This window comes from Pistacia vera, unplaced genomic scaffold (assembly GCF_008641045.1).
Source record: "Pistacia vera cultivar Batoury unplaced genomic scaffold, PisVer_v2 Contig33, whole genome shotgun sequence".
NCBI classification, from domain to species: Eukaryota; Viridiplantae; Streptophyta; class Magnoliopsida; order Sapindales; family Anacardiaceae; genus Pistacia; species Pistacia vera.
The window spans coordinates 214775-286863 of NW_022196146.1; the positions used below are offsets into that span (position 1 = coordinate 214775).

General features: G+C 33.8%; 5 protein-coding genes and 1 pseudogene across 5 annotated transcripts; 3 read left to right on the plus strand and 3 right to left on the minus strand.

The window, feature by feature from the left end:
• Positions 1-363: 363 nt before the first annotated feature.
• Positions 364-2603, plus strand: LOC116137539 (syntaxin-121). The gene is given in 7 exon segments (XM_031423238.1): positions 364-1205; positions 1924-2001; positions 2004-2033; positions 2036-2083; positions 2086-2176; positions 2178-2216; positions 2218-2603. Coding segments are annotated over 7 exon segments (1017 nt in total). The 5' UTR covers positions 364-646; the 3' UTR covers positions 2390-2603.
• A 2233-nt stretch (positions 2604-4836) lies between these two features.
• Positions 4837-11666, plus strand: LOC116137540 (putative deoxyribonuclease TATDN1). The gene is given in 13 exon segments (XM_031423239.1): positions 4837-4858; positions 4962-4982; positions 5093-5146; positions 5149-5192; positions 6788-6845; positions 6944-6987; positions 7125-7205; positions 7765-7835; positions 7953-8063; positions 9056-9138; positions 10360-10576; positions 11000-11083; positions 11384-11666. Coding segments are annotated over 13 exon segments (960 nt in total). The 3' UTR covers positions 11454-11666.
• Positions 5407-6617, plus strand: LOC116137541 (annotated as a pseudogene).
• Positions 11667-12000: 334 nt separating the features above from the next.
• On the minus strand, positions 12001-14419 carry LOC116137550 (33 kDa ribonucleoprotein, chloroplastic). Its single transcript, XM_031423247.1, has 4 exons — positions 13945-14419; positions 13719-13820; positions 12490-12798; positions 12001-12401 (listed from the first exon to the last, which is right to left on the minus strand). The coding sequence occupies exons 1-4, from the start codon at positions 14389-14391 to the stop codon at positions 12270-12272; spliced, it is 990 nt and encodes a 329-aa protein (XP_031279107.1). The 5' UTR covers positions 14392-14419; the 3' UTR covers positions 12001-12269.
• Positions 14420-16677: 2258 nt separating this feature from the next.
• On the minus strand, positions 16678-21459 carry LOC116137551 (nuclear transcription factor Y subunit A-10-like). The gene is made up of 6 exons (XM_031423248.1): positions 21254-21459; positions 20566-20860; positions 18883-18992; positions 18708-18776; positions 18055-18195; positions 16678-17603 (listed from the first exon to the last, which is right to left on the minus strand). Exons 2-6 carry the CDS (start codon positions 20789-20791, stop codon positions 17199-17201), a joined length of 951 nt encoding a protein of 316 aa, XP_031279108.1. The 5' UTR covers positions 20792-20860; positions 21254-21459; the 3' UTR covers positions 16678-17198.
• A 33145-nt stretch (positions 21460-54604) lies between these two features.
• LOC116137547 (agamous-like MADS-box protein AGL80) lies at positions 54605-55555 on the minus strand. The gene has a single exon (XM_031423243.1). The coding sequence runs from the start codon at positions 55553-55555 to the stop codon at positions 54605-54607; it is 951 nt and encodes a 316-aa protein (XP_031279103.1).
• Between the last annotated feature and the right edge of the window lie 16534 nt (positions 55556-72089).

Genomic DNA, 72089 nt, shown 5'->3' on the forward strand with positions numbered 1-72089 from the left:
AAAACTATCAATCTTCAAGGTTTTCTCAAATAGTTTACGCTCTATTTTATTATTGTTTCGTCAGGATTCTATTGATCTACTTATGTATCATACACTTAATCCGTTTAAGGAAATACTGTTTACATTTAATTCATTATATTAAACTATAGGCGTGAATTGTTGTCTAGTAAAACTTGGGGAGAAAAATGTATTAAACTCTTCTATTTATTATTTTATAAAAAATAAGGATTCGATTAAATGATAATAAATTAATTTTATAAAATTAATGAGAAAGGAACAAGCGTACGCGCATAACAGTCAAAAGACTTTTCCCCTCAATTTGGCTCTCTGCACCTTCCTCTCTCCCTTTCATCCCCTCGACCATATAACTTAAAATAGTAAGGACGTAGTAGTAGTTGAACCAAGTCGCCATTTGACCTTTCTCCGCCTCCCCATTCTCACTTTCCCACAAAAAAAACTACTTAATCCACTCTTCTCCTTCCTCCTCCCAATCCCATTTCTCTCCATCACCTCATTATCTACTCACAATAATTCTTGCTTGATTTGCTCTGCTGAAGTTCATCCAATCGTTTTTGCTAAAAAGGAAATTTTAATTTGTTTGATTTTGAATTATAATTGACTGGTTATTCAAGTCAGAATTTTCAAGATGAACGATCTCTTTTCCGGTTCTTTCTCTCGCTTTCGAAACGAGAGCGCGTCGCCTGATAACCGCCACCACTCCGTCCAAATGTCGGAGACGCCGTCCACCGGCGGCGTCAATCTCGACAAGTTCTTTGAGGACGTCGAGTCCGTCAAAGACGAGCTGAAAGAGCTCGATCGTCTCTACACGAATCTCCAATCCTCTCACGAACAGAGCAAGACTCTTCACAACGCCAAAGCCGTCAAAGACTTGCGTTCTCGGATGGACGCTGACGTCAGCTCCGCCTTGAAGAAGGCGAAGTTGATCAAGGTCCGATTGGAGGCTCTGGATCGGTCCAACGCCGCCAACCGGAGCCTGCCAGGATGCGGACCGGGATCGTCGTCGGATAGGACGAGGACGTCGCTGGTCAACGGGTTGAGAAAGAAGTTGCAGGACTCGATGGAGAGTTTTAATGAGCTAAGACAGAAGATTTCCGGCGAGTACAGAGACACCGTACAGAGACGGTACTTTACGGTCACCGGAGAGAATCCTGATGAAAAGGTTTTGGACCGTCTGATCTCAACAGGTTAGTTCAACTGTTTGATTGACGGCTGATCTTTAATTACTAATTCAGTTTAATTTTTGTTTCTTATTTTGGTATAGTGACTTAACCCATAAAAATCACATATATTATAATATTGAACCATCCAAATTTAGACTATAAGATTTATAATTAATTTACAAAAAATTTCTGGTCTATTCATGCAATACGGATGTCTTGAAATTTTTATATACCGATAAAAGATCATTTGACTAATTATTATTATTATTATATTATTATTATTATTATTATTTTGTTTTTTCATTTAAAAAACCACCGACTAATCGTTAATGTATAATCTGCATGTGAAAAACTTAAAAATATATATGCAGATGAACTATAATAACTTATATATCTTTACATTTAATTACTCATAAAATTTGGTATTTTAACTACTTCTGGTGGTCAGTGATTCAAGAATGTAAATTTAAGGTAAATTTATATGTAAAACTTGTGATATATCATGCAATTAATAATTTGTGTTACAAATTTGACTATGAAATGTGATTATTTTTTCATTTTTCATAGTCAAGTCTTGATACAAAAGTAGCTTCATTAATTATTATTGAAGAAAAAGAAAAGTAAAATTACATTTATAATATTTTATGTTGGAGAAATAATTTGTAATCCTAGTAAAAAAAAAAGTCAGTAAGCGGGGATTATGGGAATTTGATAATGATTTTTAGTACTATTTAAAATGCAGGAGAGAGTGAAACATTCTTGCAAAAGGCAATTCAAGAGCAAGGCAGAGGCAGAATTTTGGACACTATAAATGAGATTCAAAGAGGCATGATGCTGTGAAAGACATGGAAAAAATCTGCAGGAGCTGCACCAGGTGTTTTTAGACATGGCTGTGTTGGTGCAACTCAAGGAGAACAATTAGACGACATCGAAAGCCACGTGGCGAGAGCTAACTCGTTCGTTCGTGGCGGTACGAGCGACTGCAGACTGCTAGAAAATTCCAGAAAATAGCCGGAAATGGACTTGTTATGCCATCAGCTCTTGCTGGTAACATCTTGTTCGTTGTGTTGTTCACTGTGAAGCCATGGGAAAAGAATAATAACACTGCCGCTGGTACTCCGTCGCTCCGGTTCAGCTCTCACCGCCAACGCCTGCTAACCGGTAGATGGATATGTTTCATGGCTTTGTTTGTAGATCAAACCATATGAGATTATACCGTAGCTTCGAATTTTTTTTTTTTTTTTTTTATTGATTTAATTTTTTTGAGACATTTGCAGTTGGGGTTAGTGAATTTTGCTTTGGCTGAATGTAGATTCTTTATTGTATCTATTATATTATTTTTGGTTTAGCTTTATAGTGGATGTTGTTTATTGCAAATATATGCACCTAACTTATACTAAAGTGTTTGAACTTTTTGGATCATTTCCGTTCTTTTGTATTTTGTAATAAATATTGTTGGTGGGAATTGTTTCATTGATCTACATTTGAAATTCCAAAAAATGGCTCCGTTTGGTTCAAAATTTGGGGGTTTTGAAAAAAGTTAAAAAAAAGTGAATTGGGCGGGTATTACGATGTAGAAATTTATAAATTAATAAAATACCTTTTATGTTTGTTTTTTTAACAAATAACCCCCTATAATAAAACATTAAAAGTTAACAAAAATACCCTTAACCTACCCTCAACCACCCCCAGCCGGCGACCACCACCGAGGTGGCCGGAGTCGCCTTATGGGCGCATGACTGGTTGAATCTACCGGTCATGCGTCCTATGGCCTTTCCAGCCAGATCCACGGTGGATCTGGCCGGAAAAGGTCATATCTGGCAGTATTTGCTCTCAACGACGGCCACAAAAACTCGTCGTTGATGGTCAACGACGACCGTTTGTTGGCCGTCGTGACCGAGTGTTACGGCCAAGATCTGGCCGTCAACGGCCAGATCTTTGGCCTTAGATCTGCCTTTTTCGGCCAGATCTTTGGCCTTAGATCTGGCCTTTTTCGGCCAGACCACTGTGATCTGCTGGAAAAGGCTAGATCGGGCACTAACCGGCCATTCAGCCGATAGTGCGCCATCCTACCAGATTCCGGTCATTTTCCGGTAGTGGTGGTCGAATCTGGTAAATGTGGATTATTGGGGTGCTTTTGTAATTTAAAAAAAAATATTTAAGGGTATTTAATTAAATTAACAAATTTAAGGGTTTAAAAAAAATTAAATATATTAAAAATAGTATTCCCAAAAATGAGAGATTTTGGTATTTTACTGTTTAACTTTTTTGGGAATACCAAGAGTAGATTCCCAATCTTGAACCAAACGGAGCCAAAATTTTCATACATTTCCATACAAGAACATAGAATCCTCCTCCAAATTTCATAATGCATTTTTTAAGTATCCTCTTATTATCTTTTCTAACGTAAGTATCTCTAATCCTAGTTATTATACATAAGGAATTGTATTTGTAGACTTCTTATTTGCATTGGGCTGACTGATTCTTTTATGAACTGGGTATGTTTGTAATTAAGTCAAATCGCAATAAATTTGCATAATATTTTTTTTCTGGTTGCTTGCTCTTTTAGTCGTTTTTTGTGGGTTTGGAAATGGGAGTGGAATTAGCTTCAAAAAAAGAGCTCATACAGCTACACTTGGCAATAGAATTTAATAATGAGACGGCAGGAGCCCAATAGGATTTCGTCAATTACTAAAAAGGTTTTAATATACAAGAATATCAAATCAAATTTATAAACTAAATAGAAATATTTTTAAAATTTCAGCACTCTAAATAAGCTCAAATTTGAGCTTCTCCTATAAACAATAAATAACTATTTTAAATCCTATAAACAACTTCTGAAATGCAATCAAACGTCTAAAAAAATTTCAAAAGTATTATAAATTTAAACAAGTAAGCCCAACCAAACAAACAGACTCTATATTCAAGAATTGTAACATTATCAAAACTTACACCGCTTTAATATAAAATCTCAAGGTTATCAAATAATTTTTTAAGTTGAAAATTTAAATTACTTTAATGTCATCACCTCACTTTATGTATAATCTAAGCTGAATAATTCATTTTTTTTAATTAATTTTAGATTTGAATTTGATTGTTAAATTATTTTGAATTTTTAAGGATAAATTTATTGTTAGGAAAAAATTTATAATATTGTGAGCTCAAAGAGAGCATAAAATGAACTTAACTTATTATTATTCTAAACATTTATTACAATCATTTTGATATTGGGGTGACTCTAAATAAAAATACCATTTTCATCAATTTTAAAAAAATATAAATAATAAAATATCTTTATTTTCTTAACTTAATATTGTGTTAGAATAAAATGTAGAAAATGGTATTGATTTTTTTTTTTCATAAGTGGCTCTAAAATTCAAATATATACCTTAAATTGAAAATCCTAAAATTCTCTTAAGATTACTAAATTGAACATAAAAAAATCCTAAAATTTTCTTATAAAATTTTCAATATTTCTCGAAATTTAATAAAAATTATCCTTTCATAATATTTTGAGCCCTTTTTAACTAGGGAGTTTATTGGGCCCTTAAGATACTGAATTTTGGCCTAAAACACCCATTGGGCCTTCAGCTTTCTCCAAAAAACAAAATCCACAACCTCTCCCTCTATCTCAGTGCTCTCTCTGCCGACTTCAATGGCGACCGTACGGATGATAGGTCGGTAGCTCAATCCTTCACAACACTCAGCCACTTTTTATTTCAATCATTGTTTATTTATATTTTATTTTATTTCTAATTTCATTGTTGTTGCTCAAAACAGATATAGCCGTTAACTTCACGGGTCAGTCAGGCATTTCTGCGAACATTTTTATCTTCCACTCATAATGTGCGCTTCATATCTTTAATTTTTGTGCTTCTTTGCTTCTGAATTTGACCAATTTAAATAACCAGATGGCATGTTCAAAGGAATGTATCATGGCAAGCAGTGCCATGTGTCTGATATCGCCCCGTTTTGAACCGGGCGTGGAGCGCCGGTGTTGATCGAATTATTGTAAGCAGTTTCTATTTCCCTTTAGAATTATATTTTAATTTAATTTAATATATTTTGTTATTTATTTGGTTTACCTTGTGATGAAAGGACTCCTAGTCCTGTTTAATTGCAGGTTTATAGAATACTTTTGTTTTATTTTGAATTTCCTGATGCTTTGAGGCTTTGAAGATAGTATAAATTTATGCCACTCTAAGCACAAGGACTCTTATTTAGAATCAAATTCCTTGATTACTTTCAAAATTTCCCTCTTTAAAGCTGTAATTTGTCTCTCTTTTCTTGGAGATTATCTCTTCTAGGTGTTTCTAGAAACCCTGAAAGGGAACCCAGATTTTTTTATTTTTAAAATTATTGAAGGTCAGGATAGAAGTATAAAAGTTGTTTTTTAGGGAGAAAATTTTCGGATTTTAGTGTTAAGTGAAGAACAAAGACGGTTATGGCTGAACTAGGAGGAGTGGTAGGGAGCCAGCGGGTGAAATTTTTTAAACACCCATCTGGGGTTGTTCTCAATCTTCAGAACATTGTATCAAATGTCAACTTGGATTGCAGGCTTGATCTTAAGCTAATTGCTTTGCAAGCTCGAAATTCAGAATATAACCCAAAGCGTTTTTCTGCCGTCATAATGAGGATAAGGGAACTGAAAACTACTGCATTGATTTTTGCCTCTGGAAAGATGGTCATCACAGGGGCCAAAAGTTAACAACAGTCAAAAATAGCGGCGAGAAAGTATGCTAGGATCATCCAGAAGCTTGGTTTTCCTGCTAAGTTTTAGGACTTCAATATACAAAATATTGTTGGCTCCTGTGATGTTAAGTTTCCTATTCGATTTGAAGGTCTAGCGTGCTCCCATGGTGCCTTTTCAAGCTATGAACCAGAACTCTTTACCGGTCTTATATATCGCATGAAAAAACCGAAAACTGTGCTCCTTATCTTTGTTTCTGGAAAGTTGTGATAACAGGAGCTAAGGTCAGAGATGAGACCTACACAGGCTTTGAGAACATATACCCTGTCTTGACAGAGTTTAGGAAGGTCCAACAGTGATGATACACGTTCGAATGTGGCTTCCCCTTTGTTCTGTTCCCGAACTGCTTTCTTCCAGGCTTGGTGTTGAAGGAGGTGGATTCAAGTTTTAGTTGGTGATGCATGGCTTAGGGAGCTAGCTTTTAGGCTTGTAGTTATGTCATTAGAATCTCCTATTATGTTCCTTGTCAGATTTACTCTCAATGTGGTGGTACCTTATGGGACTTAAATGTCATGTAATTAGTTATGTGGTTTAGGGGAAAGGCAGAATGAATGAAGCACATTCTTTTTTTCATGGTGAATTTAATGTGAACCAAAGTTTTTGGAGGATTTTCTTAATAACAATTTTCTTCCAATTTTGACAAAATGTTATGTTAAAGACCTCTGGTCTTCCTGCAATGATGACTTTTTCTTGGTTCTAAATTTTCATTGTCTGCTACTAAATGGAGAAAATTTCAAATTTTAATTTAAAACATTATTATTGCGTGATAAAATGGGTAAATCGAACTTTATTGTTTACCTTTTAGATCTTGGTTAATATTGGTCATCGTAAATTTGGAAAAGGTTAATGCTCACAGGTGACTGGTGGCTCTTTGGAGGAATCAAAAGAAGCTCTAGCCATTGCCGAAACTGATGGTTTGTTTTATCCTTGTTCAGTTGTTGCAAAATTTTACTTTTAGTTATGTATATGAACTTGGGGTTTTACTTGCTTGAAAGCCTGTTGTTTGTTGCAGGAAGGCTTTTTTGTACAGTTGGCGTCCACCCCACAAGATGCAAGGTTACTTACTGTTTCTTTTAATGTTGTTCTGTCTGATTATTGTGATGTAACTTGAATACATGTGTAATTTTGTGAGTTTTTCAAGATGTTTGTGAATGTTGTTTTTGTATGTTTTTTTTTTTTTTTTTTTTTTTCAGGAATTCGAAGAGAGTGGAGATCCAGAAAAGCATTTTCAGGCATTGTTGTCATTGGCCAAACAGGGAATTGAGAAGGGAAAGGTATGATCTAAACGACAAAACAAAGTTAAGGCATCTTAAATATATATCATATGGAAAGTGTTTACTTATAAATTGTAAATATAAAAGAATAATACTATTACTAATCTTAACACTCTAGTTTGAAGAGAGTGATTTAATGCTTTGTGTTGTATGTGAAATTGCAGGATTCTTTATGAATAAAATGTGTTAAGAATTTTGAATTTTAGTTGTTACTTTATCTCTGGTTGGCATGGCTCCTCGTTTAGATGATTGAAATTCAATTATTGCTATTATTATTATTTCTATTATTACTATTACTACTACACATACTGAAGCTAAAATTAAGTTTATGTTACGCTAATAATTGTAAGAAGTATCCATGCATTTAGAATCTGATGACAAGTATCTGTGCAGATAGATATAAACATCTATTTCTTGAGTACAATTTTTGTTGTATAACCCACTTGTTAGAATTTAGTTCTTATTTCTAAGTTTCTTAACTCCCCGGATAGTATATAAAACATCCTGACTCCAAATGATTTGTATTTTATGTGGCACTTACATTTTGAATGCATGTAAGGTGGTGGCCATTGGTGAGTGTGGATTGGACTATGACAGGCTTCACTTTTGCCCAGCAGAAATTCAAAGGAAGTAAGTGGTCTAAGAAAATTTGGACTATGTTCTTTCTGTTATTTATTAGTTGCAGAGTCCTTTCTTACAATCAGATAATTCCATGTTTGCATCACTTTTTTGTGATGTAAAAACTAGGTATTTTGAGAAGCAGTTTGAGTTAGCCTATGCAACAAAGCTGCCTATGTTTTTGCATATGCGTGCTGCTGCTGAAGATTTCTGTGAAATTTTAGAACGAAATAAGGACAGGTGAGATTACTTGATCCTGCAGCTTACGAGAACCATTGTGCTGATTGCTGAATGAAAATCATCACAAAAACCTTTCTACCTCATTTTGCTGAACTATACATTTTTGCACTTGCATTTAATGCATGATTGCTGCAATTGTGGATATTTGACTTTCCAGTGTATCAGTGGCTCTTTCCTTTTTGGGAAAACAATTATTATACCATTGACTATGATGTGCAAAATAGCTATTTTAGGAGAGAATTTTAAGCTTTGATTTACCCCTGTCTTGTCTTTGAAGCTCTAAAAAAGTGGCTATTTCTGTTACTCCGAAAGTCCAGGATTTTCTTTTATCACTTTGGAATTCTTTACCTGTGCTATACAAATATTTAGATGAACTCCAACATATTCTGCTAAATGGGTGAGACTATGTGCACCCCTAAAAGTACTCACCAAATCCCCTCCTATTATTAACTTTGTTAAAAAACAATTTTTTACCACAAACATCTTTATAATTTAAAAAATGAATTTTGCAGCTAATTCAAAACTAATAGATCGAGGCTTAAATATGTATAAAATATATTAAAACAACATTTTTGGTGAAAACTGATAACGAAATTGATTTATAAAAGTTATTTCCATTTATAAGTTATCTAGCGACAAAATTTTATTTTTCGAATAATACTACACATACATTATTTTCATACAACATTTCCCATACAATATTATGTGACAAGATATGATTGGGTGAAAGTTTAATTTTAACTTTGAATTAGCCAATCATATCTTGCCACATAATGTTGTATGAAAATGATGTATGTGTAGTATTACTCAATTATAAATATTTATTGAGTAAAACTATAATTCTTCATTTTTTAAATGATTGGGTATACTTAGAAGAGAGGTTGTGGAGAGTACTTTAAGAGGTGCGTATAGCCCCATCCCTTCACAATATATAGGTATTTACCAGATGACATACATTTGTGCTGCTTTAATAAGTTCTCTTCTTATTCTAGGTTCAGTGGTGGAGTTACCCATTCATTTACAGACAGTGCAGAAGATTGTGATAAGCTTCTTTCATTCAGTAATATGTATATAGGTGAATATTCTGCTGTTTTTTTTAATAACCTTTTCACAGTTCCCCTCCTTTATTGAATGCTACTTTGCACACATCTTCATGTCATATATAACCCATAAACCTCAACTGCCGGACTAAAAGGATCTGGAAATGGGAGTCATGTTCTGAGTGAAGCAACGGAAGATTATATCAGTATTGACAGTTTTGGTTTCTTATTGGTCAATTTCTTTAATTGGAAGTTATACATTTTAGGATGTAAAAAGTCTTCTGTATATTGCTTGTAAGAGCAGGTTGTTTGTAAATATCTGAGGGTTTGAAAGAATGGTGTGAGATTTATGAAACTTGGAGAGGTTTATAGCAGTAGCATGCATGGAAAGGAAAATAAATTAACAATCTGCCGCATGAGATAGAATCAAATAAAGTTGATGCTCCAAGGAGAGGGATGAGGGATGTAGTGTAAGAGAGCTTGAAGAAAGGGAATGGTGGAATGGAGGAATGGAAAGTCAGGAAATTATCTAATAGAATTTCATTTGTTTGTGGTGCTAAAGCTCACATTTACTGAGTGGGTCAAGCAAGTGCCTTGAATGGCGGCCTTATGTGTGATTGTTAGCATGTTACAGAAATTTCGAATATCACAACCCTTTTTCATACTTTTATGGTGCTGTGAGGAACAAATTAATTGGGGAGGGATTCTTTTAGAGCATCAAGGGAGAGCTCTCTCCTCCTGTGTCAATACGTAACTTTTTATTGGTTTGACACAAGAGTTTTCCTAGTTTCTCATTTTTTAAGAATATTAGCTCTAGGATGTAAATTGATATCAGTCCATGTATTATATCTCTTTGCTTTTGACATTTAACCTCCAGATTTTCTTCCTTACATTTACTATTTTGTTCACTGTCATCTACTTTCTAGAATGCTTTGATGGAAAATTCAACAATCTTGGTTGAGATTAATCCTCATATAATCAAAAAAAAAAAAAAAAAAAAAAAAAAAAAACTGGCATATGATAATTCCTTAAATTTGTGGAGTTTAGAGCTCTCTATTAACTTTATTATGTTTTTAATGGAGAAGACATTAGAAGATATTGCCTTTCTCTTCTATTAATGCAGCTCTCTTCTAGTTAATCAGCTTGCTTTAGAAAAATATATCATGGAACTTAGTTATAAAGCTGTTACAAATGTAACTTTTTGATGATTACCTTCTTAAACCTCATGATTTTGCTAATCTTTTTTTATTGAACAGGTGTAAATGGTTGCTCTCTAAAGACAACTGAGAATCTTGATGTTGTGAGGGGCGTACCTGTTGAAAGAATGATGATCGAGACAGATTCTCCATATTGTGAAATAAAAAACACTCATGCTGGGATGACTTATGTAAAGTCTACATGGCCTTCAAAGAAGAAAGAGAAGTATGATCCAGAGTGTATAGTTAAAGGCCGCAACGAACCTTGCCTAGTTCGGTGAGTGCAAATGTTTTCATTTGCAGTATTGTAATTTTTTTATTTTTAAATTCCATAAGATGAATAAGAATTACTGCATGAGTTTCAACTAAGGAAATTAGTTTTTTACAATGGAATGAGTTATTGATATTGAGTATTTGAAGCTACTAAAAATGTTGTAGCAGTCCTACAAGCTGAAGCTGCTAGATGAGTATGGCATACCTTCAAATACATAATTATAATTTTATAATGGCATATATGAATCTCTTTGATCAGACAACCTTAATGTTACTTCATTCTTTTTAGTGTGCCATATTCAGAAACTAAGACTTGGTCCTTGTACATTTTATGTATAGATCTTCTATAAAAATGTTCCATATGTTAAGAGTGTGTATTGTTTTTAATTCTTGTGCTCATTCTCATACATACCATTGTGGTTTCCAGGCAAGTTCTTGAAGTTGTGGCTGGTTGCAAAGGTATCGACAACATAGATCAACTAAGTAGGACCTTATACTACAATACCTGCAGGTAAATATGTTGGCACCATTGGAGTTTATTGCTTTAATCTATCATACATTCAGGCATTCAGTGGTATGCTCACTTGAGTATACTGATTACTTAAGAATATTTTACCACTTCCACGATTTTGTCTGAACAATGTCTCAACTGGGAACATTAAGTCAGGTCATATCTAGACTCAACTAAGTGATATTATAACCTGAGCTTCATAGCGAGCACGGTGTTTTGCATTCTCACTGTCACATTGCTTTACCAGTATGGTCAATTATCCCTTTGTCATTTTAGTAATTATGGTAATTTGTTGTGCAGGGTCTTCTTTCCTCATGACTTGGATTCCGCTGCAGATGCTCTTCTTGCTGGTAGTCATGATGCTCAATAAAGAATCGATATGAGTTGTAATTTTACTAGAACAAACTTCTTGCTTGACTGTTTTGATACTCAATTCCTTTTCAATATTGAAGAAGACACAAGTCCTCGTTTTTCATCAGAAACTGAGATTCAACATTGCAACAGAATAGCTTGGACAGTAAAATGAGCTTTAATAGCATACTTTGCACTCATATTTTGTTATAAAAGTTGAATACCAAGTCAATTTTGGATTTGGAATTGGGAATTTTTTTTTTTTTTTTTGGTCAATGAGAATATTTAGTGCGCATTTCAACTAATTCTCCGAGGCCTTGGAATTGTCGATCGGATAAAAATCTCATTAACCACTTCTATTTACACTTATGAAAACTCGAATTCATGAGTTTATGAAATCTTCTTTGTTTTTTTATCATCAGACTACTCAGTGGTGGTTCGGAATTAGGAAACTAAGTAGTGTAAACAGAACATTGTCCAATTAACTAAAGCTCCTCCATCTGTTTATTACTGAACATTGTCCACTTGACAAAAAAATAAAAAAAATTTGCCATTCTGTTACATAGTAAATCAAGAACTATGCATCCACTCTATATATCTTGTTGAATAAATAAGAGTAAAATTCTGCTTTGCTACAATTTGCAGTAATTCTCTTGTACAATAAACATTTACATACACTCAACCCAGAACAAAAGGACCGTTACCATAAGCTTGTCCTTTCACATTTTTGTCGCTCTCCGATTAGGGTGAACTATTTTGTAAATAATAAGAGTCAAAATTTAGTCACAGAAGGTAATATTTTCACAGAATACTCCCATGATATTCGATACACTTTTTAGGTGCTGATGCTAGAAAATAAATCACTACTGTCAAGACTGCTTTCTGTGTTTCTATCCGATGCTTGCACTGAAGGAGCAGAAGCTTTTTCAGCAGCAACGTTTAATCGTAAAGGTCGCCCTTCAACCTCCTAATTGCAGAATTCATTACATTAGATAAAAAGAAAAGTTTAACTTTCACTAAGAAACTTAAAATATGTGTTACCAAATCATCCTTACCACTCCGTTCATGGTGTTTAAGGCAGATTCTACATCCTCAGCGGTTTCAAACGAGATAAACCCGAATCCTCGAGATCTACCTGTGTCCCTCTCATAGATGACCTTGGCACTCAACAACCCTGGTTGGTTGGCAAATGCATCTCTAAGACCCTGTGAGGTGAGACCCCAACCAAGATTTCCAGCATAGATCTTGTAAGGGCTGTCAACAAAGCTCTGGTTACTGCTCCGTATTCTTGGTCCCATGACCGCCCTCTCCCCTCCCCTTGGCACTTCCGGGAAGTTTACCTTCACAGTCCGGCCTCCAATTTGCTGTCGACAGATACCAAAAATGAAACTATGTTAACTTTCTCGGTATTTAACATGTAATTGTCGCTCCATCTTTAACAAACTTCAGTCACAAAATATTAAGTTTGGGAAAGTTACAAACTGGCCTGCCACAAAATAAATAGAAATTAATATAAAAATCAACTTGATAAATGTTCCCGTTAACAGTTAGAAATTTATATATCTGCATTGTGCAGCCGATCTCTTTGGCAGCATTCCCAAATCCAGATTTCTCTCTTCATCAATATGGAATTATTGACCACTCTACCACCTTAATCAACATGATAAAATTAGCATAGAAGTTGACTCATTTTTTTCATCTGAATTCTTTTTCAAAGCCATCTGATTATTGCTATAAAAGTCAATGCACCAATGTGCAGAGGCGAAATCCCTGTCTGTCAGCTGATACAGCCCCACAATTCAGGATTCTACATGCGAGTAACGTTACTAGAACGAAATCTACAAGTCACAGTATAGTTATAAACTTGACGTTTCATGTTATAAGAGCAACATTCTCATTCATTAAATATTACACTTTGGCCCCCAAAACATAATTTTCTGGTTCCGCCATTGCAAGTAACATTACTAGAACGACATCTACAAGTCATCGTATAGTTACTAATTTGACATTTCATGTTGTAAGAGCGACATTCTCATTCATTAAACATTACACTTTGGCCCTCTGAAACATAATTTTCTGGTTCCGCCATTGCGAGTAACATTACTAGAACGACATCTACAAATCATCGTATACTTACTAATTTGACATTTCATGTTATAAGAGCGACATTGTAAGTTAAAAAAGTTCCATGTTGGTAAAGTTATTCCAATAAATTAAAATTGATTTCAGAAATTAAATCATAATCAAAAGTGAAGCCATGAGAAGAAATGAAGAAAACACTTACAGAACCATCAAACAAACGAATTGCTTCTTTAGCTTTTTCCACACTCTCCATCATTACAAAGCCAAAACCTCTGCTCCTGTCTGTAACTCGATCATAAACAATCTGAAAACCCCCCCAAAAAAAAATAAAAAATCAACACGGCAATAACACAATCAGGAAAAACCCCACAACCCCATTAATCCAAAAACAGAACTTGAATAAAAAAATAAAAAGAAAAGAAAAAAACCTCAGCAGAAATCACACGACCAGCCTCCTCAAAAACCTCAGCTAACTGAGAAGAAGTCATTGAATAAGGCAAGTTTCCAACGTAAAGTCTTCCTTCTTCACTAGCCTCTGCCACTTTTGACTCTGTTTCAGGCTCTGATTCTGATTCTGTTTCAGGCTCTGTTTCTGTGTCTGGTTCAGTTTCTGCTTCTAGGACGTCTTGGTTTTCATCTTCAGAGAAATGAAATGTTTCAAATGAGGAAGATAGGCGGCGAAAGTGAGCGAAATGAGTGAGGGAGAAGTGGAGGGAAGTGGGGTGGAGTAGAGTTTTGAGCTTGAGAGAAATTTTGGGTTTTGAAGATGGAGGAAAGTGGGAAGTGGGGAAGAAGAGGTTTGAAAACTTCTTAAAGTTGCAGAGAGAAGAAGATGAAGCAGCCATGGAGAGAGGAGAAGAAGAAGAAGCTGCCATTTTGGATTGAAATGGAAGGAAATAAAAAAATATCTGGCTGGCAGATTATTTGCAGCTCAGAAGAGAAGCTAAACTGAGATGGATAAGGTTGGGTTTGGGCTGGTTGGGCCGGTTGGGTTGGGCTAGCCCAATGAATTTGATGTCATACATTATCCAATTATAATTTCAAAAAGTAATTTTACGTTCATAATAACTTTGACGTGATAATTTGTAATTAGTCAATCGTAATTTATCAGGTGAAACTATTATGAGTTGCCACGTCCATAATTACGGTTCCAATTAGAAATGTCAGCATATGTCTTCCATGTGTCAAACTTCTGAGGAATGATCAATTATAATTCAACAATGCTATAGATATCGGGGTTTTTACACCGAAATTTTGTACCGACCTACGTGTCTCCTGACTCAGACCATTCAACATATTTGACGTTATTAAATTTTTTTTAAAATATAAAAATTTAAAAAAAAATTTGGAATGGACGCCCGTCCCTACACTAATTAAAAAGCTTCAAGTTGACTCAACAGCTGCATTTTTTCTTCAAGCTGATATTTAGCCTCTGAAAGTTTCATTTGAGCTCTCTTCACGCAATACATCACCTAACTGCATCGTCCATTATCTGCTTCTTGAGTTCAGGTTCAAATGCTAAGGTTTGCGTAGCAGCTCTGGCAAAAACACCAAAGGAACAAGCTTTCATGAAAAACCCAGGAAAAGTTACGGATTGCAAAGAGAACCCATGCTGCAAAAAGCTGATTTAGATGACCAAGTGAAGATTTGATGGAGGGAGTCAATGAAGAAGCCGTGGAGGCATGAACAAGAAGAAGTGGGTGCGTTTCGGTGCAATTTTTGGCTTCCTGGCAGGAAAAGAAGTTAACCGTGTTTCGGTGCAAGTTTTCGGTGTAATTTTTTTGGTGGATATAGCATTTTTGATTATATTTAACAATGTCAGCATGTATTTTTCACTTGTCAAACTTTGGAGGAATGATGTCACTCTGACAGAAGAAAATTATTAAAATGATTTTTAAAGATTTCTTAAATATATATAAACAAAATTTTTAAAATTTTGATTTTTACACCATATATCTCGATAATTTAGAGTGTAAAATACTTAATTGATTGAAAAATATAATGAAAACTAAAAAAATGGCTGATACTTTAATGAGAAAAGTCATTTTAAAATTATACTACCCTGTGTTCTTATACACATTGGTATGAAAGGGTATTAGTTTAGGAGTATATAGTCTCACTCGTTAAAAACAGCCTTATTATAGGCTTTTATTTAAAAAAAATAATTGATTTTTATAATTAATAATAACATTAGATTTTTAAAAATAATTGCAGTATACATACAACTCTAATGACTGATTGTCTAATGCAAAATTATTGCCCACCTTAAAATAGCATTAACTTAAGTATCTAATTCTTAGATAGGGTTAATTACTTTTTCCCACTCAGTTTAACGATACTTTTACACCCATAGACGTATAAAATACCACTTTATTAATCAAATTTATATTTTATTGACGAACGGAGAGCAAACTTGATCTAGACTATTGGAACTTTTGAAGAAGAGAGGGTGATGACTTTTTTGGTGATGGAAGATTAGATTTTGGTGGTTGAGATTGATCGAAATTTGACTTGGGAGGGGCGGTTACACAAACCCTAATCGCTCAATTGTTACCGATTAGCGGGATTAACAGGAGTAGAGTTTGAGAGGTTTGAGTGAATGATAATCAGAGAAGATAATAGTGGTAGTGTGGAGTGACAATGATGCCGAAATCGAAAACGAAATATAAATTTAAATAATAAAATGATATTTTAAAAGTCTTTGAATGAAAAAGTGTTATTAAACCATTATTTGGATAGGAAAACGTAGTTTACTCTTCTTAATTATAACTCCCCAAATAAAACATCGCTACGAACCAATCAATCACAAGAAAATAATTTTTTTTTTCAGATACACATTCATATAAGATATTTGCATGCTCCGATTGGTTGGATTGAAGAGAAGTGTTTTCCTACAATCAAATCCTCAACTTTTTCTGAAACAGTGGAATTTGACAAGCTAAACAAGCATATTACCCAGCTTTGTAATCTTGGTCTCATTTGGTTAGTCTTAAAAAACAAAACCTTCATGGCAAGTAGGAAGAATATTTTAGTCATTTTTCCAAGAAACTATCTTAACATCATACAATCCAGATGATTAATTATAAATCAAGTGCAACATATCATGTCAAGAGCAATCTTGTTCTCTTCAGTGACCAAACACAAGCTACAAGTCCAGCTCAAAAACTACAAATAATATACTTCAAATTCTATCAGCAAATTAAGGTGGCGTCTTCACAACACTATTCTACTTAAAAGCATTCCATAATATGAGGTTCAAGTAAAGCCTTTTCTTACATTGAGTACAGTATACAATGCAGAAACACAACTTCAATTATACAAGAGACGTAAAATCCAGAAACTCAGACAAACGAAGTTCAAGACGCACACACTTGAACATAGTTTTTCCTTTTATTTATCACAAACCCATATCTAACACATTTATTGGACAAATGGGAATAATCCCATTATAGTCTAGTTCTTAGTTTATAAGTACTTTGAACTGCATTAGGGAGTTAGCATCTCTAGCACTCCACAACTTCAGCTCTGAATTGAGTGGACAAGACGACTATAATATTCCATGAGCCAAGAATGAATTGCCTAAACCAAATGGTGATCTGGGAAATCCATTGAACTTCTCCATTTGGTCACAGCAAGGAGGGGGTTTGGTGCATGCAGCACCAAGCCCGCTCCTTCCTCGCTGTCAAGTTGTAAGGTTGCCGCAGCTGTCTGCTGCAGCAACCCACTGGCTGGGCATAACAATGCCACGCCCACTGTCCATAATTCCAGGGAAAGACTGGACAGTTTGCCTGAGATGACTAAATGGGAAGCGATTGAAATCCCCCCTAGAGTACATGCTAGTCACCTCTGAGCCTGAAAGATTTGATGTGTTGCAGTGAGTTTCTTTTGAAGAATTCAAATTTCCATCCTCGGATTGCAGGACTTCAGAACTCTGAGAACCAGTGGGTGGAGACAGTCGCTGCTCACCACCTTTCTTCTCCTCAATTCTGCCATTCTCTTCTTTTCGATCTTTTGCATTCAAGAAACGGCCTCCACACCCCCTTGGTCGACGCATGGCATGGAGATGGCGCGAATAGTGCATATATGTCTTTGGAAAAGAAAAATAGCCAAACAATTACAACCAGAGTAGGGAAGAGAATTCAAAAATTATCGAGAGCAGAAGATGTTCTGATATTGGTCATGATTAGCATAAAATTAATGCTAAAAGTCCTATAATTTTGGCAACTTTTAAGCAATTTCATTTAGTCAATATATCAGAGGAGAACTTCTGAAAGCAGAGCTTATTGTACAATAAGACAATAAAGGTCCCAAATTACAGAATGTTAAGGATTCAATAAATTGAACTCATGCATAACCAAAACCAATTGGATTAACAAACCTACACATTCATATTAATGACCAGATCCAAGGGGGAGCTTGTCACTTTTGAAAAAAGGCTAGGATTACTTTGTATAAGGGAACCCATCAAGTAGGTCAATTCATATGATTTTTTCTTTTTAATGATAACATATTGAGTATTTTGAGTCCAGATATCATACCTTGCGTTTGGCACTAATTTTATTCTCAAGTACAGCCTTAGCACGTGACTTCCGACGCCTAATGATTCCATGATACTGCTTAGCGTTAACATATATCGGTCCATCATCACTTGACAGATTCAGTGGCAGCATGATCCGGCCCTAGTTTGTTGTGAATAAGTATATGCATCAGTTAAACTTGGCTAGATCAATAGTATCGTCAGATATAATCATCTGCCTAAGCAAAAACCAGATGCAAGATAATAAATATGCAATACATTGCTGCATCCATCTTCCAAATTTCCCTTTATGTAATTATCTTTTCGTGTTTATAGTTCTTTCTTTTTCTTCTAGGGGTCCCCTCCAAAACTAAATGAAACTTTTGGCCAAAAATCACATTAGATTCATAACCAAATTAACTAGATGCTGAAATTTCAAGCTCAGAAACATGCAATAAAATTTCTCATAATATTTTCTGATTATGATTCTTAACTAAATTAGAAGGATGGGGATTAAGCAACTTTTGTCTCTCTAGATTATTTATTTATCTATACAAGCACGCACCAAAAACACCAACATGTGCAGATGAGGATTCTGCTTTCTCATGGAAAAAAATTATTGCAAATATAGCTACATAGAAATGATTGAGCTAAAAGGAATTATGGGAGACATACCGAAATTTGAGGTCCATAAGCCGAGAATACTCCGTAATATTGATCTGCATATGGGTATTTTGCACAGATCTACAGTTGCAGCCCACAAATAAAGTGAACAATCAGCCATCAGGGGCTATAAACCTAAGAGAAATAATGTATTGAAAGAAATTATTAAGTTTACGAAAATTCTTACCATGTGCTGGCCAAAACCTATCTCAAAACAAGCATGTTTTTCTGGCTGAGCTGATTGCAGAGAAATGGCACCAGGAAGCTTCTGTCCGTCCAGGGATTTTTTGCAATCATCTGAATGAGAAACTAGGCAGGTTAAAAATAATCAAAATGAAATGTTCTGTATCAAAAGAATATTACAACTTAAATCTTGAGTGCCAGCAGGGAATGAAGATATGGATACTTTTCCTTGTAGTGATGATACAAGATAAGTTAGCAATACTAGTTTTAAGAAACAAAAATCTTTGATCGTTATGCATAGTGCTGTTTGCAAAAAGAAAATAGTCTTTGAAAGAGTTGTAGAAGATTGAAATGTAGCAGAAAGGACTGAGAATCGGTATCAAGAAGTTGAAACTAAGGCTTCATAAGTAGAGCTGCATTCAGATAGAGAAATAACATGAAAAGCATGTAACTGAAGCTCATAATTCTTTGATTTTAGAACATTTATGATTTCGCCTAACTGAATTCTACTTTGGGGTTCTTACAAATATGCGGGAAACAGTAGCACATATAGTAAATTCGACCCACCCAATACTAGGTCTATCTGTCAATTTCTTCACTGTGATTCTAATTTACAAAAGAAACAATTGACAGACAAAAGGTGTGACAAAAGGCTACTTTGCCATTGTGTGCCGTTTGTTACCTCATCAAATGCCCTGGAAAATGGATTATTTGAATTTCCATTTGGTGTCTCATCAATAAAATTTTAGATCAACTACTTAACCCGTAAGCTTAAAATTATGATTAAGGAGTCAACACTACTATTAAGCTCTTTAACAGGTACCTTCACATGTAAGGATGAAAAGACAGAACCGAAATACAGATGGAACCCATAACAAATGGAGCAAACCAAAGTAAGACGAAAAAGAAAAAAAAAAAATAGCACATAGAACAATGAAACCCAATATGTAATATACCAATGTGAAATTCGAACTTAAGACCTTGATTTTGATATCACGTTAAATTAGCTAAGAGCTTAGCTTTTAGAAAAGGCTAAACACTAGTATGAAGCCCTCTAATATACAAGCTAGAAACTTACTTCAACAAAGATATGTTTCATTTAGGAGCTATTACTTATTTCATCAAAGCCCTCTAATATTATGCTATAACTAAGGAGCTATGCTGAATGTTATCCGAGAAAATCGTTTTTTGGGTAAATTGGTACAATCTGACACCGAAAATACTAACTAGACAGCATAAAAAGAGATTGTGATTTGTCCGATAGAGAAATCCAATCAACAGAAGAAACAATAGAAAGGAAAAAAGTAATTAAAAGAATTTGCATGATCCTCCAAAGACAGGTTCTCTTCTAAACATGCTACTAATATTTTCTCTCTTCATCCTAGGACAAGCAATGTAACCCCATCCTCCATAACTCTTGTAATTATAAATAGAGTAGGCATCCTAAAGCATTAAGAAGCAAAAACCCAATGCAAAGCCCACCAAATGATTTAATTTTCTTCATCCTAGAAAGGCTTAAAGTTGAGAGCAGTAACCCATCAGGCTAAAGAGCAAGTACCAAATATTCCTGGTGATAATAGTGATTAAAAATTTAAGAAGAACACAAACAATTTTCTACTGTTTTTGTTCAACTGAGTCTTGTATCCAAAAACAAAAGAACATAAATCAAAAGAGGGAGATTAATTACCAGGAAACAAAGTGAACTGTGTTGGGTTGCCCTTATCAAGCCTTTGACCTGCCTCTTCAGAGGGGATTTCCATGGAAAAGGACTTCAATTGGCCACAAGTTGCCCCATAAACAGGCTGAGATCCCAACTGACTCCACCAAGGTGCTGGTGGCACAGATGAAAATTGCCCAATTGGGTTATGAACATTCCCTTCATGCTCTTTCAAATACACGGTTTGCATGGCCATTTCTGCCCTCAAAGAGTTCCAAGCAGCAATTTTTATAATGCTTCCTTTCCACTAACTTCTACAAAAGGCCTGCAATTCAAAGTTAGAACAATAAATTACCACCAATTCTTTGCCAAATTGTGAGTTATTACAGAGTAAAAAAAGGAAAAAAATTAAAATATCTGAAAAACATGTGGTTGCCATGTATGATCAGAAAACAAAACATACCAAAACTTGAGTAAAAAACAAAAAAAAAAAACCATCATAATATTTCTACAAACAGAACACAAAAAAAAAAAAAAAAAAAAAAAAAACACAAATAGAACCAAGTTGATAAATGAAAAAATTTAAGAACAAAAATAAAGAGGAACCCACAAAAGACACAAAGAGATCAGCACATCAACATAAGAAAAAAGATTGAAGCAGGAAACAAAGAGGAGAAGATTCAATCTGTAGTCAAAACCAAGCCTGAGAATCACTCACTTTGACAAGACCAAGAAACAGTTGAAAAAACAAGAAGACTTGCGCTAAGTGAGTTGGAAGACTAAGAGGAAGAAGAAGAAGAAGAAGAAGGAGAGTAACCCCATATGTTAGGAGCCATGTCGGTACAATAAGAAGCAAAAGAAATAGAGAGAAAACCAAGAGAGAGAAGAGTGCAAGTTAGCGTACAAGTGTAAATGGAACTACACGACATTAACCAATAAGCTTGAACTTCCATGCAAGTCATTTTGTATTCTGAAATGAATTAAAAATAATTTTATTTATTTGTATCACTGTCTTGTCCTTGTGGTCACTTCCTTGTTTCTTTCTTTCTTTATCTCTCTTGCTTTTTTTATTTTTAACAATACAAAGCCAAGCTAAGCTTGGGGCTGTCATCCCTCATCACCTCCATTTTTTTTTTTAAAGCTTTTAACTTTTTCTTTCTTTTTCTACTGTCTCAAATCTAACAAGTGTAGTGTGGGGATGTGCGTCAGAAAAGCCGCCACGAAAGGGCCATTCAATGGCTAGGAATTCACCAGGTTGGCTTAACGGTATTCGTTATCGCTATCTATGTCTAGCAAAGGATCTTCATTGATAAAGTTTCCTACGCATTCTTTTGTATTATAATCATATAAAGAAAGTGTATTCATGTATTTTAATGGTGTTCATATTATTCTCATTTGTTGATTGTATAAAACTTTTATGAAAAAGGTTACCGTAAATATAGTCGAACTTTTCTATTTCATACTATGATTAACAATATTATATATGCTTAAATTATACATTTAAAAAACAATTACATGACCAAAGAAATATTATTATAACGGTAATATTGTTAGTATCGTGTTTAGGGAATGATCTCTGCCTTAAAAAGTATTCTGCATATTTTGTTACATTAACTATCGTTTAAAAAAATGACAGCAACAAAACCCTTTTTGTGATTTCTTTATATGAAAGGATCGTACGAAAAACTGATTCCTGCATGATAAACCTTTGATCAAAAGAGTTTTACCAATTCAAAAAGAATTTTTTTTTTTTTTTTGCTTTGAAAAATTATTCAAATCAAATCCTTTCGATTTTGACATCAAAAATATACTTGCGAAGTTTGTTCCAATATATTGATTGATATTAATCCTAAACCCTTGCCCCATGTACATTACAATCCAACAAAAAACAAGGGTTGTAATAGAAGCGAACAAAGGATGTCGAGCCAAAAGCCCATTCATTCCTAGACAATATCAATAATAAATAAAGTGTGTTCTATTAATTGGTGCTGATATGATTATCAGTAGTTGTTTATATTGGAATAAGATATATAAACTTAAATTATATATGCATCAATGATTTAGTTTCCATATTTAAAATTATTTATAAGTTTTTATTCTATTTAAAACCATATATATACAATATTTAAAATATTAGAGGTTGATTTAATGTGTGTTTTAATTTAAATAAATAAAAAATTACATGTTAATTGTTATTATGGTTACCAGAACATCGTATATGAAGGTCTTCTAGTGTTGACTTCTTTAACTAAAATTAGAAGTATTTCTTTACTTAACTTTATAAAGAAAAAAATATTAAATGGACACTAATGGTCATTACAATTGACAAGGAATCATTCAACAGATTTATTGAAATTTTAAATAAGGTTTTATGTCTATATTTCAAACCTAAAAGGTCTATTTGTACCTAAATAAGATATTTTTCTTTATTATTATTTTTTTTTTTATCATATTCTTTCTTGTAAAGGCAAATTTTTAATGACATTCCTTCAAGTTTAGACTAAACCATAAGTGGACATCAACAAATTTTAAAATTTATCATAATCTTCCCTCAAAATTATTAAAAAAATAATAAGTTTATCAATAAACTGTCCAACATCTATATATGGTAAAGAACAGAACATTTTTTAAGATAAAAAAAAAGTAATTAATGCAAGTGGGTTAATGATAAGTTTAAATATAATTAGAATGTTAATTAATATAATTAGTGGTCTTTGGTTGGATCTTTGGATTAAGAATGGAAACAGTTGTACAAATTAATTTATTTAATTAAATATGGTGGCCATAACGTCACTTTATTTTAGGTAAATATCAACATTGAAAATTTATAAATTTAACAAGAAAAATTATGTTATTTTATTGCCTTTGGTTGGATAGCTTTTACTTTTCCTTTTCCTTTGGAATTATCTATAATTTATTCCCAATTTACCGGTTTAATGATATATTAAATTAATCTTAATCAGTAATTAATATTATAAAAAAAATCATTACGTGTTATCATAATATCGTTATACTTTAGCATCAAAATTTTAGCGATTTTTGTTGCTGAATTTAGAAAATGTACAATATGGGTTCGGTAATTTTTATTTGAAAATACTTTTAGAAAACACTTTGGGTTAATTGATAATTTTTGTGATTTTTTTTTTGTTTTTTCACAATAATTGACATTTTTATGAACTTTTCACAGTTTTTTTTTAATTTTTAATTTTCTATAATTTTTCTGAAAATAAAAACTATAATTAGATTTTTTTTTTTTTTTTGTGGCAAAATTATAAATGTTATTGATAAACTATAAAAAGGCAAGCATAATTTGACAATACCAAACTCTTTTAATTTACCTTTAACATTAAAAACATAGAACATATGATTGCAAAGACAATAAACCCTAATCTTTTTTTTTTTTGGTGACGGGTAGTAGTGTTCTAATCAACTTGCACACATTTCGATTAATCCCATAAGATTCTAAAATAAATAAATAATTTTGAAAATTTTAATAAAATCGTCATCTGTGGGGATCAAACCCACAACCAAGTGGTTAACAGCCACGCGCTCTACCACTGAGCTAAGACAACTTGATAAAAAAAGTGAAAAATCAACTTAAAATGTCAATTTTAGTCTTTAACTAAATAAATTCATTATAATTAAGCACAAGTTAATGATAACTTATGATTAAAGAAAAGAGATTGTTAATGCATTTTAAAGTTCATACCTAAAAATTTTGGATAGGACCACAATAAAATTAAGTTGCAAGTGTTGTCACTATTCTTACCTATCCACTCTACCAACGTGTTTATAAGAAATAAAATTTGGTGGTCCTTATCATTGTTTGTTTAAATTAAGGTTGCTAAGTAAATTAATTTATTTAAAACATTGGTCAAATTTAGAGACATCGTCACTAACCTGATGCTAATACCATTGGATTTTTTAGAATGAATTTTTAACAAGAAGTAAGAATAAAAAGTGTTTAATTTAATTAATTAATTTATATAAGTATACGCCGGCTTCTATTTTAACATAACTTGTCTTTTTATTCGATAGTTTTAATGTTGTTTTGATTTAGTCATAATCATAACGTACGTATTTTCATGTACAATGATGGTTCAACCATCCTAATTTTCATTTTTTAAATTTTTTATAATATTTTATTTATTTTTTTTTAAAACTAAATTCTTTTGACTTTTCTTGCTATTTAGTTTAGATATTGGTGGAGATTGATTTGTTTGGTTTAAAAAATAAATTAAAACCTTAAACTTTTTTTTTTTTGTATATAATATAAATTAATTTTATGAATCCTTGCATACATATTATTTCTAAAATATTAGTGGGAAATTAACAAAATTTTCTCTTTTTCATTGTTTCACATAAACTATTTACTTAAATTAATTAAACAAACTGATGTGCTGTAATATAATTTAACGTTCAATTTCCCTGTTGGCACAAATGTAGTATCTTGCCTATGATTTATTTGGAGGCCATGATGATGGGTTGCTGTGAGATAGTTTCCCATGAAAATTAGTTAAAGTGCTCGTAAATTAGTCTAAATACTTTAGTTATTAAAAAAATATATAATTAAAATTATTTGAAAGTAAAGATAAATGAACAAATTAAAGTGAATGATATGACAATCATACATAGTTAACTCATCAATTTGTATAAAGTAACTTTTACAATAGAGCTTGTATATTTTACATCGTTCAACCCGTTGCAAATTCAAATTTGGGTAAAAGTCATTTAGAAAATATTTGTTACTATCTTATGATTTGAGCTACCGACAAAACAAATGCTACAATTTGAACTAACTACTAAGATCTAGAAAGGGTTTTGAATTGAAAGGTTGCCCTCTTCCTCACCAAACTTTCTTCTCAAGGGACCACCATAACCAAACAAAAAATGTTTGATGTTTTATATAATTAAATTACTTACTCTAAAGTTTTAGGGTTCCTAGCTAGGCGCTTGGAGCTCATGGTTGAAGACAATGAAGCTTGTCCTATCTTTCAAATCATGGGTTTGATCCTAAGCTCAATTATTTTGGACTTATCTAATCATATGACATTTTGATTGTACCTCTATAAGAGTAAGGCAAAAGGGAAATTATTTTGTTATTTTTCGATATTCATAAAACTAATGAGTATATTTGTAATTTTATTCAATATAGAATCCACAAATGGTTGAAAATTCTATCATTGTATCCCTATCCTCACTGCCTCTGTTGTCTAAATAATGAGAAAATTGCATTAATTTGAATCATTTTATACATGCCCATCTTCATATTTTAAATGATTCTATTGCCCACCTCTTATATTTTCAAAATTGTAACAAATCTTTGGTAAAATTTTTTAGAAACTTTTATGTATATTTCCTAATAGGGATAAGTCCAGTACCATATTCTTCTTTACACGATTTTAAGTTATTGGATTAAGCACTTTAAATAATTAAAATTTAATGTAATTTATACAATTAATATACATTGAAATGAAATATGTTAGATCTAAATTCAATCATTCTCGTTCTCGAAGCAAATTTAGGATGTGATTGAATTCATGGTATACATTTTGTGAAAGAAATAGTATATTTCATTTAGAGGTATCCATTTATTTTTATCTCAGAATATGTTAAATTAACTAAACAATATCTATTCATACCATAACCTATTAGGGATAACGAGGGATCTTGTCTAAATAATGCTTGTAAATTTAATTTGAACCCAAAAAGAAAATTAATATCTCTATATACAATACATTCTCTATTTCTTTTTATCTAAAAATGTTTTAAATTAATTTATTGATATCTACTCATACTATAAGCCAATTAGGGATGACAGTTTTGGATATAGTTTATACTTTGTATGACCTTGATAGATTATCGGCTTACCTTGATGCATTCAAGGGTCCCTAGTGTGAGAAAATATTGTAATAGTGAAAAACCTAGTATGAGAAAATATTGAGAGAGAAGAGAGAAAGAGTGAACTATCGTCATTACTATTGTATTGCTGCAAATTTCTGAAACTCAATAAAATATTCTCTATCTTGAATGCTGGATGTAGTTCCTGTAGATGCAAAAAATCTACCGTTACGGAAATAGAGTCTGATCTCATGAGGTTGAGGCTACCAGCAATCCGCTATACTTGCACACACAAGAAAACAAGTGTGAAGCGAACGGAAAACACTGGGGTGCTATTTGTTGTAGGCACTCTGACGCTCAAGTCAACAAGGCTGAATGAGGCTAATTTAGTGAGGGTTAGGGAAAGAGAAAGTTACCAGAAGTTTAATCAGAGACCATAACTACAGTTGTGATGCAAAGTTCTCAAGAGTGGAAACTACGGGGTTAGAAGGTGTAATCTCCCCCCCTATGAGAGGACTGGCCTCTTGTTCAAATAACAACTGTAAGATCTTCGAGTCCTAGTAGGACTATGAATCCTTGGGAGTTGAGGTTTAGTAAAAAAGGAGAGCCTTTGACTCCCTTATCTTAGTGGGAAAGAGAGTCCTAGTTGGTCTAAGATGCAAATCTAAGACCGAATAGGATAGTAATGGATCTCTTTGGTAGAATCCAGATAGTACCGAAATAGGAAGTAGGCAACTTTAGGGTCTAAATAAACCCTAAGTCCAGTAGGTGATCTTGAATCAATAAACCTAAGCTTAGACAAGCTGATGATGAGACCTAAACGAATCGGGGCCTTTATTGATTGGGCTTAGGCAGTGAGCAACATGGTAGGTGTAATGAGCAGACCCAATATGCGAACTCTGCCGTGGGCTCAATCGATATTGGGTCACGGCTCCGAGCTTTGTTGAAGGTGTCTTCGTCTTTGGGCCTATTGAGGCCGATGACATTTTTTGGTCATAACAGTTCCTCTATTGGAAATGAATTAGGGTAAATTGATTGTCTTTTTTACTTTTCTGCTTTATTATTATGTGTATTTTGGTGTTATTTTTCAACAAGCAATAGATCTTGATTTGTATAATACTAATTCAAATTTAGATCTAACTCGCGAAGAAAATTCATGTGTATAATTGACTCAACATAATATAATACGTGTTTCTTGTATCTCATAACGATATTGTTGATGTTTGATTTTGGACACCAATGACTCGCACGTGCAAAGTGTTAAGAGAGTCTTAGAAATTACATGTGATAGATCTATGAGATTTGAATATGGTGCTGAGATTATATATGTTGCAGAAAACATAAATAATAGACTGACAAGAGAGGTTTTTATAGTGGTTCGGATGTTTAAAGCAAATCCTACATCCACTGTTATTTTATTATTCTCTGATTATTTCTATGATATTGCTGACATACAAAGATGAAGAAATACTTTGCTTACATAGAGAAAGAATGAAGCTCAAATCTATGTCTTACTCTCATATGCCCCCCATCATTTTCATGAAGAGATTTGCTCATTTATACACTTTTTAGGCCAATGTAATGACTGCTTTTGCAAGTTGTCATGATGTGTGGGAACCCACTCCTTAATCATTTTCTTTTTATTTTGATAAAGTTGGGACATGTGTGCGGTCCTTATCCACTCATATACAAAACTTGAATCTATTGGGTTAGTGACAACTGTATCCTTTCTATCTTGGGGCAAGGTGACAGCTCCTGGATAGCACAAAACCTTCCTGAACTCTGATTGATTGGTGCTAACATCAGTTCGATTTTTTAGGCACAACATATATTAGCTAATTTATTAATGTTTACTCATACCCGTTCTATTAAATTAGAGACTCAATGCATTTGGGAACATGTGGGTGCAATAATTAAACCTTTTTAATTTTTTTTTTTCACTTATTAAATAATGAAATGTCTTTCTTATTAAGGAACATACAAGTTAAAACCCCTACCTATTACTATACCATGTATTGTTAATTGATATGGGTAAGATCAAGATTGAAGAAATAAAAGAACTAAAGCACACCGTGATAAAGCTTGCTATCCTAATTAATTAAATCTCAAAGTGTGTCACTATATCCCATTTATTATTGTTAAAATGGAAAAATAATTTGAGGTTGGTGATCTAAATTGACTTAAAAGGGAAAAAGTTCATCGGCTAAATCATTTTGTGCATTTAGCTAGATTATAATTAATTTAGGAAAATAATACAGCCACCGATGGTAGTGCACTAAATTTGTGTACCAAATGACGTGGCAAAATCCTGACCGTTGATCAATTTTAACTTAATATTAATAAACGGTCAGGATTTTATCACGTCATTCGGTGCACAAATTCGGTGCACTACCGTCGATAACTGTAGCATTACTCATTAATTTATATATCAAAGTGGTGGTCCAACTAATTATATTATGGATTTCAACTGGTTTTCACGTTGTATTAAAATATGCTTAATGATCTCTCCACATATTCATGCCATATTGTATTTTTGTTAATATTAAAATGGATTTACTTCATTCTATACTACAATATTGAATTGACTAACTATATTTCTTCATAAATCTCACCCCCAAAAAGAAAGAAAAAGAAAAAATCTCAAGAAATAATATATAAATGAACATATGTCATTTTGAAGAGGGTTTGATTAATAGTTAATAGATAATTCAACGTGAGATTTTGTGAATAAATCAACTATAGGTTAAATATTATCTTAATTAAGCACCCTAATTTTTAATTAATTAGCCATAAGTACAAAAACCCTATATCAAAGTGTATATAAAATGTGAGTTTCCCAAGTGGCCATGGACAAACTTTTGAGCTAAATTCAATTATAGATAGTGGTTAGTAGTGGGGAATCTGGGGATTCTTTATTTCTTTCTTTATAGCTCTAACTTTACCTATTCCCTTTCAAACAAGCTTTGGGGGTGGTCCAAGATTAACAAGCTAGTGATGACTTTTAATTTATATAATTTTCATCTCCTTTCTCCCCTTGCTTTGTTTTATCTTTTATTGGTAAAACCTAATTTATTAATTAAATTAAAATTAAAAAAAGTTAAGCCTCCTTTCCACTTATGGGGGTGACGTGCGCCACATGTCGATTGAGCGATGCGGTGGATCTTGTTTGGCACGCATGAGATCTTTCCAAGTGGAAATCTCTTTTAAGTGCATGTACAAAAAAAAGGGTTTTGTGTGTTCTGTTTTATTTTATATATATATATTTTTTAAAATCTCTTTTGTTAGATTTGCAATCCACATCAGATGAAGCAAACTTTTGTAGTTCTTTAACAGTAGCAAACAATTGCCAATTGGGTTCCTGTGGATATGTCGAAAGCTTTTTGTTTTAGATGTTTGAGAGAGAAATTCTAAAGGTTAAAATAGCTTACGATTGTAGGGTTCAGATGGAGATGAAATTGTTACCTTTTATATATGGGAGTGTTTTTTATGTTTTCAAAATTAATTTACGTGTGAAAGATGATTAGTATGTTTCATCTTCTCACAGTTACATCAACCAATTTCTGATTAATCATAAGCTTACGTCATTAATTTTTGGAATTAAAGTAGTACATTATTTAGAGTTGAAGACAACACATAACGATGATGTAAACCGATTGATTTTTAGTATAAGAAGTGGAATATCTTTTTAAACAAAATATCTTAAACTTTTATGTCGACCATATAATGCCGGTTTTACGTAATATTTTTGTATATATCATTTACTAAATCAATTTATCGTATAAAAAATATGCTAGTAAAAATAAAAAAAGATCGAGTAAGACTCAGATTAGGAGATGATCTTATTAAATAAGAGATGTGTTGTTTAAAATTAATTTGAGATTCATGTTTATAAACTATAAATTTAAGAAGATCCTGTTTCTAGTGTTTTTTTTACTTAGATTGATCATGAGATCTTGTCTCATTAGTTTGCATTTGTGCTTGTACCACTAGATTGCCATCAACATAATTAAATACATTTGAGTGTAATTAATTTGTTCCCTGTAAAAAGTAGCTTCAAACATGATCATTTTAAAGTGAATTTGAAAAACTTATTTATTTTAAGTGCTTTTGTTATTCTATTCAATTAGCACTATTAATTGTCTTTAGCTCGACCAAAATCAAAATCCAATTACCTCTTCTTTTTTTTTTTTTTTTTTTTTTGGTTTGTGGTAACGGGGTGTTATAGGCCAACTTATACGTATCTCAATTAATCTTTAGGGTTGATTGAACACTCTACAAACCTAGGTTCAAACCTAAGAAATCAATGATGGGAGCAAACCTCTTTAACCGTCGGATGAACCAAATTAGTTGTAACACATGAAAAAACAATAATTAAATTAATTAGATACTTGATTATTAAATTTTAGAATTGCTAGGCTAGCTAGGGTGGGTGATAGATGGGATTGCCACTAATTAAGAAAGTGGATTAACGTTTCCTAATTTTTGTCTTGCTCCCAATTAGTGGTGATTAGATCTTGTAAATGATGATTAATATAATATAAATAATTAATTAAGCAATTAAAATTTTAATCAGAACCTTCAACTTTACAACTAATTGAGATTCTTTCTTGTGGAGAGACCAACAAGCAAGTGGGGAGTTCCTTATTGTTGCTTTTTTTTTTTTTTAATATATTTTTTTTTAATATTTTGCGTAATTATATAAAGTTGGATAATGATGTTAAATGATAGAAACTAAAGCACACACTAATTATCTGGTTTGGTATGACAAGATCTTACTTGTATTAATCTATGTCATTATCTTAATTAAAACAATTTTCAAACCCTTAATAATGGGTTCCTAACCCATGATTTGACTTGAAACCAAAACAACTTTACGGTCATTGGAAGCACTTTTGTGGCTTGAGAATTATCGTTGACCTCCTTTAAGTATATAGTTGACCTCCCTTAAGATTTCACTCAAATATCACTAACTTATGCTCATAAAAGTAATACGTAGAGAATGCTGGAAACCAGCAGTTTATAGAAGATGAAAGAACAATGTAAAGGCATGCAGTAGCATTGTCCTTAAAAGATCAAAATTCCGCGTCACTTGGAAAATTTTCTGGTGCAAATGGTCAGTGAACAGATTGACCTCCAAGATACAATAATAATTCTTTATGTAAAAGGGTCCTCACAATACACAAGTTTAGAATAGTATGAGAAATATAATTTTGGGTTGGGATTGGACAGAAGTATGAAGAAAGGAGAGAAACTAATGTTTTGCGTCTTTCCTTATAGTGTCAAAATGTGAACGTTTTTGTCACATAATTACCTCAATAAATTAGTTTAAAAACTTGTATAAACTGCCCAATATTAAAACAAAATACAATAATAGTCAATGGATTAATTCTTCAATATAAATATGATCTTAATTAAAAAAACCTAAAACCCAAATATAAGAACATATGAGGCCCAAATAGGTGGATTTGCATCCCCTTATGCGAGTTATCTGGAACGGGTTCCTGAAATTGTTAGGCTTGACTCGCTCTCATGTGGGTGAATGCCCACTCAGTGTGAGCTTTAGAAAGATTTATCTTTCCCATGTTGTGGGATTGGGTATTTTGAAATACTGTATCCTTAAAATTCTTTTGAAAGAAAATATTTTAGGGGATTATCAATACTTTGTTGTTATAAAGAAGATGAACCATAGTTCTCAAATTGAAGAGGATGTCATCAAATTTTGGAAAAGCTAGAGGGAAGTTGGTTAAATTAACCCATCCGTTTTAAGCCACAAAATTTTGCCAATGGGGGCAACTTTATATATATATATATATATATATATATGTGTGTGTGTGTGTGTGTGTGTGTGTGTGTGTGTGTGTGTGTGTGTAAACGAATAATCTAGGCATGACAATGGGGCGGGGCAGGGCCAGGATCTCATTCATGGTATCCATCCCCACCCTCAAAATTACTCCCCACCTCTGCCCCATCCCCGTTACGAGGATGACAGGAATTCCCCTTCCTCTCCCCAAAGGGGAATGTTGGAGGCCTGTCCCTACCCCGTTAATTTTACATAAACATAAATTAATTTGAGCATTATCAAACACAATAGTTAATTCTCGTCCACATAACAAACATTTAAATTAATCGTTTAAACATAATTAATTATACATAAATATGGTTAGGGTTTGTTCTTATTCAATTGTTTAGGGTGAGGGAAATTGGAAAAACATGGGTTTATGTAGGTAGGATAATTGTGTAATTAGGTGAAATATATGGGTATTAGCGAAAAGTATATATATATATATAATTTTTAATTTTATATATTATATACGAGGCGGGGGAAAGGCATCACCCACCCTTACCCCATCCCCAAGGACGAGGATTAAAACGCCCCCCACCCCCGCCCCTATCCCCAAAAAACTGAGGCTTCCCCGCCCCCATATGGGGCGGCACGGGATGGGTCCTCGGAATTCCGGGGAACATTGCCATGCTTAGAAAAATCGCACTAATTAAAGAGATCCGATTGACTTTGATGGAATCAGATTGAATTGTTGCGTGATTATAGATAATCAGCTAAGAAGAATAAATCAAAAGACAAATAACCCTTTTTAAAGTGATTCAGCAAGTTAACTCTCAAGTCTACATCTATTTTGTGAGATTAGGGTTTTAAGAGAGAAAATCAGAGAAGAAACAAGCTGAAACTTTAGGAACTTTTCTGGATTTTTATTTTCAACTTAATCAGTGAGTACAAAGGATTGACTTTTAATCACTCAACTAACAAAAGCAAAAAGGCACCGCATAGGCATCTACTCTAACTTAAGTGAGAAACGACACTACTAAGACACCTATTTGACCTTTTAATACATCAAAGTGCACAATTACAATTGCTTCTGACAGCAAATTACAAATGCTAAAAAAAAAATTACAAATAAACTTGCTAAAGAATTATAAACAATCTTCAAGTAGCAACTTCAGTGTAGCTCAACACAGCTTCAGATACCTTTAAAGAGCAGAACAATATGATATCTTCAAGTGAAAAAAAAAAACAACTACAGTGTAGTTCAATTTGACACTAGCTTTACTCTCCAATACAGTAATCCAATTTAGCAGTTGCTTTTCAAATAACAACTTCTATACAACTCAACACCAGCTCCCATTGCAAATATAGTAAACAACTCCAATAATGCAAACATCAAACAACAAGCATCGCTCATTTTTTTTTCTTTTTTATTGGCTACTAGCTACTGCTACATTCAGTTTGGTCAATGGCTTGTTCAGTGCATTCTCCACTAGCTGCTATTACTACATTCAACTTATTCTTCAGTGCATTGAATTGAGCTGCTGATAGTGCCTTGGTTAAAATGTCAACAATCTGAAGTTTGGAGGGAACATATTGAATTGCAATGTTCTTAGCAAGTACTTGTTCCCTTATGTAATGAATATCTATCTCAATGTGTTTGGTTTGAGCATGAAAGACTGGATTTGAAGCCAATGCATCGCACTGACATTGTCACACCAGATGACAGTTGACTTGTCAAGTGCAAGTCCTAATTTAGTAAAAAGAGACTGCAACCAGGCCACTTTATTGGCTGTATGAGCTAGTGCTCTATTCTCTGCTTCAGTAGAGCTTAATGCCATAACTTTTTGCTCTTTAGAACACCATTGAATAAGATTAGGCCCCAAGTATACACAATATCCATAGGTTGACCTCCTCTCTTCAGGATTGCTAGCCCCATCAGCATCGGCGTAACATTCAATGTGCAAATTAGCAGCTGGTCTGAATAATAATCCATGATTAAGAGTCCCTTTGAGGTACCTTAGTACCCTTTTACAAGCTTGCCATTGTTGGACAGTGGGAGCTTGTAAAAATTGACTAAATCGATTGACTGTAAAACTAATATTAGGTCGGGTAAGTGCTAGGTATTGTAATGCTCCTATAGTGCTTCGGTAAAGACTAGGATTGTCAAAGAGAGCACTATCTGCGGGGGACAACTTAGTACCAAGAGCCATAGGAGTAACACACAGATGAGCTGCTGACATTTGAGTTTTAGACAATAAATCTATACCATATTTGGACTGCCTATGATGAATGCCAGCTGAGTTCCTAGTCACTTCCAAACCAAGAAAATAATGCACAGCTCCAAGTGTTTTAACTGCAAATTGATCATTGAGATTTTGTACCAAGTGATGAACAAATTCACTATCTTATCCAGTTAATAGAATATCATCCACATAGATGAGTACATATGTAACTTTGTCTCCTTGCTTATGAATAAATAGGCTAGGACCAGAAACATAATTTTGAAATCCTTTCCCAAGTAAAGCTTCTTTCACCTTGTAAAACTAGGCCCTAGGGGCTTGTTTTAGGCTATAGAGAGCCTTATGAAGTTTGCATAAATAAGTGGGCTTAGTTTGATCAATGAAACCAGGAGGTTGGAACATATAAACAGTTTCATGAAGTTCACCATTCAGAAAAAACATTATTTACATCTATTTGTTGAATATCCCAATTGTAAGTAGCAATTAAGGTGAGTATAATTCTAATAGTGGAAGGTTTGATGACAGGGCTAAAGGTCTCAAAATAATCCAACCCAACAGTTTGTTGGAACCCCTTTGCAGCTAACATTGCTTTATACTTCTGTAATGTCCCATCAACATGAAATTTGGTTCTAAAAACCCATTTATTCCCTACTACATGCATATCAGTTGTGAAAGGGACAAGGGACCATTTATTATTAGCCAGCAAAGCATCAAATTCAAGTGTCATAGCTTGTTTCCATTCTGGTGAAGTGAGAGCCTTAGAAACTGAAAGTGGCTTAGGAACAGAAGTAATTGTTGCTAAACAGGCAGTATGATCAGAACACATTGCTTTGGCTTTAGTTAGAGCTGTTGATTTTTCTCTAGTAATCATGGGATGAGGATTAAGACAAACAACTAATTTCTCAGGAGAAACCGAAGACTGTAGGTGACGTAGATAAACTTCAAGAGGACAAGTGGAGAATGACTAATTTGAGGGAACAGATTGTGGAGATTTAACAGATGTGTGTGATGGACCAAGTTGGGAAGCAACAGGGGTTTGTGAAGAAGTGACTAGGATATCATTTGATGTTGAAATAGGTGAGTTTAAAGGAGGAGAGTGAGGTGACAATGGTTGAGTTTGAGAGGAAGGACCAGGTTTAGTATTGTCAGAAATAGATGCAAGATAAAAAGATGCAGTAGGAATATGAGATTGATGTAATGATGACAAAGACTTATTATTAGAGCATGCAAGGGAACTCACATTAGGCACAGTTACAAAAGGAAAATATGAATTAGAAGGATGATAGGAGTCATCTGAAGAAGATTCTGAACGTATAGAAGAAGTAAGAAAACCATTTGAAAAAGGAAAGGCAGTTTCATTGAACTTAACACTAGGTATAATGATGATTTTTCCTGCAGAAGTCAAGCACTTATTGTTGTTGATTTTCGCAAGTGTACAAAATTGTGCAAGTAATAAAGGGTATAAATACGGATATCGAACCCAAGGGAATTACTATTATCAATTACCAATTAAACTATCCTATTACTATTTGATCAATCCAAATTTTATGAAAGAAGAATCTAAATTAAATAAAATTAACAATTGAAATTAAAAAGAAAACTGAAAAGAGAACAATTAAAATAAACCTTTGGGTAAAAACAAGATGACTAGACCTAGGGCATAGACTTCACACTAACTCTTATTCATATATATCGATCTCTTATGCTAATTTTATTAAGCTCTTCCTACAGGTCAAACTCCCTAAATTTCCAATAATTTTCTCTCGAACAATTATCAAATTAACCCCTAATTACTAACCTGAATTATCTCTAATCAAATTTAAGTAATTGGGGATCATTACGCTCTATGGAGTTTACCAAAACCTCACAAGTCACAGTAACCTATCTCTAGCGTTTCGCTAAACCTATGGTTTTACTACCGTAGGCCAACTAAGTATCATCTCTCGATCTCAACTTAGTCCATTAGTTCATTCAATTCTTGGGCCGTTAAGAATAAAAAACATTAGGAATAATAGTAAAACTTAGGAAGAATTCTTAATAAACATTAACAATCAAAGATCAATACATAATTAAGAGATTGGGCTACATCTTAGCCCTAGAGAATAAAATTAGTTCATAATAAACATGAAAGAAAAAATCATCTTTATTAAAACATTCATCATGAGTTTACAAGAAAAGAATAAGGAAAACTTCTCTATATTGTGAATCAAAGCTCCAGAATTTTTGTTACTTCTCTTCTCTCCAGATTTTTCTCCCTTTCTTCTCACCCAAAGAATCCCCAAAATAATGCTAAAAGACTTCTATTTATATCCCACAAGGGTTAGGGTTTGTTTTTCCTTAATTCTATTTGATTTGGAACCCTTAACCCTATTCTCCTGGCTAAAAACGGAGAACAAACTAGTGACTTATGTGACTGTGTCGCCGCACTATGCTACGACACAGTAGCTACTGGAAAAAGTGTGCCGTGGCACAATAGCTACTGCCCTTTTCCTGCATCATTCCACTGTTCTTCAAAGATGTTGATTTTTGAACTCGATAACGATGGAATTTGGAAAAGTTATAAACATATGAAATGTAGCCCTTTGAATCATATTTCCAACGGTCCAAGAATAGTCTTAATCAGAGTTCTAAAGCTCAAGATATTCTTAAAATGCCGAGGCATGCGCAAGTTGGAACGTAATCTAGAATCTTCTCTTCACTTCAACTTCCATAACTTCTTCAATTCAACTCCGATTCTTGATCTGTTTGTTTCCACTCATCACTCATTCCGTTGCAAACATGATTCTTCATCCGAGCACAACATTTAAGCCTAGTGGCCTGAAAAACACCCGTGATCCTGTAAAAGGCAATTATGAAAATATTAAGCAACTTTACCAAATTAAGCCTAATTTCCCACAATTAATCCCCCCAAAACCACTAACTAAATGTGTATTTTCAAGCTCTTATCACTTATAACCTTTTTGAATTAGGCTATACCCCACAAAAACACATTTGGAAGAATGAAAATCAAATTTGTGCTTATTTAAGACTCTTGGAAAAGGAAAAAATGCACATCTAAATACCTTTAGAGTAGAATAAACAAGGGTTCTATGAAACAAAACTTGATAGGGAGAAGAAAAATTCAAAACTGATGAAGGCATTCTGTTTATAAAAAATACAACAGTTTCAAATGCAAGCCACCAAAAATTTAAAGGCATAAATGCATAAGCAAGAAGAGTTAATCCTGTTTCAACTATATGCCTATGTTTTCTTTCACTTTGACCATTTTGTTGGTGAATTTATGAGCATGAATGCCTAAATTGAATAGCTTCAGTAGTGAGATAAGGTATAAGACTTCTATATTCACCTCCTTGGTTAGATTGAAGACATTTTAATTTGCAATTAAATTGTCTTTCAACAAGGTGATTAAATTTAACAAAGATGAATTTGACTTCAGCTTTGGTTCTAAGGGGAAACAGCCAGGTATATCTACTAAATTCATCTAGGAATTGAACATAGTACCTAAATACTTCAGTGGATGCTAAGGGAGAAGGTCCCCATATGTCATTATGTACAAGCTCAAGAGGTGTCGTTGCTCTAGAAAAGGAGGTAGGAAAAGTATTCTAATGCATTTTGCCTAATTGGCAAGCATCACAGAAATCCACAGAAGAAAGTTGTTTAATTGAAGATCAATCAGATTGAGACATGCTATGGATAATCTTCATAAAAACAATAGAGCGAGGATGGCCTAGTCTCTTATGCCAAATCATAGGATTAGTGTTATTGACATTAGCTAAGTAAATAGAATGTTTGTCACATGTAGAATTTGTGACCTTACAAAAAGTATAGTCAGGAATATGAGACAACGAGCAATCAGAATGATAAGCAAAATAAATAATGCAAGCAACAGAATCAATAGAAACAATACTCGTAATAGCACATTTAGTATTATTGCATTCAAAAACAGTTTTAGCACAAACATCACAAGCACTAGATACAATTGAATTAAAAACAGAAACATCATTATTCTGGGAAAGCATATTTGAAACTACATTATTCTTGGGAATTGCATTCGAAACTGTACTATTGTTATTACAAACATAATGGTTTGATAAATTTTCAGAAGATGTTGATGCAATATAAGAGCTATTCTTTGAAAAGGTATGTGAGTTTGAAAAACAGGAAGGAGATGGTAATTGAGATGGGAGAGTCAACTGATATAAGCCTGCATTAAGCTCTCCTTGCAGTAAAATTGCTCTGGTGACTTTGTCGTTGACAACACAATATCAGAATTAAATTTCACTACAACATTATTATCTTTTGTAAACTTGGAAATGCTAAGAAGGTTTTTAGTTATTCTGGGAACACAAAGAACATGTTTTAAGTGTAGACATATAGTTTGCAATTTGCTAGGTAATAATGTAAAACCAGTATGAGAGATATGTAAAAACTCACCACTGCCCACTTGAAGTTGACTTGATCCATCATAGTCCTGACTTGTATGTAGCTGAGTTAGATCAGATGTCACATGATCAGTGGCTCTGGAGTCCATGTACCAGATAGGGTCTTGTGGCGTAGAAGATGAAGCTATCAGGACAGTCCTATTAGGTCCCTGATTTGCATTCGATGAATGTGATGAAGTTGTCAGAGAAGAGGTGTTCACACATGGACCAGAACTATGTATTTGACTAAGAAGTGGGACAGCTTGTGTAGCAAAGTGAACTTGATTAATGTCACCAGAGTGCTGAGGAAATTGCAGAGTAGAGTGTTGAGAAAATTACTGAGATTGATGAGACAGTGGTGCTAACATAAAACCAGAATTGTAAGATTGATTTGAGTAATTAAAGTCCTTATAATTCTGGGGTGTAGGAGGCAAGTTAGGTCCTTGATAGCCTTGATAGCTAGGCATATGAAAGCTATTTGATCCTTGACCAAAACTCGAGTAACTTGGACCATGAAAACCACCATAATGCTGTTGAGCTGAGCCATTGAAAACTCCATATTGACTTTGTTGTCCAGGTATTGAAAAACCACCATTGTAGTTAGAATTAAAACGGTGATAACACTGAACAACAATGTGGCATGTCTTGTTGCAAACTTGACACACAGATTTTCCTCTACCATTTCCTCTGCCACGACCTCTTCCAAATGGATTGTAAGAAGCAGGTCTGTTAGCTCCTAAATTGTATCCAAATTGTTGAATGAAGGGAGGTTGTGAGTGAACATATTCACCAAATTGATTAGGAAAGGGAACTTGTCCAGATTAAGAACTAGAAACAGGATAGGTACCACTCATTTTGTGATGGCTAGTTGCATTAAGAGAATGACCAACAACTTGAGACACATTATAGGTACTGTAGAGGGTAGAGAAACATTGTTTGATGCTGCTAAATCTTTAGTGTCAACTGTTGCTACAGAGTATGCTGAACTATTGTGAAAATCCACAGAATTAAACTTGTCTAGTCGAATTTCATATTTTTGAAGCAGAAATTGTGCTTTTTGCAGTGACACAAAATCATTTGGTGACTCAATTCTTGATGTAAGATTAACCACTACAGCATCATATTCTGGACCTAATCTGTCCAAGATAGGTTGCAACAAATCATCTTCAGAAATAATTTGGCCACTTGTCGAAAGACTATCTGCAATTCCTTTCATTTTTCTAATGTAATCATAGATACTAAGATTTTCTTTGGTTGTTTTCTACAGTAAGTTTTTCAAATGCAAAGTCCCTAGCCTTTGAGTCAATAATAAACTATTTCTCAAGAGAAAACCAGATTTCTGAAGCAAATTGACATTTTGAAATAGACCTAGACATTCTTTCTGAAATTGAGGCAAGTAACCAGCTAACTAAGAACTTGTCAGTTCTTTTCCACAAAGAATAAGCTGGATTTATCCTTTCAGTTACCAAAAAATCATCAATTTGATCAACATTTCTACTTTTCGAGTTATCTATTTTACATGTAATAAGAGGAGACGGGCATGGAACAAGACCTGTTAGATGATCCTTAAGGTCATGCGCTCCTTCATCAAACAAGATTTGTGAGCTTTAGAATCTATAATTGTCTTTGGTGAGCTTTGGATTGATGACCTGAAGACTTGAAGAAATAGCTAAGGTTGTTGAGAAAGGTGAGCTAGATGAATTATGGACGACATTTTCAAGATTGTTAGATCGAGAGGTTTCAGTATCATCTGCTATGTTCGACGTTAGTCAATGGTGCTCTGATACCATGTGAGATTAGGTTTTGAGAGAGAAAATCAGAGAAGAAATGAGCTGAAACTTTAGGAAATTTTCTGAAATTTTCTTTTCAACTTAATTAGTGAGTACAGAGGACTGACTTTTAATCACTCAACTAACATAAGCAAAACGGCACCGTATAGGCATCTACTCTAACTTAAGTGAGAAATGACACCGTTGAGCATTTCTTTATATCCAACATATTGTTCTTGTATTAATATGCAGGATTACAAGAATAAACCCTTTCTCTCTCTCTCTCTCTCTCTAATTTTTTAGGGTTATTTATAAACTAGAATTAATAACTGTAAGTAGAGTGATTTTAGGAATTGTGGCTTAAACATATGAAGTTAGTCCCATGATTAATGTAATCACGCTCAATCCAAGCTTGCCTGATAAGACACCGAAATTCTCTCCTTGATTTTAGGGGATAGGACTCATTTGTAATATTATCTGAATAGTTCACTCTGTCGAGCATTGCCTGCTTATATTCAACCGAGCATTGCTTACTCTGAGCTACCCTTGTTCCGAGTTTTCCGTAAATTCTCACACAACAATATAATAGATACTGAATATTTTTTTCCTTATATTTTTTAATATATTTAATGCATTTTTCTAAGAATATTATATCATAACTTTCATTATAATATTAGTGACATTAATACATTTTTCTTATTTCTATATGTACTTTAATTATTGGTCTCATCTTATTAAGAAAATTTTGTAATAGTTAAGAGAATTATAAAGTTTTATTAGTATATTATTTTAAGACTCGAAATTTTGTTCTTTCAAATACTTGTTTCAATCTAAAGAAACATAAAATAACAAAATAAAAGAAGAGATATACATAGTATTTACTTTTTATTTATTGATACTTATTAATAATATTTGCTTGAATTAAAGTTATTATATATATATAAAAAAAAAAAAATGCTTTCGTATGTTCATTACTGTAGGGTGAATGGACAGATAAAACATACTATAAAGAGTATTTAACAACCACATTAGGTCCAGTGGGGGCAACAGCCACAACGTGGGTTCATCAGTGAACGTAAATATCATCAATCATATATCGACATTTACTAATCTTGTAAAACGACCGACATATCGTTTATTAGCCATATAAGAAAATGATGTGTCGTCAATATATTAGTATTATTAATCAGAGGAGTCTTAATTAAGCAGAGAACGTGTAAATGTAGCAGATCAAATACAGCAATCAAACTGAGTAAATTAGCTTATTAATTTGCAAAACAACCATAGACGGTTGACCTTTAACTTATGTCAACAAAAATATTAATATTTTTCCTTCAATTATATAAATTATAAATCACTTTCTATTTTAAAAGCATTTGCAACATCAATTGACTCAACATTATAACATGTCATTATAAAGATTTGTTAATTTCCTAAATAACTAGCTTGTTGGTTTAATTAGCTCTTCTAATCTGAATTATTTTAATGTCTCATTATAGTATTGGTTTAATTATATTTTTCTTATTATGTGGTTCATGACATGTTATATTAATCTCTTGTGCTACTAATTAATCATTTTTATGGGACCAGTTACTCATTTTAATACCTCTTTGGTGTTAAATAATATGAGGTTGACATTCTCTCTAGTACAGTAGTTCTTTTTTTCTTTTTCTTTTTTAAATGAAAATTAATAAATAATAAAATATTAATCTGAATTGATAATGTTACTGATTTATATTATTTGATTTAATAGTAAAAATCTCCTAAAGCTTTTGAAATAACGAATCTATCGTTAAGTTTCAATTATTAAAAAAAAAATGATAGGATGGGTATTTGAAAAATATTTAATAATATAATTATATTGGTATAAGTTATAATAAGCGACTAATAGTTTACTAACAATAGGGTGATTTTCGTTATTTTAAAAACCCTAGAGAAATTTTTGTTATTATAATAAATGTCATAGGGGTTGACATCTTTAACTCTTATCTAAATTGTTATTAAGTATATATACAATTTAATGACTGACCACATGACACGTTGCAAAAGATATATCCACTATCAATAGTTGTTATTTACGCAATGTACAAATATAATCTATTGAGAAAAGATTTCATGCAGTGTACAAAAGTCATTTATTGAGAAACGATTTCATACAGCGTACAAATATCATTTATTGAGAAATGGTTTCACGTAGTGTACAAATGTTATTTTGTTAGGAACCCGATTCAGGGATGATTGATTGGGGAGATATCCAAAAGGGGTATGTTAAATAGAACTAGGCAATCAAGATATTTTGTAATCATGATATCTTTTAAAATAGGAATTATAATTACTCTATTATGCAATTAGAATAGGAATTAGAGTTCTCTTGGAGTCAACTATAAGGCTATATAATAGCCTAAAATTAGATCATGGTTATCAATGAAGAACTATGTCAATTAATCTATCTGTCTCCTATTCTTAGAGGTCTTTGTTCCTCATATAAACAGATCCTATCCGAAACCCTATCATTGGTGCTCTCGTTCTTTTTCTATAGCAGATGGAACACATACTTTGGATGATCAAGTGACTAAATTTAAGGCGGCAACAACAATGTCTTTTAACCCATTTTGATTCACTTTGCTGCGATTTGATGGTTCTGATCCAGTGGGATGAACATTTAAGGTGAAACAAATTTTCAATAACTTTGACATGCCATCTGAACAACGGCTGATCAGTTCTTCATTTCACATGGATGGACAGGCTCTTTCCTGGTATCATTGGATGTCTTCCAATGGACAAATTCGTTCTTAGGATTCTTTTCTACAATCTTTGGCGGTTAGTTTTGGACCCTCCAAAATTGTGGATTATCAAGGGTAGTTGGTGAAACACGCACATCCAAATGAACCTCGACTTCACACTCTAGAAGATCTAGAAGATTAGGTAACCAGGTTGAAAGCTATTTAGTCTTTGCAAGGTGAAAGCTTGATTCAATGGCGAGTCTTCTCAACGAAATTATACGACAACTCCTAGTATTGGAATCTTAGTTGGATAAAGCCATACGACAACCATAACCCACGATCTTTTCCCTAGAATCTAAAGTCATTTCTCAAGTGGGCTCCATCAGCCATTCTGTCCATTATGTTGCAATTGTCGCCGGCCATTAGCCTACAATTGACCTTCCCTTGGTCCCTTTTGGTCATAATAACAACAATCCTCCACCACTGCACACACCCCTGACTGAGGCTCCCACGCGTTCCGCTCTTTCCTTGGCGATGTTGCCCAGCTCTTCACTTCAAGTCGCCTATCACAACGTCCTTGGCACAACCTCTGAAGTTGTCACTGGGAAAGCTTAAGGGAACTCAATTCAGTTCATCATCGTCTCTTGGATTTACTTGGTGTGTGAAGGGAGTGTCTCTTTAATGTGTTGATTTTTGACACAACAGTGGAACTTTGGTTGTCTCTTTATTGCCTTGACCCTCATTTCGCCAAATGATTTCTTATGGTTGTTCACGATTAGAGGTCTTGGCTTCGACAATAGCTGCAGTTTATGTTGTAATACCCTGCAACCTTGAGGACAAGGTTGATCCAATGGGGAAGGAAATGTTAGGAACCCGATTCTCAGATGATTGAGGAGATATCAAAAAAGGGTACGTTAAGTAGAATTAGACAACTAGGATATCTTGTAATCATGATGTCTTTTGAAATAGGAATTATAATTACTCTATTATGCAATTAGAATAGGAATTAGAGTTCTTTTGGAGTCAATTGGAAGACTATATAATAGCCTAAATACAGATCGTGGTTATCAATAAAGAATTCTGTCAATTAATCTATCCGTCTCTTGTTCTTGGAAGTCTCTGTTCCTCATATAAATAGATCCTATCCCAATTCCCAAACCCTATCATATTTCTTAAGAAATGATCTCATTCTTCATTAGTGAATTAGTAATGTACTTGAAAGTGCAACCAAGATAAGATCAACTAAAATTTTGTTTTCCAATGTACTTTGATACCATTGTTGTATAGGGTAAACTAAAATTTTAGAAATAATTTGATCAATAATTTTGTATATTCATGTTTTAGGTAGCAACTAATGATAAAAGATACATATATTGATTGACTGATCATTTCTAATAACCATTTTCTTGATAACAACCAATATATGATCAATGAAATATATCGATCGGTGGATCGAACTATCTTTTAAGATAAGAACTTCTCTTTTAACATGGGGTGGGACACCTGGCATTTATCTTTAGGAGATATGATCAAATTAATAAAAAAAAACTCTTAAATACAATATTATGAACCAAATTAACTAAATATTTCATCTTAATTATGATGTTCTCACTTTGGATTCTCAAAATTAAGAGTGTATAGAAAATATAATCTGTGACATATGTATGACATAAATATACAATCATCTATTTTGGAACTATTAGTATCATGTACATAATTGATGTCAGAAGCCCTGTTTTGCTTATCCATAAAGAATCTAATGACTAAAGGCATCCTTAAGATTGTTAAAATATAGTACAAACTGGGTGTTGTTTGATAATTGTCAAACGTATGAGGGCTTGTGTGAAATTGTATAGAAACGGTGTAGTTTTAACTACACCTGCTTCAGTTTAAACGAAATTGTAAACTCAACTCACTCTTTCTCTTTCACATATAAAAGAGTAAAGTGAGCTGAGAAACAGTAGCTTTTACACTGTTATTGAATCAAATATTCTCTTCAATTTTACCTAAGTTTTTTCTTCGATTCTTATCAAAACTCACATGGTATCAGAGCCTTGACTAACGTCAATGGCTAAAAATCCTGATTTAAGCTCAAATCCTCTGCCTAATAGCCTTGAGGAAATGCTGAAGGAAGTGTTAAGTCGATCGTCGTCTTCGGTGGCTTCAAGTTTACCGGTGATAAATCCAAAACTTACTCGAGATAATTATAGATTTTGGAGCTCGCAAGTTCTGTTTGCTGTAGGATCGCATGAGCTCGAGGACCACTTGCTCGGTAAAATTCCATGTCCTTCTCCCTTAATTTTGTCTGATATGAATGTTGATAATGAGTTGAGTCAACTGAGTGGAGAACTTAGGGTTAAGAATGATACAGTTAAGGACAAAATTAATCCGAGTTACATTATGTGGAAGAGAACCGATAAGTTTTTGGTTAGTTGGCTGCTAGCTTCAATATCGGAAAGTATGTTTGGTACAGTGTCTAAATGTAGGTTTTCGACTGATATTTGGAGAGTCCTAGAGCATGAATTTGTTACAGATTCAAAGGCTAGGGCATTACATCTTAAGAATCTGTTACAGACAACTCAAAAGAACAATTTGAGCATTTTTGAATATGTTAAAAAGATGAAAGAAATTAGTGAAAGTTTATCAGCTAGCGGTATGATTATATCTGATGATGACTTGTTACANCAGTAGAAGGTTTTAAATACTATGTGCAATTTTTGGATGATTATAGTAGATTTACATGGTTGTTTCCTCTTAAGACCAAAGCTGAAGTCAGGTCAGTTTTTATTAAATTTCAGCATCTTGCTGAAAGACAATTTGGATGTAAATTAAAAACTCTACAGTTTGATCAAGGTGGGGAATACAAAGCCCTTTTACCATACTTAGTTGATCAAGGTATTCAGGTTAGACAGTCTTGTGCTTATGTTCACCAACAAAATGGTAGGAGTGAGAGGAAACATAGACACATTGTAGAGTCTAGTCTTACACTCTTGGCCCATGCATCTATGCCACTGCAATACTGGTGGCTAGCTTTTGAAACTGCTGTTTACTTGATTAATAGACTACCCACTCTTATCCTAAATAGTGTGTATCCTTATAAAAAGTTTTTTAACCAAATTCCTGTCTATGAAGGCTTAAAAGTTTTTGGATGCTCATGTTTTCCTTACACTAGGCATTACAATAGGCATAAATTTGATTTTCATACCATAAAGTGTGTGTTTGTTGGTTACAGCTTAATACACAAAGGTTATAAGTGTCTAAAACCTGATGGAACAATAGTTATCATCCCTAGTGTACAATTCAATGAATGTGAGTTTCCTTTTGTAGTCAATAATATGCTTTCTTTTCCACACTCAAATTTGAATTCTTCATCTCAAACCAGTGTTGACACTTGTACAAGTCCACAAGTTTTGCATTTTCCTTATGTCTCTAATTCTGGTCATTATCACCCTTCAGCTCACCCTTCAGCTCCCCTTGGTTCCCCTGCAGTAATTGACTCTTCTAATCAGTCTTTCTCTGACAATGCAGCAGTAGGTAAGACTTCTCAATTCGTTGTGTCTCCTCCACACACTATACCACACACTATACCAGCTTCTATAGCACCAATTCCCTCTCCTAATATCTCCAATATCCCTACTATACCTCATTCTGATCATAATCAAACCATAGTAGATACTCTTCCTATTTTTTCTACAAACCATAATCAAACCACAGTAGATACTCTTCCTATTATTCCTGCAGATTGTTCTTTCTCACCATGTCAGCTTGTTGTTGATCTTACTTCATCACAAGTTGCTGCTGACTCAGATGACAGTTGTCTTGGTGAAACCCTTTGTTCTAATAAATTAGCACCATGTAATTCACTGCAAGTTGCTGCTGAACCAACTGATCAGTCAGTACATGAGAATATTCATCCAATGGTGACCAGGTTTAAGTCAACTATTTAGTCCAATATGGTTTCTTCTAGTCAAATTGGTGAGGATAATCATTTTGCACTTCTTATTAGTGGGTCTGGTAGTACTAAACCTGTCGAATCAGAACCTGGTACAGTCTCTGAAGCTCTCCAAAGTAGCAACTGGAAAGCTACCATGCAGTGTGAGTATGATGCGCTTATAGCCAACAACACATGGACACTTGTTGATCCTACTTCTGATATGAACATAGTGGGAAATAAATGGGTTTTTCGCACAAAATTTAATGCTGATTACAAAAATATAAAGCCCGATTAGTTGCAAAGGGTTTTCAACAGACTCCCGGCCTTGATTACTTCGAGACTTTCAGTCCAGTGATTAAACCAGCTACTATACGTATTGTTTTCACTCTAGCTGTGACACATGGATGGGATATTCAACAGATAGATGTTAACAATGCTTTTCTTAATGGAGTTTTAATTGAAACATTCTTCATGAAGCGACCACCTGGTTTTGAGAGTTCTGTTTTTCCTAATGCAGTTTGCAAGCTGAACAAAGCACTTTATGGTCTCAAGCAAGCTCCAAGAGCTTGGTTTGATCGATTGAAGGCTGCTTTACAACTTAAAGACTTCCAAAATTCAGTATCAGACTCTAGTTTGTTCATCCTGAAACAAGACACTGGTTCTATCTATGTTTTAGTGTATGTCAATGACATACTGATTACAGAATCTGATCAGGTCTTTATTAAGCAGTTGATGAAAGATCTTAATGATAATTTTGCTCTAAAGACACTTGGCTCACTCAAATACTTTCTAGGCTTGGAAGCAACAAGAAATTCAGCAGGTATTCACTTAAAGCAGTTTAAGTATGCTTCAGACTTATTAGTTCGAACCAAAATGATGGAGGCACATCCATGCTCAACTCCCATGATTGTCAATATCAAACTTAGTTCAACCGACAGTGAGCTATTTCAGAATCCCAGCTTGTATAGAAGTACAGTAGGAGCACTACAATACTTAACACTTACAAGACCAGATATCAGCTACACTGTTAACAAGTTAAGCCAATTTTTACAAGCACTTACTGATCTTCAATGGCAGGCTTGTAATAGGGTGTTGAGGTTCTTTAAAGGTACTCTTGATTTTGGTCTTGTGTTCAAACCAGCTAGCACTCTTCATATTGAGTGTTATGCTGATGCTGATTAGGGAGGAAGTATAGAGGATCGAAGATCTACTAGTGGCTATTGTGTTTACCTAGGACCAAACTTGATTCAGTGGAGTTCTCGGAAACAGAAGGTTGTTGCCCTTTCCTCTACTGAAGCTGAATATAGAGCCCTTGTTCACACAGCCACAAAGATAGCATGGCTTGAAAATATGTTTACTGAGCTTGGCCTAACTTTTCACACTATACCAGTAATCTGGTGTGATAATGTTAGTGCTGGTGTTCTTGCATCTAATCCCGTATTTCATGCTCAAACCAAACATATTGAGATTGACGCTCATTATGTTCGAAAACAAGTCTTGGCAAAAAAGATAGCCATCCAATATGTTCCCTCCAAGCTAGAAATTGCGGATCTTCTTACAAAAGCACTCTCAGTTTCTCAGTTTACTGATTTAAGAGCCAAACTGAATGTGGTGTCATTAGGAAATGTGTGCAAGTAACTGATAGTTGGTTCAGTGTTTTTTTTTTGGTTTGCAGCTCAGTTGATTAATCTGTAGTTCTGATAAATTGGTGGTGGTTACAGATTTTGGAGTTATTAATTTGGAGTGATTGCTCTGGAAATTATTCTGGAGGTTCTGGAGTTATCTCTGTCTGATCTGGAATTCTGATTTTTTTTCTGACCTGGAGTGGAGTAATTATTCTGAAGGTTTGGTTGTTCTGGAAGTCCATTTCCTTATTGTTGGTGCACTTTGAAGGTTCTGGTCTGGGTTGCAACTTAATGAAGTTGCTCTTGTGCAAGTGCTGAGAAATTTTTTTTTTTCCTTGTTATGATGTTTTTAGTTGATGGTTGTTCTAGAGTTGTAGTTCTGCTATTTGCAGGTTTGGTCTTGAGTGGAGTAATTGTTCTATAGTTTTTGGTTGTAAGGAATCAGTTTGTTTTGAAGTTTTGGTTGTCCTGGAGTTGTACTTCTGCTACTTGCAGATTTGGGCAGTTTTTGAAGTTCTTGTTTTGCAGTTTCTGCTACTGCAAACATGGTGCAGTTTTGAAGGTGTTTTGCAATTCTTCTACTACAGTTGTTTTGCCCCTGCGGATTGAAGTTTCAGTGCAGTTGTTTTGCCCCTGCAAATTTGAAGTTTGTTCTAAAGTTTTGGTTGATCTGGAGTTGCAGTTCTGGTACTTGCAGATTTGGTGCAGTTTCAAAGTTCTTGTTTTGCAGTTTCTGCTACTGCAAACTTGGTGCAGTTTTGAAGGTGTTTTGCAGTTCTGCTACTGCAGTTGTTTTGCCCCTGTAGATTGAAGTTTCAGTGCAGTTTTTTTTTCTGCAGATTTGAAGTGTCAGTCTTTGAAACTTTCTTTTGGTAAGAAAAATGCAGCCCCTTCAGCTTTGAAGTTTCTGGTTTTGAAACTTTCTTTAAGTAAGAAAATGCAGCCCAGTCATTTAATGCTATGGTGAGAAAATGCTGAGAAAATGCAGCTCAGCCATTTGGTTCAATGTAGTTAGCTCTTCAGTTCAAACAATGGGGTGAATTCCAGTTTGAGGGACAATGTTGGACAGATTCAGCACAATGCAGAAGTGCAATGTAAATAGCTTTAGCAGTCCAGTTTGAGGGGCAATGTTGGACAAATGCGCTGCCGTTTTTAACTCAAATATTAAAGAGTCAAAACACTGTCGTTTAGAGTGTAAAAGTTCACTCAAAATCTGTATATGTAAAACAGTAGCTACTTACTTTGTTATTAACGAAAAGTGCAGTAAAAGCGTTTCCTCTCTGCTCCTGCTCTTTCTCTCTATTTTCAATTTTTCTTGTCAATTTTCTGCTTTTCAATTGCAAAGTTACAAGGACAAGGTTGATCCGATAGGGAAGGAAATGTTAGGAACCCGATTCTCAGATGATTGAGGAGATATCCAAAAAGGGTACGTTAAGTAGAATTAGACAATTAGGATATCTTGTAATCATGATATCTTTTAAAATATGAATTATAATTACTCTATTATGCAATTAGAATAGGAATTAAAGTTCTTTTGGAGTCAATTGGAAGGCTATATAATAGCCTAAATCTAGATTACGGTTATCAATGAAGAATTCTGTCAATTAATCTATCTGTCTCTTGTTCTTGGAGGTCTCTGTTCCTCATATAAAGAGATCATTTCCCAATTCCCAAACCCTATCATATTTCTTAAGAAATGATCTCATCCTTCATTAGTGAATTAGTAATGTACTTGAAAGTGCAACCAAGATAAGATCAACTAAATTTTTGTTTTCCAATGTACTTTGATATCATTGTTGTATAGGGTAAACTAAAATTTTAGAAATAATTTGATCAATAATTTTGTATATTCATGTTTTAGGTAGCAACTAATAATATATATATATATATATATTGATTGATTGACTTTATCATTTCTAATAACCATTTTCTTGATAACAACCAATATATGATCAATGAAATATATCGATCGGTGGATCGATCTATCTTTTAAGGTAAGAACTTCTCTTTCAACATGGGGTGGGACACATGGCATTTATCTTTAGGAGATAAGATCAAAATAATAAAAAAACTCTAAATACAATATTATGAACCAAATTAACTAAATATTGCATCTTAATTATGATGTTCTCACTTTGGATTCTCAAAATTAAGAGTGTATAGAAAATATAATCTGTTACATATGTATGACATAAATATACAATCATCTATTTTGAAACTATTAGTATCATGTACATAGTTGATGTCAGAAACCCTGTTCTGCTTATCCATAAAGAATCCAATGACTAAAGGCATCCTTAAGATGGCCTTATATTTCTTTTTGACTATTTATTAAAGAATCCAAGGCAAAAACAATGTAATTAAGATGAAACCAAATTTAGTTAATTGGGTTCATATTATTTTATAGGCTTTTAATGAGGTCTTATCTCAGAAGAAAGATGTCACATATGCCACTCTATGATTAAAGATATACTATTGTTTCGAAGGAGATCGATCGATCGATCTTTGATAGATTGATCTATATATATACTTCTTAATTTTTACATAAATTGTTATCGAGAAAATAGATATTAAAAGTGATAGATCAAATTTTCACAAAAAATTTAGACTACCCTATCCTCCAATCATCGTAATGAAATACATAATGAAAAATATACGAAGAATAATGATGTTAAACATCTCAAGTTTTCTCTATGATTTTCCATCTTTAAGAATATACTGTTCTTCATGACATTAACATATAATTAAATGAAAAATTAACAATAAATAGTATATCAGTTGAGATAAATTTTTTTGAAATAAGAGTAAAACATTTAGTATTACTCAACTTAAAAACTAATATTAATTGTCAATGAATTGTCCTACCAAAGCCAATAGTGAAATTGATTTTCTTACCATACAATATTATCTTAATAAATTTCTTAACTTGTTTAGCATTAAACTAACAACTTTCATATTTTATCTTCATTAATGATAGTAATATACTAAGGTGGAGAAAGATAAGAGCTTTAAATTAATTTTAATATGTATTTTGATATCATTGGAGCATACCACATATTAAAATTTTAAAAATAATTAACTACTCATTGTAATATCCATTTTCTTAAGAGCAATCTATGATAAGAGAGATATATCGATTGAATCGAACAGTTAATCTTGTTTAAGGCAATTTAAATTTTCTTCCACCCTATCACTTTTAATCTCCATTTCCTTGATAAAAATGAATATATATGATCAAAGGAAAACATTAATCAACACAAGATCTTCTTAAGGCAAGAATTTATCTTCACCATGGGGTGGTAACGTGACATTTTTCCTGATAATTAAATAATATTTCATTAACATAATAGGCTAAATTTAAATTTATTTCATCGTTATTTCATCCCAAACTTGTATGCACTACATTAATTATAGAAGAATTAGATACGTAAACAATTTCCCCATAATCAATGTGGAGTTAACAAGCAAATTATCACATCATTTGAGATTCTAATTTTGTATGTATAGTATTATTGAAATCCATCATATATATTATGGTGTCATTAGTATTATGTACATTAGTTATTGTCATTATAAATCCTATATATACATATAACGAATAATCCAACAACTAAAGGCATTTTTATAACTTAATTTTTTTTTTTTTTTTTGACAATTAATGATTAAAGAATCCAACAAAAAGAACATCATAATTAAGATAACACAAAGAATTAAAATAACATAATACATTTTGTTATTTCTATATGTACTTTAATTCATTGGTCTCATCTTATTAAGAAAATTTTCATAATAGTTAAAGAGAATTATAAAGTTATTAGTATATTATTTTGAAGACTCGAAATGTTTTCTTTCTACGTGTTTCAATCTAAAAATACATAAAAACAACAAAATAAAAGAAGAGATATAGTATTTACTTTTTATTTATTGATACTTATTAATAATATTTGCTTGAATTAAAGTTATTATAATATTGGTTTAATCATATGATATTTTTGTTATTATGTGGTTCATAACATGTTATATTAATCTTTTATGCTGCTAATTAATCATTTTTATGGGACCAGTTACTCATTTTAATACTTCTTTGGTGTTAAATATTGTGAGGTTGACATTCTCTCTAGTAAAGTAGTTCTTCTTCTTCTTTTTTTCTTTTTAAATAAAATTAATAAATAATAAAATCTTAGCCTGAATTGATAATGTTACTGATGTATGTTATATGATTTAATAGCAAAAATCTTTTAAAGTTTTTGAAATAACGAAATTCCCTCTATCAAGTTTCAATTATTAAAATAAATAATAGGCTGACAATTTGATAAATATTTAATAATTTAATTATAATGGTATAGTTATAATGATTGACTAATAGTTTACTAACGGTAGGAGGATTTTTGTTATCTCAAAATCCTTATAGAAAATTTTGTTATTATAATAAATGTCACCGCGGTTGACATCTTTAACTCTTACCTAAATTTTTATTTTATATATATATATATAGACTTACATGACATTGCGAAAGGTATATCTATTTTCAATAGTTGTTATTTATGCAATATACGGATATAATCTATTGAGAAAAGATTTCATGCATCACACAGATGTCATTTACTGAGAAAGGTGTATCCACGTTGCACAAGGTATATCCACTTTCAATAGTTGTTACTTACGGAACGTACGAATGTAATCTATTGAGAAGAGATTTCATGTATCGCACAGATGTCATCTACTGAGAAAGGTATATCCACGTTGCAAAAGGTATATCACTTTCAATCATTGTTATTTACGGAACATACGGATGTAATCTATTGAGAAAAGAATCACGCATCTCACAGATGTACAAATGTCATTTATTGAGAAAGGATCTCATTGTAGTATATTGCAAGTTATCAAAAACCCTATTTTCTTGTAATGACCCTTTTAGTTCCCATGAAGTGATTTTCTCCTTTTTATCTAAGCTACAAGAATTACATATTCATCATGCTATAGAGCTTTTAGAGGGTAGAGTTATTGAACTATTTGTTCTTTGTCTTTGAAAATGCAATTTTAGAATTTAGGCGTTACAAACAGCATTTGGAGAATTTGAATATCACCAAATAAAAATTTAATGCAATTTGGTACAGTTAAAGTAAAATGTGAATGATTATATATAGAAATTCTCTTTGTAAGGAAACCCCAATAATAAAGAACGAAAAATACCCACAAAGAAAATTAATTAAATTAAATAGTACATGCAATATATTGTTCCGTCAGTAACAAAAGCTCTTAGTTGAAATTAAGAGCAATTTAGGGGTATTTAAAGAATTTTGTTTTCTTTAAATACCTTTTGAAATTTGAAATTTGATTTTTGTCTGCATTTTGGCTAAATTAAAGTGAAATTTACTCTCTTATTGTATTGATGTGGGTGCGTAAGATTTGAAGACCCTAAACAGAAACTGATATTTTCATTTATCGATACTCTCAAGGCAAAAAGAAGAAAACAATCACAGCCCTTAACTTACAACATGGATTGATTAAACCATAGATCTTATTATTCTCATTGCATAATATTAAAAACATTACATTATAGAACTGAAATCATACAATAATTCATCTTAGATCCACCAATATGGAAGCATATAGCTAGCTATGAAGAACCCAAAACAAATGTCACTGGTGGATCGTTACATACATTATTCAGTTAATTTCTCATAATCTAGTGAGAAATTAATTTATTAGTACATTTATTCATATTAGTTATTCAAGGATAGAAATTGTTTGGCCATGGCTTGGTGACATCAAAAGGCATCCCAACATCACTTGATCCCGCCAAAAACTCAAACTCAGAAGGCAAACGAGTTTCAGTATCATCGCCACCCCCACTTAAATTCAGATCTCTGAAATTTGTCCCATAAAGCAGCCCCATCTGATCAGAATTTGGAATAATATTGCTTGAAGTACTAGCAAAATTATTATAATTAGATCTAAAATTTCCAAGAGGCAACCCCATCTGATTTGCAGCAAATATTGTTTGATTTGGAGTCCTTAGCCCTAGATTCATATTATTCTCACCATTATTCACCACTTCCATGAACCACTGATCCCACTGAGCAGGCTGCACAGGATTCCTCGCGTCCCCGGTGGCAGCGGTTCGAGGCATTTCATCCTCCGCCGCCGGTGGAGGAGGAGGAAGAGCAAGAGGAGGAGGAGAGGCTGCAGCTTCTTGAAGAGCATTGACTTGTTGAAAATAGTCAAGTCTCTTCTTGATTTCCTTCTTCTTTTCCTGCACGAACCAAAACAAACCATGCAATTCAATTACGTTGAATTCACTTTGTCTCTTACCGTAGTGAAAGAGTAGGTGCATGAGATGGGAAACATCCATCTCTTTGTTTCTTCTTTGGTGCTTCTTCAGTTGCTCCTCAACTTTTGTGGATCTTTCTTTGAAGTACCTTTCTTGATTCATCATCTTCTTGCCGCGCTCCATCTCCGGCAAGGTATGGAACCTAGCCAGAAGTTGGTGAATCACCGGACGAGATGGCCACATTGCAGGCTCCTTCTCGTCCGGACTGAAAATGACAGCGAAGGCATTCACACCACAGAGCGTGGTTAGTTCACTCACTTTCTTCATTAGGCCTCCCCTTCTTTTTTTAAGGCTGGCTTTTCTAGCACTATCACTCGCTATCCAAACAAGGTTCACCTTCTTCCTTGTCATTTTTGCTTTTGTGAGCTCTCTCTTTGTTGAAACCCTAAACAGGAAGTGCGTTTATATAGAGGGATAAATGATGTATAAACTTAATTTCTATTAATTTTGAGGGGCAGAAATGGAAAATAAAAATAGGAAATTTCAGACATTAATAGTGCAATTTGAACAGGTTAAAAAAATCTAATTGTCTAGATTCTAAAATAATAATTTATGGTATAGAATTTAATTTTATTGTTGGCTTTGGCAAGGCAATTCATTTAATATTTAATGCTTGTTTTTAAAACTTTATGTGGAGTTATTGAAGACAATTGTTTTTTTAAGGTTTAAATCTGTACAAAGTCTAACATTTTATCCTTCATAAATGAATTAGTAAGATACTTGAAAGTGTAACCAAGATAAGATCAATTAAATTTTTGTTTTGCAATGTGCTTTGATATCATTGTTGTCTAGGGTAAACTAAAATTTTAGAAGTAATTTGATCAATAATTTTTGTATTCATGTTTCAGATAGCAACTAATGATCAAAGAAATATATATATTGATCGACCAATAATTTTTAATAACCATTTTCTCGATAACAATTTATATATGATCAACGAAATATATTGATCGGTGGATCGATCTGTCTTTTAAGATAAGAACTTCTCTTTCAACTTGGGGCAGGATACGTTACATTTATCTTTAGGAGATAAGATCAAATTAATAAAAAAACTCTAAATAAAATATTATGAACCTAATTAACTAAATATTGCATCTTAATTATGATGTTCTCACTTTGGATTCTCAAAATTAAGAGTGTACAGAAAATATAATATGTAACATATGTATGACATAAATATACAATAATCTATTTTGGCACTATTAGTATCATGTACATAGTTGACGTCAGAACCCTGTTTATGCTTATCCACAAAGAATCCAATGACTAAAGGCATCTTTAAGATGACCTTATGTTTTCTTTTAACTATTTATTAAAGAATCCAAGGCAAAAACATTGTAATTAAGATAAAACCAATTTTAGTTAATTGGGTTCATATTATTGTATAAGATTATAATAAAGTCTTATCTCAAGAAGAAAGATGTCACATATGCCCCTCTATGATTGAAGATATGCTATTGTTTTGGAGGAGATCGATCGATCCATCTTTGATAGATTGATCCATATATATAATTCTTAATTTGTACATAAATTGTTACCGAGAAAATAGGTATTAAAAGCGATTGGTCAAATTTTCACAAAAATTTTAGACTACCATGTCCTCCAACCGTCCTATTGAAATACATATTAATGAAAAATATACGAAGAATAAGAATTTTAAACATCTCAAGTTTTCTCTCTGATTTTCCATCTTCAATAATATACTATTCTTTGTGACATTAACATGTAATTAAATGAAAAATTAACATTAAATAGTATATCAGTTGAGACAAATTTTTTGAAATAAGACTAAAACATGTAGTATTACTCAATTTAAAAACTAATATTAATTGTCAATGAATTGTCCTACCAAAGCAAGAACTTTAATCCCTAATTAGTAAATACGGGTACGGCAAAAAAAGGGTATGGAATTTTACGGGTATGATACGGTAAATGGTGAAAAATACGTTTGTAAAAATTCGGTTATAAAATTCAGATACAGAAAAAATACGATATAGGTATATACGGGTTTAATACGACACATTGTCAATAATACGTTTTAAAAAATACGGCAATATCAATCCTAGTTTTAGCACTTTTCATGGGCCACTTGGTTAAAATCTATATAACATTTCAAATATACAGGTACGACAAAAAAATAGTACGGGAATTTTATGAAAAATGGTGAAAAATACGTTTATAAAAATTTGGCAAAAATTCGGATACGGGAATAATTTGCGAATAATACGGCCGGGCTTATAAAATACAGCTGTTCGCGAATAATACGCGAATTATATGGGTGGGCGTATAATTTGCGAATTTACTAACTAGGCTTTAATCTTCCACTCAATCATTTTTAATCTCCATTTTTTTTTATGAAAACAAATATATAAGATCAAAGGAAAACATTAATCAACGCGAGATCTCCTTAATGCAAGAATTTATCTTCACCATGGGGTGGTAATGTGACATTTTTTCCCGATAAATAATATTTTATTAACATAATTGACTAAATTCAAATTTATTTCATCCTGTAAACTGTAACAAACTTAAGCTCAAGCAGTTAAAGTTTTCGTTTCCTAGATATCAACACATTTTGCATTTTCTCTCCAACAAACTGCAAGTGGATCAAAATCAGTTGAACAAGTTGACAAGTTGCGTTGAAACTGTTATGCAAGTTGACAAGTTGTAATCCATCTGTTATGCAAGTTGACAAGTTGCCATGCAACTTGCATCAACGTAAATCAATCCAATGGCTAGAGTAAAAGTTCTGTAATATAGATTGAGTGGCTGAGATGTCTGTGAACAGGGATTGCTCCTATCTTATTTTCTCTATAAATTGTGGACGTAAGGACTGTTAGCCAGACTGTAAGGAGGGCAGTTTTGTAAAACTGCAGCTTCACAAATGAGCTAACGGTATCGTTTTGTATAGAGACATTTTACTCTTTATCACTAAGTTGGGTTTACTCTAAAGCACTATTTTTCTCTTTGTATATAAACGAAAGTGTACTTTCAGCTTGAATCAACTGAAATTAAGGAGAAAAGTTCACGAGTTCTAAATGTTTCCAGAACTCTTTCAGTCTCTGTTTTTCAGCTTCACATGGTATCAGAGCTAGAGACAAGCTTCGACGGCAACGATCCTAACAATTGATTTCTTCCTCAGCTTTAATAGAGAAAATGCAGAACAATCCAGCTAGTCCTCAACTCTCGATTTTTTCGTCAAGTCTCCAAGTCGTCACTCCCAAACTCACAAGAGATAGTTACACTGACAATTACCGATTCTGGCAATCGCAAGTTCTTTTCGCTGTGGGAGCACACAAACTCGAAGAACATCTGATAGGTTTAATTCCCTGTCCAGCTCCCTTTATTACTCCTATTTCTTGTTCAATTGAGTTGAGTGATAGTAAGTCATTTGAAACCCTAGCCAAAGAAAAGCTGAATCCAGCTTATGTAACCTGGAAACGAACTGACAAGTTCCTTGTTACTTGGCTTCTAGCCTCAATTTCTGAGTGCATGTTCACTCTTGTCTCGAAATGTCGGTTTGCTTCTGAAGTATGGTTTAAACTTGAAGCTGAGTTTGTAACTGAGTCAGAGGCCAGAGCCTTACGCTTGAAGAATTTGCTTCAAATAACTCAGAAAGGTAATATGAATATTCATGAGTATGTAAAGAAGATGAAAGTCATTGCTGAAAGCTTGTCTGCGAGTGGTCAAGTGATCTCATATGAAGATCTTCTTTAACACATTTTAGATGGTTTAGGTCCAGAATTTGACAATGTTGTTGTCATCTGACCTCTAGGGTAGAATCTAAGATTGATCCAATTACTTTACAGGAGTCTCAGTTTTTGTTACAAAAATATGAGTTGTGGCTTGATAGGTTTAATTCTATCGATTTTCATGGAGGTTCTGTTAATGTTTCTTCCCTTGGGAATTCAAGTGGTCAAAATTTGTTGCCAGTTAATACTAAGATTTCCTCTACACCTAATGGCACCTCTGGTCTGGTTGCATATGATCAGTCCCAACTGCAAATCCTACATAATCCTCTCATAGGATCTCCGAATTATCCGTTATCCTCTAGTTGGTCTACTCCTCAAGGAGTTCAGTTTAGTTCTATTGATCCTGGATCGCAATTTGGACAATTTGGTGGAATTTCAAGCCACTATTACTCTTCATATAAACCTATTTTGGGGAGAGGCAGAGGAAGAAGTAATGGTAGAGGCAAGCCTATTTGTCAAGTTTGCAGCAAAATTGACCACACAGCAGCCCACTGTTATCACCGCTATAACTCTACTTACAATGGCGTACCTCTTCAAGATAGCATGTTAGGACAAGTTGGCTCTGGTTTCTTCAACTATATACATCGTCCAAATCTAGGATTCCATAGTGGATCTTATAGACCTCAATCTGGAAATCAGCAAAGTTTCAATACTGGCAGTTCTTATGGTTCTCAATCTGGAAGTCAAGATGTTATTGTTCTTTCAAATGGATCCTACGATTCATCATCTTAGTCAGCTACAAGTTCTAACTTGCAATATCAACAATAGCATATTGATATGCAAGGAAGGCCTCATTTCCTTCATCAACAGCAAGGGTTTCATGTCCCCAGTCAGCAAGGTCCATACCAAATTCAACTCCCAACCAAGCCTTCCTTGTGTCTAACCTTACACCTTCTTCGAACCATTACCCTTAAACACATATGAATATCCCATCAACTGCCTCTGTTGATCCAACTTGGTACATGGATTCAAGAGCTACTGACCATGTTACCCTTGATCCTACTCAACTGATTTCCAGTAAAAATTATGATAGGGTTGAACAACTACAAGTTGGCAGTCGTGAGTCTTTACATATATCTCATATAGGTTCAACTTTATTTCCTAGTTCATTTCATTCCAAGTGTTTACATTTGCGCAATGTGTTATGTGTTCCTATTATAACTAAAAATCTTCTTAGTATTTCTAGGTTCACTAAAGATAATCAAGTAATTGTGGAATTTGACTCTGATTGTTGTGTTGTTAAGGACAAGGCTACTGAGGCAGTGTTACTATAGGGAGGACTTAAGGCTGGTCTATACCAATTGCACATACCTTCTTGCTTTTCTTCTGGTTACACTTCTGGTGGTCTAGAAAAGTCAACTGCTTTGAGTCCTAGTTTTGTAATACTTTGTTTTCAAATAAGTCAGTAGGCACTGATAGTCAGTATATTCATAGCTTACCTGAGTCTATTAGTCTTAAGAATAGTTTCCAAGCTGCTAATGCCAACTGTAATATACTGACTAGCAGTCCACTGAATGTTTTAGTTAATCATGATCATAGGTTGCAAGTTCCTCAATTACCTTGTAGTAATCAAAATCCTACCTCCTATGCAAATATTTGTAATCCTGATTCCATTAATAAGACACAATGTTTGCAACTCTCTAATTCAAACTGTGTAAATTCTAATTCAAACTATGTAAATTCTGATTCTGGTATATCTGTCCCTATTGCTGTTGTCCCTGATGTCACTGTTACTAAACCTGACAGTTCTAGTTTCACTAATTCTGCAAATGTTAATGTTTTCAATGGCATTTCTGATATAGTTGATAATTCTGACATAATTTCTGATAATACTCCTGATATTGCTGGTAATTCTGTTATGGACAAATTTGATCCTAGCTTTGTTTTGCATACTGCTTTTGTGTTTGATGTTGCTGCAAACTCTGAAATTACTAAACCTCTTGATACATCTGTGTTTGATGCTTTTGTGTTTGATGTTGTTGTAACCTCTGAAATTACTAAAACTCTTGTTCATAATTCTACCATTGAAAAACCTAACACACATACTTCCAAATCTGTTGACTCTTTTGTTCATGATAAGTGCTATAAGTCTTTAATAGCTAACCCTATAGTTTTCCATGCTAGCAACACTAGGAACAATACACTGTCCCTCTAGCATAATCGTCTAGGACACCCTCATGCTGATGTGTTAAGTAAAATTTTACCTCTTATTCACCCACGACCTTCAGAACCTGTTTCATCCCTGAGTTTTTGTGATGCATGTAGACTAGGAAAATTACATAGAAATCATTTTCCTAGTTCAACCTCTAGAGCTACACAACCCCTTGAAATTGTTCACAGTGACATTTGGGGACCAACACCAGTAGCTTCCTTAGAAGGTTTTAAATACTACATTCATTTCATTGATGACTATAGTAGGTTCACTTGGATGTTTCCCTTAAGAACCAAAGCTGAAGTTCAATCCACTTTCATCAAATTTCACCATCTTGTTGAGAGACAGCTTGGATATAAACTCAAAATCTTACAGTTTGACCAAGGATGAGAGTTTAGAGGTCTAATACCTTACCTTACCACTGTTGGAATCTAGCTTAGGCATTCATGTGCCTATATGCACCAACAAAATGGGAGAAGTGAAAGGAAACATAGACATATAGCAGAAATTGGCCTTACCTTACTAGCCCATGCATCCGTGCCTTTACATTTTTGGTGGTGTGCATTTGATACTGCTGTCTTTCTTATTAATAGAATGTCTATCTCAGTTTTGAGTTTTCTATCCCCTTATCAGGTTCTTTATAGTAGGTTTCTTGTATATTCTGAGTTAAAAAATTTTGGTTGTGCTTGTTTTCCATTCTTGAGAGATTTCAATAAACACAAATTGCACTTCCACTCTTCTAAATGTGTTTTTCTGGGTTATAGTTTAGTTCATAAAGGTTATAAATGTCTTATTTTAGAGGAAAAAAATTTCATTACTCCTAATGTTCAATTCAATGAACTGGAGTTCCTTTTTGCTACTGGTTTTGGTCAAACCTTGTCCAGTTCCTGTTCTCCTTTACTCAAAGTAGCAGTCCCTAATAGTTACCTTACTACTTTTCCTTTTGTTTCTAATCCATTCTCCAATGGTACAACCAGTAAAGTCTCCCCTGTAGTGGACTGCTATGTTCCTAATCCTTCCTTCACTACTAACAAGTCAGCTCCTAGTTCCTCATTTCAGGATATTAATACATACATCCATAATCCATCTATTCCTAATCCATCCTCTAACATTGGCAACTCAGTTTCAATTACTCCATCTAACAACCTCATAAGTCTACTTCTTCATTGCCAAATCCTACTTCTATTCCATCTTCTATTCCACACACTTTTCCTTTAGAAGTAGATCTCTCTTGTTATCATCCTTCTCTTCAGAATTCAAAGGTCCAAAAGCCTTCTATACCTTCAGATTGTACACAATCAGCACAAAAACACACTGATTGCTCTTTTGTAGTTGACTTAACTCCATCACAATGTCTTCAACCTGAAATCCTTAACTATGCACCTGAATTCTTTTCTTCGGTTACTCATAACCAGCCTACAAACCAGTCCCTGATCACTAACACACACCCCATGCTCACCAGATCCAAAACCAGCAACCCAACTACAACTGCACTTACCCTGACCAAGTCTTTACCTATTCAACCAGAATCTGTTACAGTGAATAAAGCACCTGAATTCCTTTCTTCTGTTACTCATAACCAGCCTACAAACTAGCTTCTGACCACTAATACACACACCACACTCACCAAGTCTAAAACCAGCAACCTCAATTGCACTTACCCTAACCATGTCCTTACCTGTTCAACCTGAACTTGGTACAGTGAATGAAGCTCTTGCTTGTAATGAGTGGAAAAAGACCATGCAAGATAAGTTTGATGCTCTTATTAGGAATGAAAGTTGGAGTCTTGTTCCTCAAACTTCTGATATGAATATAGTTGGTAATAAATGGGTGTTATGAACCAAATTTCATGTTGATGGGTCTCTCCAGAAATACAAGGCTAGATTAGTTGCTAAAGGATTTCAACAAACTCCTCGCCTAGATTATTTTGAAACTTTTAGACCTATTGTTAAACCAGCAACCATTAAATTATTTTCACATTGGTTGTCACTTATGGTTAGGATATTCAACAAGTGGATGTGAACAATGCATCCCTTAATGGTCATTTGAATGAAACAGTTTATATACGACAATCGAGGGGGTTTGAGGTTCCTCATTTATCCTCACATGTTTGTAAGCTTAACAAGGCTCTCTATGGTCTCAAACAAGCCCCACGGGCTTGGTTTGAATAACTTAAACAAGCCTTGGTACACAAAGGATTTCAGAATTCAATATCTGATTCAAGTTTGTTCATTCTTAAGGACAACTCTCAAGTTTTATATGTTCTTATATATGTGGATGGTATCTTATAACTGGTTCTAGTTCCTCTAGTATTCAGTAGCTTGTTCATGATTTAAATAGCCAATTTGCCTTGAAAACTCTTGGGGTTGTCACATATTTTTGGGCTTAGAGGCAACCAGGTCAGTTGCAGGACTGCACTTAAAACAAACCAAATATGTCCATGATTTACTTGTTAAAACTAAGATGCAAGAGGCACATGCCTGTCCCACTTCTATGGCAGCAGGAACCAAACTTTTTTCAACTGATAGTGAGTTGTTTAAAGACCCTAGCCTCTATAGAAGCACTATTGGAGCTCTTCAATATATCACCTTAACCATACCTGATATTAGTTTTACAGTGAACAAGCTTAGCCAATATCTTCAGGCTCCTACTGAGTTATAATGGCAGGCTCGTAAGAGAGTTTAAAGGTGCCTTAAAGGTACTCAATTCCATGGCTTGCTTTTTAGACCAACAACCTCTCTTAATGTTGAATATTATATAGATACAGATTGGGAAGATAATTTAGATGACCGATGGTCTACTAGTGGATATTGTGTGTGCCTAGGTCCTAATCTGGTTCAATGGAGTTCTCGCAAGCAAAAAAGTGGTTGCTTTATCATCTATAGAGGCTGAGTACAGTGCACTAGCCCAAACAGTAACTTAATTGGCCTAGTTAGACAGTTTGTTTACTGAAATAGGTGTGTCTCTAAACTCTTGTCCTGTTATTTAACGAAACAATGTGAGTGCTGGAGCATGGGCATTAAATCCAGTTTTTCACATAAGAACAAAACATATTGAGATTGACACTCACTATATTCGAGATCAAGTTCTTGCAAAAAAGGTTATTGTGCAATATGTTCCTACCAAGCTTCAAATTGCTGATGTTCTGACAAAAGCACTTTCCATTAGTCAGTTCCAAGAATTGAAACACAAACTCTATATTTTTGAGGTACCACATACAGATGCTAAAGTTGACAGTAGCCAAGAATCATCTTAATCTCTGAAGTAGTGTAAAAATCTGCTAAGTTTGTGTGCAGAAGTAACAGAAGCTCTGCATGGTGTTGAGGTATTGTGTTGCTGTTTATAAACATAATAATGAGAGGTAATGTGTTTGTGATATGGTTTGAATGCTGAGTGTAAGCATGGAATTGAGATGTTGTTTGTGGTATAATTGTGTGTGTGTTGCTGCTTGTGGTATGATATGAATGCTGAGTGTAAGCATGGAATTGAGATGTGGTATAATGGTGTGTGTGTGTTGCTATTTGTGATGCTGTTTGTGATGCTGTTTGTGGTATAATGGTGTGAGTGCTGCTGTTTGTGGCATGATAAGAATGTTGAGTATAAGCATTGTTGAGATCAGCTAGCTTTGAGTAGGAATTAGTTAAGAAAGTGCAGAAGCATGGCATGGCAGAGCTGCAGTTATGCTGAGAAAGTGTATTGTTGAGATCAGCTAGCTTTGAGGAGGAATTAGTTAAGAAAGTGCAGAAGCATTCCATTTATGTTAGTAGAAATTAGCCACTTTTTGAGAAAGTGTAGAGTCTGCATATGAAGGAAATGGCTGAAGACAACAAACTAAAGTCTAGAAGAAAATCCAGCTAAAGTCTTGAAGAAATTTCAGCAACCGTAGTCCAGTCTGAGGGGGAATGTTAGCCAGACTATAAGGAAAGCAATTTTGTAAAACTGCAGCTACATAAATGAGCTAACGGCATCGTTTTGTAAAGAGACACTTTACTCTTTATCACTAAGTTGGGTTTACTCTTTAGCACTATTTTTCTCTTTGTATATAAACTAAAGTGTACTTTCAACTTGAATCAACTGAAATTAATGAGAAAAGTTCACGAGTTCTGAATGTTTCTAGAACTCTTTCAGTCTGTATTTTTCAACTTCACGAGGATAGATGAAAGTAGTGAAAAATATAATGCTTCAATCCTCTTTTTCAAAGTTATTCTTGCTCTCTGTTTTCTAAGTTTTTTGTTCTCTATTTTTTTTTTTTTTTTTTTTTGGGCTTTTATATGGTATTAGAGCTTAATTTGACAAATGTCAAATGGCTGATCCTAAGTCCCTTGCATCAACCAACATCAATACTGATGGAAAGCTCTCAAGCTCGGTATCATCCTTTCCTCTGGCGAATGCTCTACCAATTATCACCGTAAAACTAGGAGAGAAGAACTACGCCTACTGGAAATCACAAGTACTCCTTGCATGGAAAGCTTACGAACTTGGAGGATTTGTTACAGGTGATAAACTGTGCTCCCCAGCTCTCTTAATCTCTCTAAATGATAACTCTAGAAAGACTGTTAATACAGAATACACCATGTGGAAGAAACTAGATCAATTCTTGTTTGGTTAGTTGATATCCTCTATTTCTGAAACAATGTTTAGACCTGTAGCAAATTGTGAAACAAGTTTTGATGTATGGAAAACTTTAGAAATGCACTTTCTTATTGATTCAAAAGCTAGAATACTACATCTACGAAATCTTCTACAGACTACTAGAAAAGAAAACTTAAGCATCAACGACTATATACTGAAAATGAAAGAAGTTACTGGATCATTAACTGCCAATGGAGTAGTTGTTAACGATGAAGAGTTGCTTATGTATATTCTTGATGGCTTGGGAACCGAATATGACGCGGTTGTAGCAAATTTAACCTCTTGAAGTGGAGATGTTTCTCTTCAAGAAGCGCAATTCCTATTACACAAGCATGAGATGAGATTGGAGAAACAACATTAAGCTTATATAGGATTTCATGAAGCGACAGCTTTTCTTGCAAATAAATAGACTGTTAACTCCTAGCCACATCAACAAAACTCCAATGCATCAGCTCACCAATCAAACCAACCTATGTATGGATCATCTAAAGGATGGATAGAGTCACAAAATTTCTACTTAAATGGTCAGGATGTACATTCAACAACTGGAAGTTTTGGAAGAGGCCGTGGCAGAGGAAGAAACTTTTATAAGCCAAGAATGAGATGTCAACTATGTGGGAAAACAGGACACATGGCACTTCAATGCTTTCATAGGTCTGATACAAATTTCCAAGGTGCTAAGAACTATAGGTATCAATTTGTACCAAATTTTTCCTCTGCACAAGCTTATTTTGCAAACTCACATCCTGTACCCTACTATACGAACCAATCCACTATGGTCCCCATGAATACAATAAGTAACCAATCTCCAGCACTGAAGTATCAACCAAATGCATTCAACTCACAACAACAACACTCTTTAGGATCAGTTACACATGGTCTTGAAACAACTTCTGATAACCGTCAGAATGAAAATTCTTCACAAATGGCTTCCCCTCTTACAGTCATGGATCCAAATTGGTTCATTGACTTAGGAGCAACTCACATATTACTACTGACTTACAAAATCTGTCCCTCAAAAGTCAATATAATGGTCCAAAGACTCTACAAGTTGGAAATGGACAATGCCTTGGAATCTAACACACAGGTATGACCATTTTTTCCTCAAATTATCTATATAAGTCAATTTATCTTTGAAACATACTCTGTGTACCTCATGTAACAAAAAATTTGCTCAGTATCTCTAAAATTACAAAAGACAATAATGTTGTTGTTGAGTTCTCTGTTGCTGGATGTGTCATTAAGGACAAGCTATCACAGAAAATTCCGCTTCAAGGGGTTTTGAATAATGGTCTGTACCAGTTTGCAATACCAACCATTGGGAAAATTGGAAATAAATCAGAAGGTGACTCTCTGCACAGCTCTCTCGAGTCATTTCCTTATCAGTCCACAGAAATGCTTCCTCAGCCTTCTCTGCATGTTAGCTCGTGTGTTTTAGCTAAGAATAACTCAGATAATAACGCCATCAAACTAGTAGAAAGTTCTCCAGATGGACTAGTTGACAATATTGTTTTGTTGTGGCATAGAAGATTAGGTCATCCTTATGTTTCTGTTCTTAGAACCATTGTGAAAAATATGAATGTAAATGATGCGTTGTTACTACAACATGCATAAATAGCAAGTGCACTAGTCATACAAAGTAATAAAGTGATGAGTACGAGGATTGGTTGCTAAGCACTGAGTTTTCTACTATTTTCAAGTTGGAGCAATCGAGTTGTTTGGATTAATGGGAGAAAATTAAACTTAAAACTAAAACAAAATTTATAAATATTCAAAGCTAAATTATGAAAGCAAGATTAAAAACAAGGTAATATCTTTTTAAATTAACGGGTAGGGTTTTGATTTCATTCGGACTCTATGGATTAAACCTACAGATTATGCTATTTCCATATTCACATGCATTGATTGTAAATCGAATTCTCTAAATTGTAAACATACCTTCTCAGGCTATGTTTTCCTACTTTTCCCTATTAAACTTCCGCACCCAATAATTTGAAGATTAATAGTTCTAAGCTCATTAAGCACCTAGAATCCTAGATTGATTTCATTGATTCTTAAATCTATCTCTAGCATTTAATACTACAATGGTGATTATCCAAGAAGCTTAACATGAATCATTTCTCAATCTCATCATGTTCATCAATTAATAGCATTGAAAACAGAATAACCCCACAATCATTGCAATAGCATATGAAGATAATAAAAATCAATTGCTTAATCTATGAGAATCCGAACTACATCAAAACCCTAACCCAAAATGGGTTAGTTCATAGCTAAATCAATACAATAAGCAAGAAAAACGATAAACATAAAGGTCAACATGATAAAAATGAGAGAAAAGACAAGACATCTCCCTTAATTGAAGAATCCACCGGAGTTAATCCAAATCTTCTCACTATTTCAACATAAATTTGTCCAATCTAAAACTAAGAAGATGAAAAAGCTGTTCTAGACTAAGGAAAACGCGACTCCCTTCAAAATGGTAAAGTTTTGCTTTTATACCTCGCCCAAAAACCTAAAACTTTGCCTAAAATTGAAACTGTGCGTTTTAAAGAAACTGAAAACTGCAGACTTTGCCGCGGCGATAAAGTGAATTGGATTCTCGTGCGTGAGTCATTTCACCGCGGCGAACCTCCATGAAAAATTCTAAAATTACAGAATTGCCCTCCGCTTGCCTCTTTGCTTGAATCTTCGATCTTCGATGCTCTCCCATGGGAACAAGCTTCATAGTGCTTTACTCTTCTTTAGAACTCTCCCAAATTCTGAGATCCGCTTACTTCTGAGTCTAGAAACTCCAATTCGCTCATTATTTGCTCAAAATGTCCATTTTAGCCTGAAACACAAAATGTAAAGAAATAAGTAACAATTCAGGCATAAATGAACTAAAGAGTATCTAAAATCCAGCCTAAAAGCCTAACAAAAATAGTATAATTCTCGGATTATCAAATACTCCCAAACTAAAGACATGCTCGTCCCCGAGCATCAGGTACAAAACAAAATGAAAGAAAAACAACAAACGCCCAAATAAACACAAAACAGCAAAATTAACAAAAATTAAAAAGAAAAACATAAGACTCAACTCAACACACAAATTGCCTAGAATTTATACAAATCTCAAAGGTTGTTGCAAAATTATTACTAGAAAAATGTTTAACACTCCAAGAAGTTATAAGTTACATCGACAATCTTTCTCTATTGGTCCCCCGAGTAGGTGATCCCCACTTTAGTCTACATTCCGACTTCCCGGATTATTTTATGCAGAAATGTAAAGTTTATCAAATGGCGGTAGACTCCATAAGCCTAATTATCAAATTACTCTCCACTAATGAGGATTAGACATCGCTAAGAATCAAAAGGTCTTTGCAAGCTTGTAACGATAGGCTTAGGTAGTGGGCTCCAAAGGAAAGGAAAAAGATAAACAAACAAAAGAAGTTGGTTTCTTTAAAGCAAACACGAAGACTTAATCAAACTCCCACTTCCTTTCTCAACCATCACTCAATATGTCAACCAATTAACAACCCTCAACCATGCACAATTCTTATTTTTGCTTCTGCAATGCAGTTCTAAAAATATTTTATTTTATTATTTTTTTTTTGAAAATAATAAAAATAATTCAAATTGAGGTTAACTACCTCTCTTATTCTTTTTGCTCATCTCACAACCCCCAAACTATTCTTTTAGTTCATTCATACAACTCTTCAGGTTCCTTGTGTTTGCATTAAGTCTAACATTCTCCTAAAGGGTATGATTATGTGTTTAGGGTAGTTGGATTGGGAAATTTTCGGTTTGCAAGAAAATAAAACGCAATGATAATCTCATAAGGCTCAAGTGGGTGACTAGGGACAATTCATTCGTGGGTTGTCTGGAAAAGTTCAAACGTTCCGAAAAATGTTTAAATCATTTCCTTAACAATGTCTATTCCTAGAATTTCGCCTCAAGCACTTCTCTACTAGGTTCTAGAGTCCACCAACATTATCAAACTTTACCTAACCACATAAAATGAATCTAAGCATGCCAAAATAAATGAAAATGGTGGCTGAACCACTCAACAAACCTCAATCAAAATCCAGTCAATAAACAAAAACTTGAAGCAATGCTTAACATTTTTCAACAATAAAATCCCAACAACCCCTAATCTCATAATTGATTTATACAATTCATCATTGGCATACACAACAAAACATAGACATAAAATAAAATAAAAAGTTCAAAAATTCTCAAATTTTTCCTACCCCCAAACTAAAGATGACATTGTCCCCAATGTCACATTATGCACAAACTAGGAATAGAAAAACAAAATCTGTAAAAGTACGAGATAGTTCCCTGATTAATCCGTGAAGCTGAAGTGTCGCTCAATATTGTGCACACCTGGTCCTTGACTTTTTCATCACCAAAATCTGTAAACACAATTGAAAACTGTGGTGTCCACTGTGTTAGAAAAAATTTCATGAACTAATATGAAAATATTACAACCCTAATCTTGTCTTTTCAACTAAAAAGTTCAACACAAATTTAAACTAAACGAAAAACAATCCAAAAACAAACCATAAACAAATCAAAAATCAGTTCAAAGTTCCACAAAACCCAACAATAAACCAAAAAAAAAAAAAAATTACAAAACAGGTGTTTCGACTCATTCGTCAGCCTCCTCTTCTCCCTCGGCGTCGTCTTCTTCTGATTCGGAGCCCATCCACTTATCTGAATCCCAGTCAGCCCATTGGAATGCCGCAATATCAACATTTAGCTTGTCGAAGCTACTCTTCTGCATGTCAAACATTATCCGGGTCTGCTCTACCAGCCATTCCTGATGTTTTGTCATACGTCTCATCTGACCCATCATCTGCTGCACCATTTCCTTCATAATGGCTGTGGAACTGGATGATGTGGCAGCTCCCTGTGTGGTTCTCTGTCGTTTTGTCCTGACGCTAGGTTGCTCATCGTCTGTACGTTCAAAGTGCTTGTGATAATAGTCTGAGTCGAGGATTGGGGCAGCATGGATCAGTGGTTCATCATCAGACTTCTCGACTCCTGCTTTGAGGCACAATGCTGTAATGAGATGTGGGAATGGGAAACTGCCTCGCCCTAGTTGAGCTGCATTCTTGATACTATTCAGAATAATGTTCCCCACATCAATTTTTTTCCCTGTGGCAATGGAATAGAGAAGCAATGTCTTTTCATAAGTTACTGTGCTATAATGCGTCTCCGAAATCATCCTCACACTCACAAAATATTGCCACAACCGAGCCATCGGAGTCAGATTTGTTCCCTTGATAGACTTCTTTCCTTTCTTTGAAACCTCCCAAGTGGTACCCGATTTTGTTAAGACCGGAAGTATTACATCATCATTAAATCGTTTTGACTTCCACTCCGTATGCTCATCACGGGAGATTTTAGGTAACTCAAAGAATTTATTGATGTCCTTAACATCAAAAGGTACATCAATCCCCCTCACATAGACAACCCCCTCATTACACTCAGGGAGGCTGGCACAGAACTCTCTCACAATCGGTTCTACGGCCGCATGCTCGGGTTGACTCATAAACAACCCCCAAAGTCTCCCTTGACTCCATTCGTCAGCGTGGTCAGTGGTCAATCCACGCTTAGGGATAAATCCTTTATCTTTCTTTTGGGCTGCCCCTTCATAGTGTTTCCAGGCGTTGTCACTTATAAACCGATTGTCCACTTTCTTCCCCTTTCCTTTACCTTTGGATGGTACTTTGACCGGCATTTTTTTTTTCACAACAAATTAAACTCACAAATTCAATTAAACACCCTACGAACAACCAATCTCAATCCTGCACAAGCACCACAACTTCCAAAAACTACAAAATGACCCCCAAACTACGAATTTTCCGCAATCAACCCAATACTCCAAAAATCAAATTCCACACTCCTCAATATCACACAATACAAAATCAACACTTCCTCCAACACAAAATTAACGCACAAAATCACCAAAATCCACAACTCAACCACAATCAATATTTTCAGATCCACAAATCTAAACACGAAAAAATTCGATTAAAAGCTTAGGGAACTTGAAATCTTACCAAAAAAAATGGAGTATTTACCACCAATTTAGCCAAAAATCACCTAGATTGCAAAAACCCCTAATTTACTGAACTCAAAATTTCTTTCAATTTTTCGCAAAGATCTTGGTTAGATCGAATTGTGTTTGTGTTTAGGATGGTTTAGGAGTTACTAAACAATTAAAAATAACCACAACAACTGAAAGCACTTGGGTTGCCTCCTAAGTAGTGCTTGTTTATAGTCGGAAAGCTCGACTCTTTTAAGTTCTCATGTTGGAATGTCGAGCCGGAGAGGAATTGACTTGCAACTCATCACTCCG

Bases quoted from the DNA above. Each gene is read 5' to 3' on its own strand.
- LOC116137550 (XM_031423247.1), bottom strand. From the start codon at position 14,391: ATGGCAGCTTCTTCTTCTTCTCCTCTCTCCATGGCTGCTTCATCTTCT. The intron at 13,821-13,944 runs GTTTTTTTCTTT...GGGGGTTTTCAG, and splicing joins GTCGTGTGATTTCTGCTGAG to ATTGTTTATGATCGAGTTAC. The intron at 12,799-13,718 runs GTAAGTGTTTTC...ATCTGTCGACAG, and splicing joins TTCGTTTGTTTGATGGTTCT to CAAATTGGAGGCCGGACTGT.
- LOC116137551 (XM_031423248.1), bottom strand. From the start codon at position 20,791: ATGGCCATGCAAACCGTGTATTTGAAAGAGCATGAAGGGAATGTTCAT. The intron at 18,993-20,565 runs GTAATTAATCTC...TTTCTCATTCAG, and splicing joins ACAGTTCACTTTGTTTCCTG to ATGATTGCAAAAAATCCCTG. The intron at 18,196-18,707 runs GTATGTCTCCCA...ACAACAAACTAG, and splicing joins CTTATGGACCTCAAATTTCG to GGCCGGATCATGCTGCCACT.
- LOC116137547 (XM_031423243.1), bottom strand. From the start codon at position 55,555: ATGACAAGGAAGAAGGTGAACCTTGTTTGGATAGCGAGTGATAGTGCT.